Source organism: Triticum urartu, chromosome 5A (assembly GCF_056163025.1).
Source record: "Triticum urartu cultivar PI428250 chromosome 5A, HENAU_Tu73, whole genome shotgun sequence".
Taxonomy (NCBI): Eukaryota; Viridiplantae; Streptophyta; class Magnoliopsida; order Poales; family Poaceae; genus Triticum; species Triticum urartu.
Genome location: NC_141877.1, coordinates 86,634,311 through 86,706,399, shown reverse-complemented (window position 1 = coordinate 86,706,399; position 72,089 = coordinate 86,634,311). Strand labels below are relative to the sequence as shown.

The following is a 72,089-nucleotide window of genomic DNA, read 5'->3' as shown; positions in this document are numbered from 1 at the left end:
ATGCACGGATCAACTACAACAACGCCGGCAAAATCGCAAACGAGTTGACGATCTGCTCAGATTCACCACGAAGCAAAAGTAGAGCTCGATTGAGTCAACCGAGAGCACTCCACATATGTAAACAAAGACATGGATGGATAGAGCATAACATGAATAACAAAAGTCCCTTACTGATCATCCTCAAAAGAGGCACGGATCATTAGGAAACAAGCTGAACATATGGCATCATGAACTAAAATATCCCAGACTTAGTGAAAACAACTAAGTCCCTGAAAACAGATTTACCGGGTGCCTCTCTTTGCGAGCTTGCACGAGTCACCACACACATCCTAAAAATGCATGGGTTGCACCTCTGGAAAGAAGACAAAATGCTTAACAAAACACATCAAGGACTCACAGGCATAGCATGCACACAATAATCATGGCAAAAATGACAAAAGTCTAAGATGAACTAGCAGATCTGACAATTAACTCACGAAGCCTCCTTCTAACAGTATTTTCGGCATCAAGATGAGCTCAAATGAAAATGATGCAATGGAATGAAATGATGTACTCGTCGAGACGAACATTTTGATATATCATATGCCCAAAACAGAGCTACGGTTGCGGAGATACAAGCAGTCAAAGAATGCATAAAAATCTGGGAGTTAGGGTTTCGGGGGAGAGGGGGTCAACCCAGATCCAGATCCAGCGCACGGAAACCGAGGCACCGCCCGAGTTACTGTAGCAGCCGGAGGAGCTCGCCGGAGCCGGAGCTTGGGGAGGAGGCCGGCGAGGCGGGGCGAGGCCGGCGCGGCGGCGGTCGGCGGCGCCGGCGTCCCGCGGCGGCGCGGCGAGGAGGCGGCGGGGCCGGCGGTGCGGGGGCGAGGAGAGGCGGCGGCGGCCGGCGCCGATGCGGGCGGCGGCGGGGCGGCGCCGGCGACGAGGGCGGCGGGCGGCGGCGGCCTCGGGCGAAGGAGGAGGCGGGCGGCGGCGATGCGGCCTCGGGCTCCGCGCCGGGGCTGTCGGTGGCGGCGGCGGAGGTGCCACGTGGCGGGCGCGGGTAGGCTGGCGGCGGCGGGCGGACGTTGTCCGGTCAGATCCGGACACGTCCGTCGGTGGGGGGGGGGGGTTGATCTGTTTTTTTCTTAGACTAGGGTTTGGACGGGGAAGAAGATCCGAATTTGTATGGGGGGTTTATATAGGCATAAGTGGAGTTAGGAGAGTCCAAATGTGGTGCGGTTTTCGGCCACGCGATCGTGATCGAACGCTCTAGGACATGGAGCAGAGTTTGGTGGGTTTTGGGCCAAATTGGAGGGGTGTTGGGCTGCAACACACACGAGGCCTTTTTGGTCCCTCGGTTAACCGTTGGAGTATCAAACGAAGTCCAAATGGTACGAAACTTGACATGCGGTCTACCGGTAGTAAACCAAGGCCGCATGACAAGTCTCGCTCCAATCCGGAAATGTTTGAACCCCACACATGAAAGAAAGCTAGAAATGGCCACCGGAGGAGAACGAAGCGCCGGAATGCAAAACGGATAACGGGGAAAATGCTCGGATGCATGAGATGAACATGTATGCAAATGCAATGCACGAGATGACATGATATGAGATGCACGAAAACGAAAACAACACACGGAGACAAAGACCCGACCCGAGAAATAAATATAAGTTAGCGCCGGAAACGGCAAGAGTTGGATACAAATATGGAAAGTGTATCTGGGGCGTTACAACACTCCACCACTACGAAAAGATCTCGTCCCGAGATCTAGGACTGAAAGAACTCCGGGTACTCAGAACGGAGGTGATCCTCGCGTTCCCAGGTAGCTTCACGGTCGGAATGGTGAGACCACTTGACTTTGAGAAATTTGATTGACTTGTTGCGAGTCTTGCGTTCAGTCTCTTCAAGAATAGCAAGTGGGTGCTCACGATAAGAGAGATCTTTTTGGAGCTCAATGTCCTCGAAGTTGACGGTGCGGTCAGGAGTCTTGAAGCACTTTCGAAGCTGAGAGACATGGAACACATCATGAACATTTGCAAAGTTTGAAGGAAGCTCAAGTTGATAGGCGAGGTCGCCTCTCTTGCTGACAATCTTGAAAGGTCCCACGTATCTAGGGGCAAGCTTCCCTTTGATACCGAAGCGACGAGTACCTTTCATGGGAGAGACGCGGAGGTAAACATGATCTCCGATCTCGAAACCCAAATCACGGTGCTTACTATCATAGTAGCTCTTCTGGCGGGATTGGGCTGCTTTGAGGTTATCACGAATGACTTTGCACATTTCTTCTGCCTCTGTGATCAGGTCATTACTCAGCAGCTGACGTTCACCGGTTTCAGACCAGTTGAGAGGGGTACGGCACTTCCTGCCATATAGAATTTCAAAGGGGGCCTTGCCCGAACTTGCTTGAAAGCTGTTGTTATATGAGAATTCAGCATAAGGAAGACAATCCTCCCACTTCATGCCGAAGGAGATCACACAAGCCCTGAGCATATCTTCAAGAATTTGGTTGACACGCTCGACTTGACCGCTCGTTTGAGGATGGAAAGCAGTGCTGAAGCGGATGTTGGTACCCATGGCCTTCTGGAAAGAATCCCAAAACTTCGAGGTAAAGATGCTGCCACGGTCTGAAGAGATCACTTGAGGAATACCGTGCAGAGAGACAATGCGAGAGGTATAGAGTTCCGCCAATTGAGCTGCAGTGATCGACTCTTTGATAGACAGAAAGTGAGCCACTTTGGTGAGCTTGTCGATGACAAAAAATATAGCATCATTGCCACACTTGGACTTTGGAAACCCAGTCACGAAGTCCATTTCAATGTGGTCAAACTTCCATTCTGGAATGGCAAGAGGTTGGAGGAGACCAGCTGGCCTTTGGTGTTCTGCCTTCACTCTTCTGCAGACATCACATTCATTCACGAATTGAGCGATCTCGCGCTTCATTCGAGTCCACCAATAAGCTTGCTTAAGGTCCTGATACATCTTCATGCTCCCAGGGTGGATTGAGAGGAGAGAATTGTGAGCCTCGTTCATGATCACTTTACGAAGTTCACCTTTGGGCACAACAATACGATCCTCGAAGAAGAGAGTGTCCTTGTCATCAAGGCGGTAGCACTTGTACTTGGACTGACTCTTGGCAATCCCAATCTTCACCTTTTTCACCATAGCATCAAGAAGCTGGGCTTGGCGAATCTGGTCTTCTAGGGTAGGAGAGACTTGAAGGTTGGCGAGGAAACCTTGAGGAACAACTTGCAGATTAAGTTTGCGGAAAGCTTCACAAAGCTCGGGTTGATAAGGCTTGAGAATCAGACTGTTGCAGTAGGCCTTTCTGCTCAAAGCGTCAGCAATCACATTGGCCTTGCCTGGAGTATACTCAATACTCGGATTATACTCTTGAATCATTTCGACCCATCGAGTTTGCCTTAGGTTGAGATTAGGCTGAGTGAAGATGTACTTGAGACTCTTGTGATCAGTGAAAATGTCCACTTTTCTTCCCAATAGAAGATGTCTCCAAGTCAAAAGAGCATGCACAACTGCCGCCAACTCGAGATCATGAGTGGGGTAGTTCTTCTCATTAGGCTTCAACTGGCGAGATGTATAAGCAACAACTTTCTTCTCTTGCATCAAAACTGCGCCAAGACCTTGGAGAGAGGCATCACAAAAGACCTCGTACGGCTTGGATTCATCAGGCGGAGTCAGAACTGGAGCAGTGATCAACTTCTCTTTCAAAGTGTTGAAAGCAATATCACACTCCGGAGACCAAACGTACTTGACGTGCTTCTGAAGAAGATTTGAGAGAGGCTTGGCGATCTTAGAAAAGTTTTCAACGAATCTTCTGCAATAGCTTGCGAGACCGAGGAAACTGCGGAGTTGCTTCACATTCTGAGGAGGTTCCCAATTCACAATTGCAGACACCTTCTCAGGATTCACGAAAATGCCCTTGGCAGAGATGATATGACCAAGATAAAGAATCTCATCGAGCCAAAATTCACACTTGGAGAACTTGGCGTAGAACTGATGTTCCCTGAGCTTGTCAAGAACCAAACGCAAGTGCTTGGCATGATCTTCCTTGTTCTTCGAGAAAACCAGAATGTCGTCGAGATAGACCAAAACGAAGTCATTGGTGTAGGCGTTGAAGATGAAGTTCATCATGCGAGAGAACGTCGGAGGAGCGTTGGTGAGGCCAAAAGACATGACGGTGTATTCATATGAACCAAAGCTTGTTCTGAACGCCGTCTTGGGAATATCTTGCTCATGAATACGAATCTGATGATAACCCATACGGAGATCAAGCTTGGAGAATACTTGGGCACCTTTGAGTTGTTCGAACAGCTCATTGATGTTGGGAAGTGGGTATTTGTTCTTGATGGTCTTCTTGTTCACTGGACGGTAATCAACACAAAGTCGACTCGATCCATCCTTCTTCTTCACAAAAAGAACACCACAACCCCACGGAGAAGTACTAGGCCGGATGAGACCCAATCTTTCTTGCTCATCGAGTTATTTCTTCAACTCCTTCAACTCTTCGGGGCCGAGCTTGTAGGGACGTTTGCACACAGGTTCCGTACCGGGCTCAAGTTCAATAACAAATTCAACCGGCCGGTTTAGAGGCATCCCTGATAGTTCTTCTGGAAAAACGTCTTGATACTCACAAACAACCGGAATCTGCAAAATAGCATCCAATTCACCCTTCTCATTGAGAGAAAACAACCGGATGGTATTATCCCGAGCAGCAAAGACAATTACATCCTCAGACGAATGAGTCAGTTGAATCTGCCTGGCTGCACAATCAAGCTGAGCTTTGTGTTTAGAGAGCCAGTCCATCCCAAGAATAAGATCAATGTCAGAATTACCAAGAATCATTGGAGAAGCCAGAAACTTGAAATCACCCATCATGATAGAAATATCCGGAACTTCGTAGTTAGCAAGCAAGCATCTACCCGGAGAGACCACTGCTAATGGCTTATGCATAACTTGAGAAAACCACCCATGCTTAGATGCAAAAGGTCTGGAAATAAAGCAATGCGATGCACCCGTGTCAAAAAGAACTTTTGCAGGAACATCGTTAACAGGAAGGTTACCCATGATCACGTCTGACGAGTCCTCTGCCTGAGCTGCATTCACCATGTTGACCTTGGCGTACTTGGGGTTATGCTTGACCACAGCTGTACTTGCCGATCTGACAGGAGGAGGAGGAGGAAGACGCCTCTGGTTGAAACACTTGTTGGCATAGTGACCCTTCTGTTGGCACTTGTTGCACGTGACCTCTGAAAGCGGACGGTGATACGGAGTACTCGATCTTTGAGCTTGAGACGAAGTCTTGTTCTGAAAGCCTGGGTTGGGTGGGTGGGAAGAACCACTGCCACCTTTGCTCTTCTGCTGATACGGCTGACGGAACGGAGGAGGAGGAAGCCAAAACTTCTGCTGCTTGGCCACTTGAGTAGAGGAAGAAGGAGTAACATCTCTGACTCGCTTCCTGGAAGCATCACACCTCAACTGAGCAGCCTCTTGCTTCAGTGCCATGTTGTAGAACTCATCGTATCTCAAGGGCTCAAAGAGAACAAGAGCGAGCTGAATATCTTCTCTGAGACCACCCCTGAACTGATATATCATGCTCTTCTCATCAGGCACGTCCTGCTTCGCAAAGCGGGCAAGTTTCTGGAACAATTTGTTGTAGTCACAAACAGACAAAGAGCCTTGCTTCAGATTGCGGAATTCCTCACGCTTGCTTTCAACCACGCTCTGCGGAATGTGATGAGCTCGGAAATCTCGACGGAAATCATTCCAAGTGATAACACGTCCACCTCTGGAATCCTTGTACTGCTGGAACCATTCTGCAGCTTGATCTTTGAGTTGGAAGGAAGCGAACTTCACAAAGTCCTCAGGCCTGACGTTACTGCACTCGAAATGCTTACACAGATCCACAAGCCAATCGTCAGCATCGGTTGCCTCAACACAATTGCTGAAAGTCTTTGGCCCATTAGTAAGGAACTGGTTGAGTGTAGCAAAGTGACTCTGATTGCTGCCTTGATTCCCTTGACTGCCTTGATCGTGCTCTTGGAGAATTTGCATGATCAGCTGAGTGTTTGCATTGGTTGCGGCCATCACAGCTTGCCATGCCTCTGGAGGAGGTGGAGGCGGTGGCGGATCTTGATTCTGGTTCTGACTGGTGCTCTTAGCGGGAGCCATCCTGAAGAGGTTGACCACCGTTAGCACATAGACAGATAAATATTGAAGCTGAATCCAACGGAATGAAAATTGCAACATATAGTCTTCACATCCGAACAAAATGAACGAATGCATTTCTCTTGAAGTGGTCACATATTCCTAAATTGCGAAGCCACGAAGAATCAGGTAGAAGGGGTACAACAACGAGGGATGGAATCAACATATGACGTCGAAGCAAAACGAATGCCACAACTCGAAATAAAACCAAGGGTTGTCTTGCGGAATAAGCCGGAACAAATACATGATAGAAATTTCGTCCGAAGTTTTCGTGGTGGGACCTACACGGGCTCGATCGTACAGCACCATCATGTACAAGGCAGTGCACATGACATACGAAGCGTCCCCGAGTCAGCATAGCCAAGGACTCTTTAAGACACAACGAGATCACTGTAAAATCGACCGTGAATAGACGAACCACTAGACGTCGAACCCCAATTTCATATCATACATCTGTCGGAAAGATATCCTAAGGCTACTTGAATTCCCACCTATGAAATTCCTGAGATTTTCCGGTTATGCAATCAGGTGTTGGGGATACAGGGGAAGCATAATATCTCACCCAAACTAGCAAATCCTACATCCAGCTGTATCCATCCTTCAACACATAACCAAGAAAACTTCGGAAACCATCTACCTCAACCTTCGAAAAGCATTCGTTATACAAGTTATGGCGATACTCCCGAACTCCCGCCCCAGTACTGGGTGGCGTCGAGGTTATCTCACCAACGAACTGCATAAAGGAGATTTTTGATGTCGCGCACAAATCTCAAGTATACCAGAATTGCAACGATAAAATTGTGACGACAACACCTCGGAGCTCAACTCCCCGGGACACTGCCACAACCCCTAAAGACAGGAGGCACCAAGAACAATGTTCTCGTCACAAAACCATCGGAACAAAACCAAGATACTCGCGTGATCCTAATTTTTTTTTGTGAAATTTGAGAAGAGAAGAGTCAAAACTCTACGTCAGGATGCCTTACCAGAGCGATGAGGAGACTGGGAAGTAAAAAGAATTCCTAAGCTCTCCGATATATAATTCCTAAGGACTCAAAACTTTTTTCTAGACACAACTCGGCTGCTAAAAATGATCAAGCAATGGGGCTCTTAAGGTCGGGGAAGGCTCTGATACCAACTTGTAACACCCTCGATGCGGCTATAGCTCCCACGTGTCGAGGCACGACTTAGAGACATAACCGCATTGAAAGCAATGTCGCAAGTCGGGTAATCATTACAACATCCCATGTAATACATAATAAAAGGGAGAGATACATAGTTGGCTTACACTCGCCACGTCACATCAGAGTTCATAAATAACATCCATCAAACAAACACTCATGGCCCGACTACGGCGCCAAAATGAAAAAGAGCCCAACATGCGACAAGGCCCTGAATCTAACCCCAACTAGGCACCACTACTGATCATCCGGAAAAGACACGTAGTATCGCTGAGAGTCCTCGTCGGACTCCCACTTGAGCTCGTAATCGTCAACCGGAGCAGAAACACCTGGACCTGCATCTGGAATTGTAGTATCTGTGAGCCACAGGGACTCAGCACTCTCGCACCCTCGCGATCAAAACTATTTAAGCTCATAGGAATGGATAAGGCAAATATATGTGGAGCTGCAGCAAGCGACTAGCATAAATGTGGTGACTATCTTATACGCAAAAGAGAGCGAGAAGAGGAGGCAAAGCGCGAGCGAGAAACTATAGGAACAACCTGCGCAAGCATAACTCCAACACCGTGTCCACTTCCCGGACTCCGCCGAGAAGAGGCCATCACGGCAACACACTCAGTTGATTCATTTTAATTAATTAAGGTTTAAGTTATCTACAACCGGACATTAACAAATTCCCATCTGCCCATAACCGCGGGCATGGCTTTCGAAAGTTCAATCCCTGCAGGGGGGTCCCAACTTAGCCCATAACAAGCTCTCACGGTCAACGAAGGAAAAGACCTCCACCCGAGACACACCGATCAGACTCGGTAACCCGGTACAACAAGACAATTCGACAGGTTAAAACAAGACCAGCAACACCGCCCGAATGTGCCGACAAATCCCGATAGGAGCTGCACATATCTCTTTCTCAGGGCACACTCAGATTGTCTAAACTTCCGGTAGGCCAGCCCAGAGTTGCCCCTGGTAGCCACCGGCGGCTGACGGTTTGGACCAACACTCAGAGGAGCACTGGCCCGGGGGGGGGGGGGTTAAAATAAGATGACCCTTGAGTCTGCAGAACCCAAGGGAAAGAAAAGGCTAGGTGACAAATGGTAAAACCAAGGTTGGGCATTGCTGGAAAAGCTTTAATCAAGGCGAACTATCAAGGGGTTCCCATTATAACCCAACCGCGTAAGGAACGCAAAATCCGGGAACATAACACCGATATGACGGAAACTAGGGCGGCAAGAGTGGAACAAAACACTAGGCGAGAGGCCGAGCCTTCCACCCTTTACCAAGTATATAGATGCATTAAGATAACATAGCAATATAGTGATATCCCAACAAGTAAATAAATGTTCCAACAAGGAACGGCCTCCAATCTTCACCTGCAACTAGCAACGCTATAAGAGGGGTTGAGCAAAGCGGTAACATAGCCAATCAACGGTTTGCTAGGACATGGTGGGTTAGAGGTTCAACATGGCAATTGGTTGACAAGCAAAAGGTAGGCATCGTAGCATTGGCAAAGCAAGAGCGAGCAAACTAGCATAGCAAAGATAGTAGTGATTTCGAGGGTATGATCATCTTGCCTGCACAGTTGTCAAAGTTGACTGGATCCTCACAAGCAAACTCAACGGGCTCCTCGGTAGCGAACTCGTCTCCCAGCTCTACCCAACAAGACAAACAAGCAACAAGGATACAATCAACCACGTGCAAGACCAGGCAATATGATGAAATGATGGTATGCTATGCGGGATGCGATGCGGGATGCAAAATGCAAGATATGACAGGAAATGCATGAACCTGGCCCCAACTTGGAATTCCAAGGGTGCCACTGGATAGAGGGGATGAAATCGCTTGAAAACGATATAAAGATCATTGGAATCGGAGTTACGGTTTGGAAATGGCAAGCGTTTTACGATATGACACCGGTCTGCGATTTACAGCAAGTAGGCATCTAAATGCAACGAAAAGAACATGCTACAGCCACCAAACATGACAACAAAATACATGGCAGGGATGCACACAAGATGCTTAACAAAAGACTAGCACTGAGCCACGGCCAATTCATCAATTAAGAGGTTCAAACAAGCATGGCAAAAACGCAAATGCAAAACAGATTCCAGACTTAGTGAAATTAACACTTGTCTGAAATTTCAGATCACGATGCTCTCTTCGGAGAAGCAAAACAATATGATACATGACCTGAACATGACAAGTAAGCACATGGCATGGAGCTACTCAACAATCTTAACAAAAGTCCCAAAGTGACCTGGGGTCAAAAGGGATCACAAAATATATTAACGGGCACACGAACATAGCTAAAACACAATCAGTTTTCAGACTTAGTGAAAACTGAGACATGCTGAAATATAACTCACGAAGGCATGTAAACGAGCTCGATGCACTCACTACGGTGCAAGTCATGGCAAGGAAGGCATACATACATTAAGAAGGCACAAAATACAAGCTAGACATGGCAATAACAATGGCATAGCATGCACGGATCAACTACAACAACGCCGGCAAAATCGCAAACGAGTTGACGATCTGCCCAGATTCACCACGAAGCAAAAGTAGAGCTCGATTGAGTCAACCGAGAGCACTCCACATATGTAAACAAAGACATGGATGGATAAAGCATAACATGAATAACAAAAGTCCCTTACTGATCATCCTCAAAAGAGGCACGGATCATTAGGAAACAAGCTGAACATATGGCATCATGAACTAAAATATCCCAGACTTAGTGAAAACAACTAAGTCCCTGAAAACAGATTTACCGGGTGCCTCTCTTTGCGAGCTTGCACGAGTCACCACACACATCCTAAAAATGCATGGGTTGCACCTCTGGAAAGAAGACAAAATGCTTAACAAAACACATCAAGGACTCACAGGCATAGCATGCACACAATAATCATGGCAAAAATGACAAAAGTCTAAGATGAATTAGCAGATCTGACAATTAACTCACGAAGCCTCCTTCTAACAGTATTTTCGGCATCAAGATGAGCTCAAATGAAAATGATGCAATGGAATGAAATGATGTACTCGTCGAGACGAACATTTTGATATATCATATGCCCAAAACGAAGCTACGGTTGCGGAGATACAAGCAGTCAAAGAATGCATAAAAATCTGGGAGTTAGGGTTTCGGGGGAGAGGGGGTCAACCCAGATCCAGATCCAGCGCACGGAAACCGAGGCACCGCCCGAGTTACTGTAGCAGCCGGAGGAGCTCGCCGGAGCCGGAGCTTGGGGAGGAGGCCGGCGAGGCGGGGCGAGGCCGGCGCGGCGGCGGTCGGCGGCGCCGGCGTCCCGCGGCGGCGCGGCGAGGAGGCGGCGGGGCCGGCGGTGCGGGGGCGAGGAGAGGCGGCGGCGGCCGGCGCCGATGCGGGCGGCGGCGGGGCGGCGCCGGCGGCCTCGGGCGAAGGAGGAGGCGGGCGGCGGCGATGCGGCCTCGGGCTCCGCGCCGGGGCTGTCGGTGGCGGCGGCGGAGGTGCCACGTGGCGGGCGCGGGTAGGCTGGCGGCGGCGGGCGGACGTTGTCCGGTCAGATCCGGACACGTCCGTCGGTGGGGGGGGATTGATCTGTTTTTTTCTTAGACTAGGGTTTGGACGGGGAAGAAGATCCGAATTTGTACGGGGGGTTTATATAGGCATAAGTGGAGCTAGGAGAGTCCAAATGTGGTGCGGTTTTCGGCCACGCGATCGTGATCGAACGCTCTAGGACATGGAGCAGAGTTTGGTGGGTTTTGGGCCAAATTGGAGGGGTGTTGGGCTGCAACACACACGAGGCCTTTTTGGTCCCTCGGTTAACCGTTGGAGTATCAAACGAAGTCCAAATGGTACGAAACTTGACAGGCGGTCTACCGGTAGTAAACCAAGGCCGCATGACAAGTCTCGCTCCAATCCGGAAATGTTTGAACCCCACACATGAAAGAAAGCTAGAAATGGCCACCGGAGGAGAACGAAGCGCCGGAATGCAAAACGGACAACGGGGAAAATGCTCGGATGCATGAGATGAACATGTATGCAAATGCAATGCACGAGATGACATGATATGAGATGCACGAAAACGAAAACAACACACGGAGACAAAGACCCGAACCCGAGAAATAAATATAAGTTAGCGCCGGAAACGGCAAGAGTTGGATACAAATATGGAAAGTGTATCTGGGGCGTTACATTGTGCCCAATTCTTCAGTTTCTTGCAAGTTGGTTTCTAAGCACTTGAGTAAATTTCACTTATTATTCTTAATTCACTTTTCAGTCTTACTAAATAATACGTTGATTAGAATTTATCACTTGATAAGCTACTGCTCTTATGTTTTTGTACATGTAATAACAAGCACTTTACAGGCATAAACACATACTACAGTAATGCATTCACGTGCTTATACTCCAAACTTGAGTGTGCAAAGGTGGCGCTACTTGAATTCTGCACTAACTAATAATAACCTTTGCTGTGAGTTTCCTGTAACGCTTCGTTTGGATGTCTCCATTCGGGAGCTCCGTATTGTATTGGTCTGAATTCCAAATCAATGAGGAAACTGAAATGGCACGAATACGAATTCACCTGTTTGGTTGTCCAGTGAATTGGCCCTTGAAATGCCTCTGAGATTTCAATACCAAATCATGTTTGGATGACAAACTTTGGAATTGCATAGCCATGGAGGGGTTTGGCAAGAAGATCTAGGTCATGGCCATGGATCCATGGTGGAGCAGTGTTGTGGCTGCACAAAAAGAGGAGAAGCTGGTACATCCGTAATGGTGGAGTGCTGTACAGAAGGAGCTGCAGCTCGTGGAGAAGGGAGGGTTTGAGCCAGGCAACGATAGGCAAGGACGACGGCCACACGTGGCTAGAAGGGCGGAGCCGACGGTGGGGCGCGTCAGTCCTGGGCCGCCGTTGACCTCCATGGCGGGGCGCAGCACAGGGCGACGGGAAAAGCTGTGGGGAAGAGGGGAGGGACAGACCCGCGCCGCCGCCGGTTGCCGTTGTGGTCGCCGCCGCCATGACCTAGGTCAGCGCTCGAGTTCGCCCCTCCCGTTCCCCTTCGCTGCCTTTTGTTTCTGTTTCGTGGGCTGAAGCGGTACCTTTTGCGGGAGCGAGCGATTTCGGGCCAATTCGGAGCGCCACCCCTCCGTAACGTGGGAGGGAGATTTTCACGGAAGCGAAAACGGGCTTGAATTGCTTTTTCATTTCCAATACGGATTCAGTGTCCAGCCAAACGTCCGTATTGACCTAGATGATTATGAAATCCATTTCCTGGGCTCCAATTGAGACATCCAAACGCAGTGTAACTGAAATTTGTTGCAGTGTGCATTTGTATATGACCATTGTATGCTGTAAGATTCATGATCTATAATTAACCAATCCTGATCTCCATTTGTCTGATAAGAGAAGAGTACTATTCTGTTCTCATTTAGTTTCTTTCCTACGGATGGAACAGAAATACTACACATTCCTAGCTTTTGTCTTTTCCACTCTTAGTAGTTCTGATATGTACCGATCGTATATTTGTTTCTTGGTCTCATACTAACCGGAGAGAACAATTACTATACTTGATTGGCCCCTACCCTATGAAGATAAAATATTATCTGCGCCATGCTAAATAATTACCATTGCTAGCATATTTGCCCATTTTAAAAATATATCATATGTAATGCTCACTGTCCAACTATCAGCTTGAAAATATATCTGCAAATAAACTGATGGCTTCAGTAGATCCAAAGTTCAAGGAAGCTATCCTTAAATATGTACAACTCCATCTGTGTAAACATCTTCAAAAATATCTATGCACTAGACCATATATACTTCATATTCCTAATTAAGTCCTAAGATAGCAACATTTATATGATGATTATCTAAACCTGTATAGTTTTGCCATCTCGTTTCAAATGGACATTCCTACCTGTTTGCCCACTGTTCATAAAAGCAGCACACAGGAAAACATTTATTATATGACCTGTTCACTGTTGTGCCTTCGTAGAAGTATGTGCGATTCATATTTCCACAAGTTTTTTGAATATGGCTAATGTTGCATTTTGCATATGGTTCGTAATAAAATATGATGTTTGCTGCATGTAAGATATATTAAGTGATATTCTACTGTGAAAACCCTGGTAACTTCTCTATGGCCTTTAGCAAATTATAGGCCCTACCGTTGCACATTCAATTCTACCAGTTACTTTCCATGTATATAGTTTTATCTACTGAACAACATCAGTTTTTTTACCAGAAGTACAATATATTTCTCCTCTTTCCATATGTAAGATCTTTATTACTCTTTGTGCATAATTTTACCATATCTATACCCTTCTAATAGATTGATGCCGCACTTCTGTTTTCTCTGTATACACCACTGCCACCATATTGAGCTTAAAGGAGTTAAAAAATGTGTTCCTCCAATAACCATCTAGTTTTGAGATCAAAACCAAAAAAACACCCAAAGAAGGTGCTCAACTCTTGAATTACTAACAAATCACTTCAACAAGGAAAAGGTGGAGCGGAGTTTGGCCATTGTCCAAGGTAGCCCAGAGTTTAGCTAGGTTATGCTTTGATATCGATCACAACATTTTTTGTAACTGTGTCTATGAACCCCTTAATTTTGAGTATTTGACAAAAAACTATCACAATAGAGGTTACTGTCCCACAGAACTACCACTTCCAAAAAAGTGACTGATAACTACCGAAAATTTCAAATTTTGTGACAAAAAACTACCAAGTCGTGTTGATCGTCGATTTAGCCGTTCTATCCGCTTAACTAACAGGGATGGCCCACATGGCAGGCGGATGGCGGCCCTAACGGCTAACGGTGCCCCACTCGCGGCCGTTAGTGGCCCGGCTCGATCGGAACCAGCCAGGGGCCAGGTCAAAACGACCGGCCGACCGACACTCACTCTCACTCACTCCTCTCCCTGAGCTCTCTTCTTCCTCTGTTTCTCACCTCCGGCGACTGCGACGCGGCGGCGCGAGGATGCCTTCCTGGCCCAACAACAATGAGACATCCGCCGCCGACGATGACGAGTACATGAACGAGTATAACAACATGCAAATGGAGTATTTTGTAAGTTAGCTCACTGTGTTCTCTTTTATGCTAGGGTTAGGGTTTGAAGATCCTCTTGCTCTGATTTCTTCCATGTAGTTCTTATGTGTGAGGTGTTGTGGCTGATATATATGGGATTGGTACTGCAGCAAACTCCTGACACGGTGATAGATCCAAGTTTCTGTGGGCTTGTGGTTGAATCTGATCGTAAGTGCATCTTGCACAGGCAGAGACCCGGCAGGTTTGTGGCATTTGAAGGACCTGACACTGGAAGGAGATTCATTGGATATGCTACTACGGTAAGAGCAAACAATAGTGATGTCCATGTGTAGCTTTATTTGGTGGTACATAGTGCAAACAACATTGATATTCTTGTTGTTTCAGTATCTGTTAACTGAAAACTGAAGTACAGGGCTGGTGTGGTGTTCTTTGAATCTAGGCAGCACCTAAAATTGGTCTAACTGAATTTGTTTGTTACTGCATTCAGACAAACATTGATATGTATGTATGAATTCTTTAACTCAATTTCACTTGATTTAGTTAGCATTAATATTTCACTGCATTTTCAGGATGGTGTGAACTGTGGTGTTCTGGAGTTGGTAGATGCCCCTTGGCCAGTAATTCTGCAAAGGTGTTTAACCAAGCTACGGGATATGTATCATGAGGAGAACCTTGGTAGAGTCCAAGACAAAGAGGCTCATGAGATAGAGGTTGAGAAACTGAAGGAGCTGGATTCTCTTGCTAATCAGTACAGTCAGCTTGTGGATGATGTATCCAAACTGTTTGATTACCAGGATGGGCAGAAATCCCATGACATGGATTACACAAGCTAGGCAATCAATGAACTTAAGCAGAAGAAGCATCAGCTTGAGGAGCATGCAAAGATTGAGGTTGAAATGGAGAAGCTTAAGCTGAAGAAAGAACAGAGGTGCATCCTGCAGAGTCAAGATGATATCATTCAAAACACCAGGAAGGCCATGAAGGAGATACAAGTGGAGAGAGACCTCCTTAAAGAAGAGAAGAAGCTGGAGCATGTCATTTCTGAGCTACTGAAGGCTGGTCATGGGTGCAAGGAAAAGCTGGACAAGATCAAAGAAGTTGTCATGGAGGAGTGATGTTTTTAGCCATGGTTGGTAAGTAAATATGAGGCCTATATATATAACTGGCCTAGCAATGAAGGAGTCTGATGCAAATATGCATCTCATCTGATGCAAATATGCATCTCAGTACTAATATTAGCTATGAACTGCCTAAGCCTAAGAACTGTCTATGGTTTCAAATCATTTTGGTTGTGGTGTGGGGTGCTGTTATGGCCCTGATCTGTAATGCTCTAAGATGATGTTATGTTTAATGCCCTGATGCTAAGTTAAGAACCTTATTATCTAAGCCTGCTGAAGTTTCTATCTGTCTTTTTTTATCCTAAGTGGTTGCATCCCCTACCTGTAATATGGTCCTGAGAAGTTAGTTGTAACATTTCACAGATTGTACAAACTTGGTAACACTGAAGAAAGGTAGGTAGTTCACATAGGAGGCACCATAGGTAGCATTACATAGATAACACAATACTTGCTAACACTAAAGATCACTGACACTGACGAAACTGACATAGGTAGTTCAATTGACGAAATTGACATAGGTAGTTCAACTACTGACGAAACTGAATCTGAAACTTATAGTTTTAGATTCACTTAGTTGTCTGTCCTGCTAAGCGTCCAGATCGTCGTACCTCTTGCTTCAGTTGGATGGGATTTGGTTGCACCTCCACCTTCTCTTCCTCTTCGTCTTCATCGATGACGATGATGGGAGGAGGACGGCGGCAAGCCTGCACAGCTGGGTGTGCAACGATCTATAGGTCGTCGTCGTCTTCGTGCACCTCTGCTGCGTTTGCATTTGATGTAGCTTGTGCTGGAGCGACATAGCGGTGGTCTGCCCACCGCTCCCTCTGCCCAGCATCACCGGAGTCGGCCTCCTCCATTGCCCATAGGAGAATGTTGATGGTCATGACCACCTTACCTGGGTTTCCATAGCGCTGCTCCACGCGCTGCTTCTCCTCGCTAGTCGCCTTCTTCCTCACTTCCTCTGCTGCATTTACCAGCCCAATAACACTGGTGTACCTCATGGCGACCTTCATGTAGTCGAGGAAGAGTTCTTGGTCGCCGTGTGCTGAACCAAGAAGCATGGCAACCCATCCCTTGCCAATTGGGAATGGGTTTAGCCATGGGTCTAGGGAAGGGGAAGAGGAAGAACCAACCATGGTTGGAGCTAGGGAGAGGAGGAGTAGTTGTGGGTGCGGCAGAAGTGAGGTGGATAGGTGTTGGAGTAGTAGTTATGTGGAGTTAAGTGGGGGGAGGTGTTGTGTGGTAGTGGAGTAGTAATAGTGAGGAGTGGTGAGATTTTACTAGTCTGTACAGGTGGTAGATGTGTTGTAGTTAATGCTCACAGTTTCAGTGTGTTGAAAAACTTGTGATAATTTGCTGCCATTTCTCATTGGGAAAGTGAAAGTTAGGTTGGAATGTAACCAAACGCAAAAAAAGATTTCTCAAGTATTTACAGACATTCATGAACGTAAACCTGATTCATAAACTTAAACCACATTTAGAAACATTCAGCAAGGCTTAGATAGCATAATCCTTAACCAGATTCAGACATAGACAGAGATGGAATATTCAGTACCACACATTAAAACGCATAAAACATAAATAGTTCGAGCTGATTTAAGCAAACATAGTACTAATACAGACGACGAAGATGACATAATTTGTTGCTCCATCTCCATTGTTGCATGCTCTCTCACTCTACAGACGACGAAGATGACGCCGCTCTGAACATTCAGAAGTAACAGCACTAAGTGCAGGCAAATGTAGTATAAAGGATGAAATAAGTTCAGAGACATACATAAACAGAAAACTAATCCTCTCTTCCTTCGAACGTAGCCAACATCCTAGTCCACCGAGTCCTTGTTAATTGGAATCGATGGAAGCTTGCCCTGTCTCTTTCCCACCAGATGACAAGGTCATCCGTGATGTGCGTTCCTTCTGGGAACGCCTCATTGAACTGCTTGACATCGTTGGTGTTGCGTTCTGCCATAATCCTGGCAGCCAGCCTCCGCCGTCGCTCCAGCGCGTGCGCTCTGCGATTGGCCCTCGCAGCAGCCCTATCAACCTCCTCATGGTCATCCACTACCTCTCCTAATGCTGGATCCATCTCTGGCTGAACTAGGGTCCGCGTGCTTCCGCGGCGGCTAGGTTTTGGGTTAGGGGAAAGAGGTTGTACGATCGCTGCGTCTTTTGTAGACAAAATGGCAGGCTTGGGAGGGGGGGAAGAGAGATCCAAAAACCGAGCCCAGTACCAGGCCCAAATTAATAAAGCATAACAGGGCAGCAGGCCCATCTTAGATAAACTACGTGTAGTTCAGTTTCAGACAAGTTTAGACAAGTGTAGAAACTAACTTCAGAAAAGTTCAGAAACTAAGTTCAGACTTACCATTAGTTACCACTTGCATAGAAGTATCCCTTCAATTTGGAGCTTGGATAGCTCTTCCTTTTGGTCCCTGCCAAATCTTGTGCAGAAGTTGTGGCAGATCTTGGTGCACTGAAACCAGTATTTCTCCCTCTACCTGCAGGCCTGCCCCTTCTGGATGTACCAACAGGGGCCGGTGCTGATGTAGAAGGGCCTGGAGCAGAATGTGATGCTCTATTTGCTGTTTGCATCAGGGACTGATATGGTAGGATTGTCTCTTCTTCCAGTTGTAGCATGGCCTTGAGCTGATGCAGCTGGTGTATCTGCATAAACTGCCCTGTTTTCCTGCATTCAAGAACCAGAACACATTTAGTGAGGTAAATACCATGGAAAAAGGAAACTTGTAAGTCATGTAATTACCCGATGTTTGTTTTTCCTCATCTGAAGCTTAGGCCTCAGAGCCTTCTAGCAACTTGTATACTTGTGTCCTTCTAGCCCACAGTTACTACATGTTATAGTCCCCATCTACTACTATCTCTTGGACCTGGAACTTCAAACTCCCCTTTCCTCCTTGTAGTTTGTTTTTTCCCTGCCTTTTCTTTAAAAACAGGAGGCTCAATGTCTGGTGTGTTTGTTTGAGGCCAACAATTTGGACCAGGGACAGGGTATATAATTTCTTTGTATGTCTCAAAATATAATGTCTTCTTGAAAAATTCACTAACATAGTCCTCAGGATGCAATTTTACTTTGTCATTGCAGATATGGCATGACTGCAAGGTATCCTGACATGTTCCATCTCTTGCAATCACAGGTATATTTTTCCATGTCAACAAAATATTGTTTTTCTTTGCTGGTAACTTGCCATATTGTTTGACCTGCTCTATCAGCCTGGCAATACTTGGCATATTTCTTGTTCTCTTCTAAAATCTCTGCATAGTTGGGTGTGATTGTCCACCTGCTAATCTGTAACTTCTCTCTAGTCTGCTGCCTCTTGATCATCTGCTTGGTCCTAATCCCTTCAATCATTCTTCTTATAGGCTTAGCCCTAACATTCAGTATCATCTTGTTGAACACTTCACTCAGGTTGTTCACCACTAGATCTGTTTTGCATGTATGATCCATAGCAAACCTAGCCCAAGCAGGAGCATCAATCTTTTTGAGACATTTCCAAGCATCCTCACACTGTGCTTTCAAATCTACCATCCCTAATTCATGACCATGTTTTGTGTAGGAGTAGCTAGCCTGGTCCACACATTTCTTTAGTTCCTGCCCTCTAAATCCAGCTGCTTGGAAATTTGCATATATGTGCCTAAGACAGTACCTTTGAGGTGAATCAGGGAATACCTCATTTATTGCCTTAAGCAAGCCCTGTACATTAACAAATTAGTAATGCACATGATCAAACTTAAATAATTCCAACATGTACTAAAACCACATTGATCAAACATATTTGTGCATAAGACACTAACCTTTTGCCTGTCAGATATGATGGTGTATGTTCCAAACTTGTTGCCACTACCAATGCAACATCTCAACTGAGTTAAAAACCAAGTCCAACTCTCTCCATCTTCCTTGTCAACCACACCAAAAGCTATGGGGTAGATGTTGTTGTTGCCATCCCTTCCTGTGGCTGCAAGCATTTGTTGTCCAGTGGTTAACTTGATGAAGCATCCATCAAGACCTGGATTAAGTGACAAATTAGCTACAACATTGAACTACTAGGAAACCACTAATTAATAACAGTTAAATCTTCAAAAAATACCTATAAATGGTCTGCAACCATTAAGGAAACCTTCCTTTGAAGCTGCTAAACAGTAGAAAAGATACTTGAATCTAGGAGTAGGTGCTGGGTTTTCTGGATCTTCAAATGTTGTCACTATACACTTGCTCCCAGGGTTTGTATCAAGAACAGCTTGAAGATAATCTCTTAACCTCAAATACTACTGCTTGTGATCACCTTGCACCACATCAACAGCCTTCCTCCTTGCCCTATATGCCACACTCCTTGACACATCCACTGAAAACTTGGTCTTTGTCTTTTTAATTAATGCATCCACAGGAGATCTAATGCCTTCTCTCAATGATTCCTGTACTGATCTGGACAACCACTTTGTAGTAACCTTTGTGGACTCTGCACATGCTCCACAAGTGTGCACAATATCACACTTCTTGATGCAGAAAGTTTTCTCATGAGCTATTTTAGAGGCAGTGATATAAAAATCACATCCTTGTGCTCTCTCTGAGCACCAAACAATAATCCTATCCGGGGCATTTCTATGGTATTGAAAGTTCCTCAATGTCCTAATGTGAAAATCCCTAAGTGCATCTCTGTACTCATAAACACTGGTGAAGCACAATCCCTTACAAAACTGTTCTTCTGGGTTTGGTAGTTTGGGATTGAACCATACCTTTTCCTTCAACTTCATATTCCTTCTCTTCCTACCACTTTGGTAGTTTATAGGATCCTCCAGGCTCATCTTCTTCATCACTAATGCCATAATCACCAGGAAAACATTCTTCATCAGCTTCAGGCAACCAATCTGGTTTTTCCATTTTCTTAGCCTCATTGTGTGATCTAATTGTTGGACCAGGATTTCTCACTGGCTTTAGTTTCTGTGACATTGGTCTATCTTCATCATCAGATGAAGAAACTGCTTGCAGTTCTACACTGTTGCCATCTGAATCAGACAGAAATTCTGATACATCAGTGTCACCTTCAAAATGATTGAGGTCAGCTTCTCTCTGAAGAATACTTTTCTTAAGCTCTTCCTTTCTGTCCATGCTTATATCCACCAACTTAGTGCAACTTTGTTGGGTGTTAATGCAATGATCAACAAAATAATAATCTTTGTTTTCATCTGCATTACACAACTCATTTGCTCTCACAACTCTTATGTTCACACTCTTTTCATTTAGAGAGTGGAGCAACATCTGCTGCACATCATCTTCAGAAGATATTTTCTCTAAGCCTTCTATCCCTTTATGAGCATCACTAACATAGTACATATAATCATCAGAGCAACAACCCTCACTCCTAATAAGAGATACCAGAGTCCCAAATGATATGTCTGACTGGTACATGTTTCTAACAATAGAATCTCTGCCTTCTAAATGGAACCAAATTCCCCATTTTGGGTCATCAATACTAGACAAAAATGGAATAAATTATTACAAAGAATGCACACTGCTAAAGTTTCTAACAATTTGCAATTACTCTGTTATCATACATTAGGGGAAATTGACCTAAAATACATCCTGTCAATAAAACTGAAACCAGAGCTGCCTAGCGTTGTACATGCCGCCTCCTGCACGAGGAAGCTTGCGCCGGCCGCGAGGTGCACTTCTTGTCATCGTCGGTGGTGGAGCCGCCGCCAACTCCTGGGATGGCTCGTCGGTGGTCCAGCCGCCGCTGCCGCCAACTCCAGATTCAGGCTGTTGCGCCGCAAAGCTAGAGCTGCCTAGCCACGTATCGACCTCCGAAAGGTCGACGCGGCCCCCAACAACGCCAGGAGGTTGGCCGCTGAACGAATCGCCGTCGGGGTTTGGATGCACTGCCGCCATTACCACCGCCGCCTAGAGACAGAGGAGAGAGCTCGGGGGAGAGAGATGTGGTTCGGTCGGCTGGCCAGTCGGTCGTTTTGACCTGGCCCCTGGCTGGTTCCGACCAAGCCGGGCCACTAACGGCCGTGAGTGGGGCACCGTTAGCCGTTAGGGTAGCCGTCCGCCTGCCATGTGGGCCATCCCTGTCAGTTAAGCGGTTAGAACGGCTAAATAGACGGTCAACACGACTTGGTAGTTTTTTGTCACAAAATTTGAAATTTTCAGTAGTTATCAGTCACTTTTTTGAAAGTGGTAGTTCTGTGGGACGGTAACCCCTAATGTGGTAGTTTTTTTGTCAAATACTCCTTAATTTTTGTTGTTGGCTAAACTGTAACAAGAAAATGATTCTAGGGATAAATAGAAGGAATGATGATTAATAAAGCAAGCCATGATGCCTTACAAATTCATGTCGTTTTAACTTACAATTTAAATGTCTCGTTATATTTACTTTATTCCCAAATATTTTATGAAGACAGGCACGGCAACGTGTGCCATCAATGATCTACTCTCTCTGCTTTTAAATATAAGTCTTTTTAGAGGTTTCAAATGGATAACAACATACGGATGTATATAGACATATTTTAGAGTGTAGATTCACTTATTTTGCTTTGTATGTAGTCTCTTGTTGAAATCTTTAAAAAGACTTATATTTGGAAACAGAGGGAGTAGTAGTAAACAAAAGGATTATGCGGCGATATTGACCAGCTTCTGGTTAATTATTTAGGCAATAACGTTTGCTAGCTTAGAGCGTTTCACATTTGACGCATGCATCCACTGTAGCTTGAAATACTTTCTTCAGAATTTGAAATTTGAAGAGATCAGCTTGATCTTGGCAGCTGGTTGGTGCTGCCCTTTGCGGACTTTAGCTCACTAATGCTGCTAGTGGAACAGCTAGACACAACACATGACCGGTGGCGGCGGGGTTGGATGGCGTGCTCAGCCAGGTCTCACATATATTTGGCCAGGACGTCGACCGGCACTTGAGAAAAATTGAAAAGCGTACATTGTTGTTTATGCTAGTTAAGATATTTCGCTGCCGACCATCACTTAGATGTGCTTATTGTATGACATCAATTGATTCCGGCGGCTGATCCTCGTGGTCATATGTGGGTGCTCGTGCCCGCACCACCGGTCGGAATTGGAGCCGCACGCCACCAGCCTTGAGGGGCAGCAGGCTAGGGCGAGGGTGGCGGCATCAGAGACGGCCACATCTTCCTCCTACCGCCCATGCTGATTTCCTAAGCCTGATGCGGAGGCGCAGCTCCTTGCGGCTATTCTCCGCCGCCTGCTCATGACGGCAGAGATGGACGCCTGTCAGCTTCGTAGGAAGAACACCAAGGCGCTCCCGCTCAGTATCAAGCAATTGAAGCGCGAAGTGGCAGCGAAAGCCGCCAAGCTGGCGAAGCCACATAACTGCGCCATCTAGAGGAGGGCCAGCTACATCGACTCCTTGTCCGATGGCTCCAATGACCCCCTCCCCCTCCCCCAAGATGGAGGGCCAGCTACATTGACTCCTTTCGGATGCTTGGCCCACTCCGTCTCTGTTTGCCTTTTAGTAAATTATAAGTTTCCATCTCTGTCCGTTCGCTGGTTGAGCTATCATGTTTAAATTGTGTCTTTTGGTCTGGGTTAACTTGATGTTTATATTGCTTGTTTTATGTCCGTTTGTCTATATTTCGGAATTTCGTTGATCATCTACGTTGTAGCACATGAGGCATAGTGATTTGAGGATTGACCTGTCCATGGCGCGTGTGCGGACGTGTAGAGTGTTGGATTTGATATGTCCGATTATAGATGCTCTAGGAAAGAACAGGTGAGGCAAGGGAGCGCGAGGTTGAAAATTCGTTTTGGTGGACGAGCACCTTAAATCCACTCTCTTTTTCTAGAGAAAACCGTAGAGCCCGACTTTATAAATAAAGCCATCAAGCAGAGTAGCACATCACTACATAGTATATAGTCTGATACAGGAAACCTTAAATCCATGCTCAGCGCCAACATTGCTAGGTAAGAGACTAGTAGTCAATGAAAGGTACTCTGGCAGCTTTGTCGTGGTAGGATCAAGAGGTATCGGGATCCCATGGTATACAGTCTGTCCATAAGGTCGTAAGATCTTAGCTTACCATTTCGTGTTGAAAACTTAGCTGAAACTGCCATGGAGTTGAGGTAATTGACCAAGTGCATCATATCCCGCAGCTTTGTTTGCGCGTTCCACACGGAAAGCCAGCTATACTTGTGGAACTTTTGGTTACTGTCTTTGTGCATGCACCTCCTGTTGCTTAGCAGTGTTTGTAATTGAGAGAAGGCTCCAAGAAAACACACTCTCTTTAGCAACAGTAGCAGCTGATCTTCCAGCTTGTGCTTGATTCTCTCTAATCATTCAAACGAGTTCTAGAGTCTGTCTAATACTTTGGATCTGGGAGAACCCTTGTTATTTCACCAGATGACGACTACCTCATGGCTAATAGGGCGACATCCATGATACTAAATTTCACAAGGGGATGAATTATGGCACTAGAATCGATTTGGATCGCGTACCCTTACTGGATGGCTTCCAAGATGCCCAAAAACATGAACACTACTCCAAGTTTGGACTAGTGAACCTAGAGATCTGTTAACAATGTAGTATCCTTTGTACAAAAGTTATGGCAATTATTTACTTAATTCGTAGAGATCGCCAAAATATTCTCTTAGTTTGATCCTACATTTCACGCTCTCGATAACCTTTTTCAACGGTAGGCCAAGTCACTGGCCATCATTCTCCTACTTTCATGTCCAAACTCAGGACATCAGAACTGAATTGAATAATTACTCAAAGATCTATAACTTCAATTGAATTTAATATGGAGATGTGCATATGAATGTGGTGGTAAGTCCGGAGATGAAAGAGACTATACGTGTCGAATAATGGCACAATACCAACTAGTGCAACATCATCATTCGATATCTCGGTCTATCTTGCTTCATAAGAGAACAGAAAAAACTTTGATTCATAAAAGAGCATAAAAGGATTCAGAAGTTCTGCAATCCGAGAGATGAAAACTTCATGGGGGGCATTCTAGTTGATTTGATATGATAGGCTCGGAAGGCATGAGGAGCTCTCCTATTGCAGAATCTTGTACTCTTGTAGTCTCAAATTGCAAGAAATGGTCAGACGGATCCAGTCAAGGGTTCTGGTTGCTTTTCTTCCGACAATGACGGTGTGTTGGTGTCCACTCAATGTCTCCATCAGTTCAATCCACACTAAAATGTAAAACATACATACATGTTCTGCCAAGAGAAGAAATTGCCAAGAGTACATGTGATGTAGGGCAAAACCCTAGGTGGCCTGATGATCACAAATTTGAGGTGGATTGGAGGAAGAACACCAAGAACACAAAGGGAAAACACAAAGAACACTCTAATGTACAAGATCCACACCAAGTACTCCTCAAATCACAAGCAATACATGGGATGCATCAAGATCGAAGAACAAAAAGGGAAATAAAGTTATAAGGGTAGTTCGTCCAAATCTCTAGGAGAGATGGGTCTTGATGATTCACTTGGGGAATCCTTCTAGGTCTTGATGATTCATTTGGGGAATCCTTCTCCACAAGTGGAGGAATTGCACTCCAATGGATTCTTCTCTCTCAAGAGGAATTCCACAAGGGGAGATACATGAGCTAAGCTCTAATGTCTAGATTTAATCTTAGTTATCCCTAAATGGAGGAGGAAGGAGGGTATATCCCTAAATGGAGGAGGAAGGAGGGTATATATAGGTCCAAGGCATGAAGGGGTAAGTGGGGACGAAATGGTAATACATGGGCAAAGCCCAACAGTTGCACGCAGGCAACCCCGTTTGCACGGGGTAAGTGGAGCCCGTGCGCACGGGATATCCAGAGAGCTGGCGGCTTAGCCCATGCGCACGAGGGTGTACCGTAGGCATGGGGTCCCGTGTGCACGGGGTCCAAGGACCCATGCACACTGGGTATCCAGAGGCCTCGCAAGTCATTTCCTTCCCGTGGACTCCCATGGGTGCTTGCTGGAACCTTGCCTTGTTCTTGACGGTTCCTTCTCCGCTCCCAGGCTTCCCTCTTGGATGGTGTAGCCGTGCTCTTCCGCATGAACTCCCCCTCTCCATGTGTGAAGCTCTGATAACACCTATGCATGCACACGAGAGGAGTGTCAAGTAGTGTACCATCTTTAAAGGAGTCAAGTGAACACATGTAAAGGAGATGATTCACCTTTATGTATACGTATGTGAAGTAGATGTGGCACATGTCACTTGTCAAACGGACTCTTGACATGGTGATGTCTGTAGGATGCTCCGCATCGACATGAATGGATGACATTGCACGATATGTTTTCTTACTCCAAATATTTTGGCAAATTGTATGTTTCTTAAATCATCCGGACTGATCGTTAAGTATACTCTGTATATTTGGAATAAAAGTTCAATGACGTTCATATGCCAAAAGAAATATTTAAGTAGCAATGAAGAATTGTGGACAACGATTGGCACAAAAGGAAGACATAAGTAACATATGCATTTGGACTTGGTGCCGCTCTGCATCCTCATATTAAGGGTCTAGAGAATTCGGAACTTCAGTGACATGATGAATGACCATTTATACATAACGTGAGGACAAATGTGTTGCATACTTTTAAAAGCCCGTCTCGATGATTCATCAGGTTTTAAACTTGCACCACGAATGCCCACCCTTTTCAAACCAACTAAAACTAACGGTGATGCATAGTTAGCTGAACGTGATGCCAAATCTTGCATTGTCAGGAATACAAACTTGAGGTGGAGGTTAAGAAAATGTGCTCTCTTCAGCCCAAATAAGAATGGGAGATTCTTGTAATTGTACTTGACTTTCTTAGATCGTAGATCGTTCCAACACATTTTAGAGTTAATGTAGCTTGGGTCTAAAAGGCTGCATTCAGTGTTATTCATAAAAAATGGTGAACTCTGGTCAGGAAAAAGGAAAAAATGTGACAATTTATTATACGGATGTCTAAATTCTACATGCTTAATCTCCCACACACACAATGTGTAACAAAGTTTTTGTGGGTCGAATCCCAAGCTACCCAATAGCACTACCATTAGCTCCTAGTTTGAACTAGTGAACCTATATGCAGTGTCGTTTGTACATGGTTGCTGGCAATTTTTCTTATTTTGCAGAGAGGCTCAGAATTCTTCGACTGATTTGCTCCCCAGCTTTCTCTCACTTTATAGTTGAAGTCAGATTTATACCCAGAGGCATCTGCCATTTACCTCCCACTTTAGTGTGGAAATTTGGAAGCTGAGCTGAATAGATGACTAGAACATTTACGACTTTAGTTAAATGGATATATACATGGTTATTGTGTGGTAAGTTTCACATGGAATTGGACTATGCATGTCATCAAATAGTACATCCTCACTCCATAAAAGAGCAGGTGAAGCATTCAAAATAGATGCAAGCTGAGAGATGAATAGTTCATGGAGGGCTCTCGAGTCCCTTTGCTTCGGTAGGCTTGGAAGGCATCAGTAGCTCTTATGGTGCAGCAATGACATTTTGGGCTTTTATTTCGCTATTTTGACTTTTGAAATTTCTAATGAAAGTTGTTTTAAGCATTATGGATATTTTGTAATGACTGTTGCATCTTTCACCCATGACAATACCACATTAACTAATTCAAGCACATATAGGAAACATGCACCAAGGCTAGATCTTTAGTTAAGCGTAGCTTCAGTTCTGCTCATGAATATTCTCGGTCATTGGACTGACCAGTTTGTACTAAACTCGAACTGTGTACCGTTTAATGGATTGATGGTTTCGCTTTCATGTAATAGGACACGTGAATTTCTTACTAAGAATATAAATGAAGTATCGCCTTCCACCTCACCACTATGTGCTGAGATCGATGGATATGACTTTAGGGGAGATATTGTTCAAAGTCTAAATTGGATCTAATATAGTTATATTTATTAGGGGGAGTGAATTTAGCCGCATAATATGCTTTACTACTCCAAAAGATTTAATCATCCAAACAGACTGTTAAGGACTTTTCATATGCGAGTAATAGAAGTTCAATGTTTTCTGACAAACCAAAACTTGTGTTTTTCTCTGATGTATTCATATACCTAAATTTTATGACGGTTAACCTTTTAACAACTTCTATTTAGTTGATAATAGGCAAAAAACCTTAACAATGAAGCTCTTCAACATTAAGGTCCAGAAAATTCTGAACTTCATATACCTCATGGTGGAAGACTGGTAGTACATAAGGTGATGACAAATGTGAAGCCTAATTTTAGATGCTTATCTTAACGACATGATCTCTAGAAACCAATATCCATCATCGACCAGGAAAGGATCCATGGCCATCAACATTACGAGTGTAACCTATTAATTAACACACCGTCATTTCAGATAGCAAGCCAAAATGAGAGACACCAACATGACTCACAAAATTGCACTTTACTGGAGAATGATCTTAATCACATTTAATTTAGCTACACTCGGACACAAGCCATTACGTAACACCAGGAACATATGAACCCAGCTAGTGGCGAGGGTGACAAAGATCTCAATCAACAAAGATGAAACTTATAGTGTGCATGTGAAAGAAATAATTTTGCCCAAATACAACCACAAAACTGGTGTGCATTAGGTTGATAATGGCCCAAAAGGAATTCCTTAGGAATGAAACTGAAATTGGCAAAAAAAATTATGGCTTTCAAGGTGCCCAAAAATATGATGATCTAGCCAGGGTTTGAACAAATGAACCTAGTGTTTTACTAAAAATGTAGTAATATCCAAAGAAATTTGCTATACAACTCCTACTTTGTGTTGAAATTTGAGAGCTGAACTAAGGAATCGACTACAACATTTATGCCTTAAATCGAACGGATATAGACATGCATGTTATGGTGTGGTAAGTTCCACATTAATTTTGATACATGTGCTTAATAATTGCATGTGATTGGTAGGACATCCTCACTTGATATTTCATATCTATATTGGTCCATCAAAGATAGATGAAGGATTCAGAAATGCTTCAAGCTGAGAGATGGACAGTTCGTGGAGAACAATCCAATGCCTTTGCTGCGGTGGGCTTGGAAGGCATCGGGAGCTCTTGGGTTGCATTTATGAGCTTTTCTACTTTTATTTTGCTGTTTTGACTTTTGAATGACACATATGGATGTCGAGGATTTTGTTACCTTATCACCGTAAAGGAATCTGTCTAGCAGCATTGCAAAAAGAAGCATGTTGCAATGGTTGTGGCAGACTTGGAGAGGGTGGTCGTTGTGTGTGAAACATGAGCTGTATTGTACTCCTTTACGGTTACGTTTAAATGAAATGGAAAACTGGGTGGTCTTCCTCCTTGAAAATCAGACTCAAATGTTCCCTTGACATCGGGTGAATCAGAAGTTCAGAACTAACCTATATGTGGCAGATGGACATATGCCACTTGAGAATGTGAGATTGGAATTTATAATTTTCATTTCTCAAAATATAGGTTATCGCGGCATAATATGTTGTCCTACTTCCAAATAATTTCGAATTTGGCGTGATTTTTTCCTTGTCATCCAAGCAAGTTCTTAAGCAATTTATAATATGTATGAGTTTCGCAATAAAATTTGTTGTCTTCCAACAAACCAAAATGTTTCCCCTCAGTTATCCATACACCTCAATTTTTTCTTATAATTAACATTTAAGAGTGTATATAGGCCAAAACACATCCTTGTAAATGAATTTGTGTGAACCTTGATAAGCACCCAAAAAAATACAAGAAAGAGCAAAAGATCCGCACACACACACACAATAAATGTTGGTAGTAGCAGAAAAATACTCTGAGATGTCGACGGAGGTACCCAAAAGCACCACCATTAACTCATGGGTTAAACTAGTGAACCCCGTGGTTTAGTATATATGAAGTGTCATTTATGATGAGTTGTGGCAATTAGTCGTGTACTTTGTCGAGAGACTTGGACATCATCGACTGGTTTGACCCCAACTTTTCCTCAATTAAAATTTAGACTCGATGATATCCAATGGACGTGACATCTACCTCCTACTTTAGTGTAGAAATTTGGAAGGTGAACTGAATAATTGACTTATAACATTTACGGTTTGAATGGAACGGATATGTACACAACCATGATGTGGTAAGTTCCACATTGAATTGGACTGCATGTGCCGAATAGTGGCATGAGACCAACTAGTACATCCACACTCCATATATCAATCTATTTAAGTCCATAAAAAGGGCAGTTGAAACATTCAGAGGTGCTGCAAAAGATAAACAGTCATGGAGGGCACTCAGTCTAGTGTCTTCTCTACATTAGGCTTGGAAGGCATTAGTAACTATTGTCTCGCATGAAAATGAACCTTTCTGATGAAAGTTGCTCTAAATACTATGGACTTATTGTAATGGTTGTTGCATCTTTGAACCGAGAGAAGACTACATAACCTATTGGGGCAGACGTAGGGAACATGCGCCACGGCAGGATCCTAACGTGACAATGAAGTTTTGTGGACATCAGAGTTCAGAGACCTTGTGAGGTGGTGGACGGGCAGTGGTACATAAGGTGATGGCAACGCAGGCTAATTTTAGATGTGTATCTTAACTTGGCGATGTCTTGAAGCTTCTATCCATCATATGTGAGGAGGGGGTCCATGGCCGTCAACATAAGAATGTAACAAATTAATTAGCACACTGGTATCTCAAATATGACTGATAGGAACATGACTCCCAAAAATTGCACGCCAAGATTTTCTTTGATTCAAAGCCATCTTTGTCGCATTTAATTTATTTTCATTTGAACATGAGACCATTAACATTGTCACAAATGGACCCACTTGCTGGCGAGGGTGACAAAAATAACAAATCTCTAGTGATGCAACATGTGGTGTGCAGGTCAAAGAAAATAATTTTAACAAAACAACAAAACATGTATTAGGTTGCGAGATAGGCCAAAGCAAGTTCCATGACAAGGGGACCAAAATTACAAACTAAAATCGACAAGAGGGCAATAGGTAAAATTTCGAACTTGAAAAGGGAACTGAAATTAGGAACGAAAATTGTTTTGATCAATGTAGTGACCATGGTCATGTACATCCAACCGTATATTTCAGTGCAGTCGGCCATATGTTGTTGTGGATACCTACCAATAATTTAGTACACTATAAGGATGTATACCAGTCGCCTTGATAGTTGATGAAAATATTCAAATTACCTAGCAGACTGATTGGGAAAAGATTGTGATCGACTTTTACTTGTTCATTGAAAAGACACAATTTTTGGGCAATAACAAGCTCACAACTTAAAATATTAAATCATGGGACATCTAAGGCACTTTTGCCCTCCTTACACTTCCAGTATACATACATACTACCGTTCAACGAGAGATTAATGAGATAGAGACGTGTTCAAATCAGACAATAACAATAAGAACTTTCAAGTGTTCCTCCACTTATTTAGACATATTAATGTTGATGCATATCTAGACCGACCAGCACCTACACATTCATGGATAGTGCATCCGATCATCACGAGCAGTTGCTGGGCACAGTGAGGCCACACTTTCCAGGCAGTGCCATAGCACGGTCTGCGTCAATGTGGTACATCCTCAGCCATATGCTGGCGATGCCTTGTAGCAGCAAATGCACGATAAGTTAGCCTTCCCAAGCGCGGCACAACACTCAGCTGACAGACTATCTATTGGGTTTTCCACTGCTGCCGCAGGCTGGCAAAGTTTGAATTCATCATTCGACATGCCGCAGATGCCATGAACACCCTCTATGGCGGTGAGGGACACCACTAGGACAAGCAGCAATGCTGCAGCCAATGATTGTGACTTAGCCATGGATGCTGGTATTTTATTTGTTTTCTAGCGGATTGCCATTGGAGATTTTGGCCTTAGCTAGGTTTTGCCGTCGTAATGTGTGAGATGAATGTTTGTGTAGGGCTCTATTTATAGAGAAAGGATGCTATGTTCATGAAATGTATTCTGTAGCAAGCAAGCAATTAGACACACCAAGTGCCCCTCGCATGTAGAAGCACTATCGCCTGATCATGCAAAAAAATCTGTATGAACTCGGTGTTGAGCGATAATGACTACCATAATTGGCACAAAAAGATATATAATAAAGCAAACCTACTGGTTTCAACATAGGTGCAAACATCTCCATAATGCAACATCAGGACTCAGGAGTACGCCGCAAAGACCAATTCGTCGCAAAGATAGAAAGTGACTCTTCAATTTGCCCGCCTATAAACTTTTTACATTGAAAATGAAGAAAGATAAGCTCAAGATAACATTTTGAAGATTGAATTGTTTAACTGACCAAATAGATTAAGACAGCCACTGAAAACTAAATGTTGTATGTCTTGTTGCCAAATTGTAGGAATGGCTTCATTAGCTATCGCAGACCAATTTGCTAAACAAGTGTTTTGCCTTGTATCATGTGTTTACAGTTATTTTGTTTTCGAGAACGAGGGCCATGTTTTCTATCTATAACAAAAAACACCAGTCTTGACCTATGGTCACATATTATATGTTCTAGATTCATATGAAAATCGGTACCCTTAAATATTCAGTTTAGGCGATCTTTAGTTGGGGAGCGCTGGAACTCTTGGAAGCACTTGGTACGGAGGTTGATGGAGGTTCAACTATCCGACCAACCTGACTCGTTTCACCGAAAGTTAGCTAGAAATGGAGTGTTTACGGTCAAATCCATGTATATGAGTTTAATTAATTCTGGCCCAATCCCAAGAACGATACATATTTGAAAAGTTAAGGTTCCCTTGCGTATTAAAATATTCATGTGGTTTGTACACAAGCAAGTGATCTTAACCAAAGGTAAATTACTAAAGCAACGTTGGGTAGGCAGTGCACGATGTTGTTGTTATGGTCATGACGAAACAATACAACACCTATTCATAGATTGCCCTCTCGCGAAATTACTTTGGCGAACGATTCATATAGCCTTTAACATCATTCCTCCAGTTAGCATTGAATCGTTATTTGGGATGTGGTTAGCTGGAGTAGATCATAGTTTTGCGTCTCGTATTCGGATTGGAATATGTGCGCTTACTTGGGCTATATGGAACTGCAGGAACGATATGATTTTTAACAGACAACACACTCTATCCTTCTTGCAGGTTATCTTCAAAGCTACGGCATGGATCCGTACGTGGTCCTTACTCACCCCTACGGACTCCAGGAAGTCTTTGGTTACTGGATGCAACCAGTGAGAGATGATAGCATGAGCTATTTTCAACCGGTTTGAATAGCGGTCTCATAATAGGATATGACTCTAGGGACCTTGTCCTATTATACATACCAGTTGTGGTATTGAGTTTTTTTTCTTTTGCTCCGCTTGCAAGCTGTAATGAATCTAAGACTTTGTGTTATTTCAAGACTTTCAATATTATGGCTGCATGCATCGCTCAAATGCAGAGGCCGGGGGTAAGCCTTCTTTTCCAAAAAAATAAAAAAATATGAAAATCTTCAGAACTCATATACGTATTTTATAGTGCTACAGTTCCATGATATTGGCCTTTTCTGGTTAATTAAATAGGCAACAACGTTTGCTAGCTTGGAGCCTTTCACATTTGACGCATGCACCCACTATAGTTTGAGATGCTTTCTTCAGAATTCAGATCATAGAGAGATCAGCTTGATCTTGGCCGCTGGTAGGTCCTTTTGCGGACTTTAGCTCAGTATAATGCTGCCAGGGGAACAGCCGAACAGCTAGACACAACTCATGACCAGTGGCGGTCTTGATTAGCATGATAACATTTCAGGGCATGGATATTTGGCCGGGACATCGATGGGCACTTGAGAATAATTGAAAAGCGCACATCGTTTATGCCAGTAAAGATATTTTGCTGCCGACCATCACTGAGATGTGCTTACTGTATGAGATCAATTGATTCACAGCATATATTTTTTAGAGAAATGGAACTTTGAACTAATGAAGCCATCAAACGGCCAGGACTACAACCATACCAAACCAACATAGAAAAAGAAAAACACGCTAAGATACAGAGGCGCGAGAAAGCAGCTAACAATGCCTCGCACGCTTCAAGCAAGAAAGATACGCAAAGAACATGAAGCTGAAGACGTTGAGGCCCTCTTCCACGAATGAAGCACCAGGGACTAGGAACATGCCGGCTCTGGAGGAGAAAGCACGACCGACACAAACAGGGTATGCCATCTCAAAACAACTAAGGACACCAGCACGATACAACCATCCAATTCCATCTCCGAAGAAGGCCCCTGCCTCCTCGCCTAGCTCGAAAGGCGCCGCATCATCGGAAGATGGAGATGTTCCCCCTAGAACAGGAAAACATTACTAGATAAAAACAAAAACAAAATCTGAAATTTTGGGGCCGATATCAAACTTGGTCGACTGGTCTACTTACATGTGGATTTTCGTGAAGAAATAACACCCATGGTATTCTAGGCAAAAAAAAAGAGTCAAAATCGAAGCTATAAAAAACACACTTGAAGTAATAATAAGATCCGATTTTGTTTTCTTCGCTAAGAATACCATGGGTGTTATTTATTAGCGAAAATTCATGTGTGAGTAGACCAGTCGACCAAGTTTGATACCCCAAAATTTCAGAATTCTTTTATATATCCTAGTATATTTTTCTGATTTTACAATTCACGTGGGTGCACGTGGAACCATGTTCACCTTGGTATTTCCGCTAATTATGTTGGTTAATTGTTTTCGTGATTACAAGGTAGAGCACAACAACACTCGCGCATCCACACCACCATCCACACATACCTTTCATACACCAACTTACAAAAGCTCCAGTTTGTGCTGTTGCTACCTAAGCTTCATCTTGTTTTCTTTAGAACCTCGAAAGGGCAGGGGTGTTCCTGCATTTCATTAAGAATAACAGAGTGTTATATAGCTTCAATTTGGTCATAACTCATAAAACATAATTTTCACTACTGGACCCATGCCTTAAAATCCTCTAACTTTAACAACTTCGGCCTATGGTAAGAGTGGTAGGAAATACCCTGCATAAGGCAACACGATAAGAGACGTCCACGGCAAAAATAAACAAGGTAAGAGATGCCTACTGTATGTTGCTTTTTTTTGTAAAAGCAACCAGCAACCATGTATGTGCAATGCACCTTTCTTGCAATGTACTCCCTCTGTCTCAAAATATAAGACTTTTATCATCTTATATTTTGAGACATAGGGAGTATATTGCAGATAAAATATAACTAACATAGTACATATGTTAGAAAATTATATCTAAAATTTAAATGTACCCATCATTAAATTTGGCGTTTTCCCTCACAAACCATCAATCATCATTAAGCATGGTTAAATCACGAGCCAAAAGCTAGCAATTAGGATGTGATCAGCAGGTGTTGATTCTGAATTAATAATAATATAAGTGTGCAACTAAGAGGTTATCCCATCCAACTACAAGGATTCAATTTAAACCATGAGCCGCTGATGAGAGAATTATGGATGGCTAAGATCTATAGTATCCCATCCAACTAAGCTTACTTTAGCATGAAGTAGATTGTGCTTTCTTATAAAAACAGGTACTAGATCAGTAGATCTTATACTTATTCGAGCATGAGTAGTTTCATCTTCAGTCCAGTGTTTGTGTTGAGAAACAAGATGAAGATGATTGACTACAGTTATTCAGTAATTTACATTTTCACAGAGAAAAAGGAAACTGAGATTACATGAAAGAAAATAAACAAACAAAGAATGGTGATCCTTCCATTATGTATTAAAAAAGAAAAAACAAATAAACAGATAAAACATACCTAGCCGAGCCTTCTTTATCAGACATGTTTCATCCTACATAATTTCATATCTGGCATCTCATCCTCACCTACAGCCTACAGCTAAGGCCTCCAAGATCCAATAGTATCTTTATCAAGCTGTTTTGTGGTGGACAACAGAAACCTGAAGATCAGATTGAGAGCGAGAGACAAAAGTGATCTGCAGATGCATGGAGTGTTTATAGCCATTACTTACCGCACGTTAGATGCTGAGCCACTGTGATCTAGGGCCGCTACATCAGCAGGTACATTTGATCAACGCAGCATTTGTGCAATACACTGCCAAACCTACGAGTGGAATCGTGTAGCTTAAGCATATAAGAACATATAGTAGGTACAGACAAAGCCGATATGCAACTGTACGAAGCATGTATATACAGGTAAACAGGGAATAATTTGGGCAGGAAACTCGAGAAGCACATTACCTTCTTTAGAATAAGCAAGGATTGCTTTTTTTTAATCTGATTCACACTATTTCTTTCTCGTCCAGGAAATACTCACACCACTGTTTCAGTTCAGGGTTATGCCTGATCTGTAGCTCCCTCAGAGCGCTGTGATGTTGCATGCATCGTGGTAAAGACTTGACTAGTTGGCATCCTGAGATCTCAAGTCTTTGGAGAGAGATGAGATTGCCGAACCACTCCGACAGTGATGAGATGTTGTCGCAGTGATCCAAGTGCAGCAATCGGAGTGATGTAAGGTGCTGCATGCTCTCATGCAAGGACTTGAGCTTAGGACATTAGTTGATTTCCAATTCTTGGAGTGCGGTGAGATTGCCAAACCATTCCGGCAGTTCCGCCAAATTGTGGCATGCAAACACAAGTAGCGACCGAAGGGAGGCAAGGACTTCAATGCTTCCTGGTAAGCTGCTTAACTCATTGCACATGCGGAGCTTTAACTTGCGAAGGGCGGGAAGATGATAGAGCAGCCACCAACCATTAGGCTTGACATGGCAATCTGATATATCCAAACAAGTCATCGAATTGGACAGAATTTCTGCATGTCTTTTATTCTCCCATGATGATACTATAATATCATTAACCTCTATGACCCACTCCGCAGCTATAGGCGGGCATGGTTTCACCATCAACTTGTTGCATCCATGTATCAGCAACTTGTGAAGGTTAGGGAACATGACTTCTTCCCTTTTATCTTCACCCTCTATTGATACTCTTGTATACCAGACTTCCAGATTATCCATGTCCTGCATAACAAATTTTGTCAACTTTGTGAATGCATGATTACCACCACAGAAATTCTTATCCAGTTTCTTGATGTTTGGCAATGCACACAGAGACAACTCTTGCAAATTAGGTAATTGACCAAGTGATGGTAGCTGGGTGCATCCCTGCAAATTATGTAGCTCTATTCTGGAAAGGTTTGCAAGATATGTAGCAGCGCATATCCAACTTGGGAATGTGATGCCCATGTAACCTTGGAGAATAAAATGTTCCAAGGTGGTTGGGGGTAGGAGCTCCCCAAGCAAAGACTCATCATCCACAAGATGCTCGACGACATTGCCAGTCCAAGAGAGAAACAACATGGAAAGCCTTGATTTACATGCCAGGTTGACTTTCTTAGCTTCTTCCAAACTCACCACATTTTCAAGAAATTTTATCTCAAGCTCTTCAGCATCTACGCCCTCAAGCTGCACAATATTGTTGGACACACCACCAGGCATGTTATACACAAAAAACTTTGGCAGTGACATCAAACCATTGGCCAGTGAGGATCGCTTGATTTGATCTTCGATAGGTGGGAAACAATTCTTCACAACTAAAGATTGAAGGTTTGGCAATTCAAGAATTTTTTGTGGCAATTTTCTTAGGGAAATGCAATGCGAGATATTCAATATGTGAAGCATTTTGAGGTTGGCAAGAGATTCAGGAAGAACAGAAACAGGGCATGCTGAGAAGTTTAGGTATTGCAGGTTGAGTAGGTTACATAGGACTCGAAATAACATGTCGAAGTAGTAGCGTAGCTCATTGTTTTTTTTTTTTGAATTTTTAGCGTAGCTCATTGTGGTGCAAGGGCATGTAATGCATGAAAGCTTCTAAGTTTAAATGCTGCAATTTGTTCAGATTACCAAATGAATCAGGCAATCTAGAAAGATTGGAACAGTGTGATAAATCCAAAAAGGCTTAGTTCTTGAAGGTTACCAAAGAAATTTGGTAGTTCTTGCAAACCAGAACAATAAGATAGGTCTAGCTTTCCTAAGGAGACAAGGTTACAGAGGGAATCAGGTAAATCACAAAGCCTGGAACACCTAGATAGGTTCAGCAGCCTTAGCTTCTTAAGATTTCTCAGAAATTTAGGTAGTTCTTCTAGTTTACAACCCGTGAGGTTTAAGTTCTCTAGATTCAAAAGATCACAGATGGAATTGGGCAATGCAGAAAGGCTGGAACAATCTGCCAGGTTCAATAGCAAGAGATTTGTAAGGTTGGAGAAGAACTCCGGCAAGTGCACAAGGCTTCCACAACATGATAAATCCAGATGTGCCAAATCTTTAAGGTTCCCGGTTGACTTCGGCGGCTCTGATATTTTGGTAGAGCCATGTATGCTCAAATAATGTAACTTCAAGAGGCTTGTAATCCACATAGGAAAATATTTATCACACACTAGTGAAGCATCAAGGTACCTCAAATGAGCTAATTGACGAGTTCGATCCGTCAACTTCCTCAGAGCACATCTAGTTAAATCCAAGACACGTAAGTTTTTTGTCAATGACAATGTATCGCCAGGAAGTTGTTTTCCACCACAATCTCTAAAATGTAGTGATCTAACCTTTACAGACAATGACCTGCTAAGCCTTTTATCATAGCTAACCACAACTAAATGATGACAGTTGTCACTGGGTGAACTACTTTGGCTTATAGCATGCAGATAAAATGCTTCATCACCAGCAACTGATTGTGTCAAATCATGCACCAAATCATGCATGCTTAGTTCATGTGAATCTTTGGCGTGCTCATGAGTAACCTAAAAAAATAAAAGGTGCGTAAGAATAAGTAATTACTAATTAGTAATATTTCAATAAACAAGCTCTTATATCAGGTGAAGGTTGAACCAAATTTGTTTTTGCTGGATGAAACAATATTAAATAGTACAAACTCCACCACCCATTATCAGAAATGGAAACTCATCTGTAGTGAGGTATGACTTATGAGATATTATAAATGGTTGAAAGTATGTAAAAGTGTGCAAAACTGTATGTCAAGTACACACACAAGCATGGATGCTTTCATACACACCCACAGACATGCTTGAATATATCATACACTGATGTAAACAGTTACCCTACAATAGTTTATAAGAACTCACCATGGAAGATACTGAGTTTTGAAGAAGAGATGTTGCCAAAAGCTCTCTTAGATATTCCTCTGCTTGCGCTTTGGGAGACAAGGTTGGTAGGGATGGTTTAACGAAGTAAAGAGCCATCCACTGTTGAATTAGTTTGTCCTTATCTATGGTGGAACCTTTTTGGAAGATGGCACAGTAGGCAAAGCATGGTTTCAAATAAGATGGCATATGCTCATAACTCAACCTCAACGACGGCAAGACATCGATGTGAGAAGAACATTGATCCCAAGTGTTACTATCTCTGGCAGCTTTTCAGAAGTCAACATTTTTATTACGAAGCATGGATCCAATAGCATGAGCTGCCAAGGGTAAACCTTTGCACTTACTAGCAATGTCTCTTCCAATAGCTTCTAGCACATGCAGATCTTCTTCATTTTTCCATTGAAAAGCAATTTGTTTGAACACAGTCCAGCAGTTATGATCTGATAAAGTTCTCAATTTATCTGGATTAACTGTAGACAATTCCTGTGCAATTACTTCAATACGTGTTGTTACAATTATCTTAACCATGCTCCTCTCTTTTCCACTATTCACCATTAATTTCAGTTTGCGCAACAATTTGATGTCACTCTCCCACAAGTCATCCAGCACAATTAAGCACTTCTTGCCACTAGAGATGTTCTCTAGCTGATTGTACAGAAATTGTAGATCATCAAAGCCATTAGTAGTCCCTTCAAATTGAGATATAACAGCTTTTACTATTCTTACCAGATTAAACTTTTGGGAAACATGAACCCATGCCCTCCTCTCAAAATCTTGCATTCTACTGTCATTGAAGACCAGTTTTGCCAAAGTGGTCTTACCCATTCCGCCAAGATCAAGGATGGGAAGAATAGTCGTTTTACTTTCGGACTGCAATAGAGTCCTTACTATCTCCTCTTTCTCTCTTGATCGACCGACAATTGTAAATTCATCATCAAGACATGCTATTGTTTCCCTTTTAGCATATGTATCCTCAATAGTTGAGCTGTTATGGAAGGTGAAACCAAATATATGGCGTTTCTCTTCCACTGCCTTCAGTTTCTCCTTTAGCTTTTCTATCTTCTTAACCAAACTAAGTTTTGCAAAAACCCTGTTGAAGATTCAAGTTATCACTGTCAGCACATATGTGGTGTAAAAATGTTTTACTTAACTTGAGAGAGAACATATATGATGGGAGGATGGAAAGAATTTAGCTTGATACTGAATTAATTTTCCACAATCAATGATAAGTGACACTGACATGTTCACAGACCCACAGGGTTCTCAACTTCGAAGAAATATATAACTTGAAATAACAGTGTACATAGTAAAGTAGCGTAGTAGCAATTGGTACTTTGGTGGTAGTACTACTAGCATGAGATTGAAGTTGCACAAATTTGGAATAGCTAGTAACTTGAAATAACATGCAGCAGCTAGTAACTTGGAATAACATGTTTTTCTTGTACTAGAATCATGTTGGATAAGCGTGTGAATTATAAGAAATAGACAGTTAAAGAAGGGTTTCCTGCAAATGTCTTATTTCTATCAGTTTGCACTTCATCCTAGAGAGCCACTCATTCTGCAGTAAATATGTACTTCTAGATCCGGCGCAACCCTCTTTTTGTGAAGATTTGGTACTTCATCGGCATGGTTAAGCTATGAGAAGGGGAAAGGGCGAGAGGACTCGTGTCTCTGACGACGGCATGCCGTGTACCTTCCACGACGGCGGCGGCGGCTGTTCGAGAGCGCCGAGATGTCGCGAGCGACGGCCTTGACCTGTTGTAGCCACAAACGCACCGCCTCCTCGTCCCTGGACCGCCGCTCGGCGTCTCTCAAGCCGGCCTCCAGCAGGACAAGGGTTCTCCGCATCTCCTCGAGGTCGGGTTTGGAGTTCCTCCACAACCTGACCATCGGGCTGCCTACGGCCGCCGCAACACTCCGGATGGCCTCCTTAACGACCCCCGATGCGGACATTGCCTCCATGACCAACCACAACGACCCAGGGCCAAGGCGCACGCTCTCTCTGCATAGTAACAATGGCGGATGCAGACTTCCCTTGAACTTTCTGGGTGTTGACTTTCTTGTGTGTGTGTGCGATGCAGTAGAACTGAAAATAACAATACAACCGCACGGTAGAGGCTCTGATTCTCAACAACAGAACACCACCATTTTTTGTGAATAAACAACAAAACATCACAAAAGGTGTAAATAATTTATTCACTTATATAGTTATATCTCACGCAAGTTGTAATATTTTTCTCATCGTGGTCATCCGAGTGAACGCCGTGATGTGAGAGTGTTCTCTCAGAAAACCATTCTCAACGAAAGCTCGAGAAATTGTCATGCTAAACCAGATATATTTATCATGTTATTGTATAAAGATTTGGCATGTTGTAAAGAAAAGATTATCATGTTAGTAGAAAGATTGTCAGAAATTTAACATTATGCAGCAGAGTAATTGTCACGCGTTTTCAAGGGCATTTGACATGTTTAAATTGGTCTTTCACATGTTTAAAATGCACTTTCGCAACTTATGCAGTAGAGTACTTATTTAAATTGGTCTTTCGGAAAGTTTAAATTTCACATGTTTAAATTGGTCTTTCAGAAAGTTTAAATTTAACATTATGCAGGAGAGTAATTGTCGCGTGTTTTCATGCCAACAACTATGGTAGTCATTATCTTTCACATGTTTAAATTGGTTTTTCACGAGTGCAGCATGATAACATGTCAGACGCCGACCGACACTTCAGAATAATTAAAAAGCGCACATCATTTATGTCGGTAAAGATATTTTGCTGTCGCCCATCGCTTACATGTGCTTACTGTATGACATGTGCTTACTGTATGACATTAATTGATTCAGAATGTATATTTTTTAAAGAAAAGAGACTTTAAATTAACAAAGCCACCAATCAGCCAGGATTATAACCAACACCAGACAACAAAGTAAAAGAACAACATGCTAAGATAAAGATGCGGGAGAGCAACCAACAAAGCTCACATGCTTCAAGCAAGAAAGACAACAAACATGGAGCTAAAGACGTTGAAGCCCTCTTTCACGGACCAAGCACCATGGACTAGGTACATGCCAACTCTGGAGGAGAAAAGACAACCGGCATAGACAGGGTATGCCATCTCCAAATAACTAAGGACACCGGCACGACACAACCACCCAATTCCATCTCCCAAGAAGGCCCAAATCTCCCCGGCTAGCTCGAAAAGCTCCGCACTATTGGAAGATGGAGTTGCTCCACCTAATACAAGAATGGATATTGTCAGAAGGTGGCCACATAGAGAAGATCGGTGCACACCCGACACGTTGAGGGTGACTCACCTTGAACAAACCAAGGCCAATGCCCATGACCAGACCACAAAGGAGGGAATACTTTGGATGTTCTATTGTATCCTTGCCTTGAAAAAGGCCACACCGCTCACCACATTTACATCACTATTTGTTTAATTTTACTGCGGCACATGTGGTCTCTCTTGTTACATTAGAGCATCTATAGTCAGACTCCCTATACTGATCAGGAAGACGACCCGGTAAGTGACCGGGCACTTTTCCCGACCCAATTGGGCTGAGTGGCACCCTCATACCCACTCCTCATATATGTCACGGATATGAGGCAGCCCGGACACGTCCACCGTATCATCCCGTCCCACCTGACCCGCATGGACCCTACTCCGTCCCTGTTAAAAACCCCACCCATACCAAACCCTAGCTTCACTCTCTCACTCTCCGCTCCGCTCTTCATCGATTCCCCTCCCCATTCCGTTCCAATGTTGAGCACTGGTAGTGGTAGCGGTGCCGGATCTAGCAAATAAGACGACTAGGACAATTCGTCCGCGAAGTGGATGCAGGCAATGACGAGGAGTTGGCTATTTGAAATTGCGCTGAAGTGCTTGCGGGTCGACACGGGCGGCAACTCGGGTTCCGCTCCGTGCCCTGTCACCAGGCGCCGCAGTGCGAACACTGGCAGTAACCCGTCGCGCACTGTGCTCAGCTCCGCGAGCTCAGCCAACTCAGCTCGGCTGGCTCGATGCTCACCTCCTCCCCCTCCGGTGGCTGCTCCACATGATCATCGGTGGGTTCTCGTGCCCACACCACTGGTGCCACAGACGAGGATGCTAGATTTGGCGGCATGCACCACCTGCCGCGAGAGGCAACATCCTAAGGAGAGGGCAATGATGGCATATGTGGCCACATCCTCCTCCCGCCCATAACGCAGATTGCTGGAGCCCGATGCGGAGGACAAGCTCCTTGCAATGTTCTCTGCCACTCGCTCATGATGGCATAGAGGTGCGACCGCCGACTCCTTGGGAAGACCGGCAAGACACTCCGGCTTGGTATGAATCGAGCAATAGGAGCGTGAAGAGGCAGAGAAGGCGGCGGTGGCAGTGAAAGCCGCCAAGGTGGCAAAGTAGCAGAACCACGCCATCTGGAGGACGGCCGGCTACAATGACTCTTCATCCGACGACCCACCATCCCTCCGCCGCCGAAGCCTACACGAAGGGTTGGAGACGCTTTGGTGACCGAAAGGGCAAATGACCAAAGAGGAAGTGGTGAAGATGCTTGGCCCACTCCATCTCTGTTTGCATTTTTTTAGTAATTTTAGTTTAGATCTTTCTCCATTCCTCGGTTGAATTGTGATGTTTAAATTGTGTCTTTTGGTATGCATTAACTGTCATGTTTTTGCCGTTTGTACTACGTCTGTTTGTTCTATGTTTCGGAATTTCATTGATCATCTATGTTGTTTCTATCATGTAGCATGGATTGTATGGATTTACGGTATCGAATATGAGGTCCATGATTGTGGACGCGGTGATTTGAGGATTGACCTGGTCACTGTCCATGGATGCACCCAGACACTTCTACGGCCGTATAAGGTGCGGGATTTGATATATCCGACCGTAGATGCTTTAAGAAAGAGCATGTGAGGGAAAGGAGCACAAGCTTGGAAATTATTTTGGCGGACAAGCACCTTAAAAACACTCATATTTTTTTAGAGAAAATGATAGAACCCCGACTTTATTATAACGCCCTCGATGCGGCTATATCTCCCACGTGTCGAGGCACGACTTAGAGGCATAACCGCATTGAAAGCAATGTCGCAAGTCAGGAAATCATCACTCATCCCATGTACATAAATAAGATAAAGGGGAGGTACATAGTTGGCTTACACTCGCCACGTCACATCAAAGTACATAAATAACATCCATCATACAAATCACTCATGGCCCGACTATGGTGCCAAAATAGAAAAGACCCCCAACATGCGACAAGGCCCTGAATCGATAACCCCAACTAGGCACCACTACTGATCATCCGGAAAAGACACGTAGTATCGCTGAGAGTCCTCGTCAAACTCCCACTTGAGCTCGTAATCGTCAACTGGAGCATAAACACCTGGACCTGCATCTGGAGTTGTAGTATCTGTGAGCCACAGGGGCTCAGCAATCTCACACACACGCGATCAAGACTATTTAAGCTTATAGGACAGGTACGGCAATATAAGTGGAGCTGCAGCAAGCGACTAGCATATATGGTGGCTAACTTATACGCAAATGAGAGCGAGAAGAGAGGGCGAATCATGAGCGAGAAACTAGAAGGAACAACCTGCGCAAGCATTACTCCAACACCGTGTCCACTTCCCGGACTCCGCCGAGAAGGGGCCATCACGGTAACACACACGGTTGATTCATTTTAATTAAGTTTACTTAAAATTATCTACAACCGGACATTAACAAATTCCCATCTGCCCATAACCGCGGGCACGGCTTTCGAAAGTTCAATCCCTGCAGGGGAGTCCCAACTTAGCCCATGACAAGCTCTCACGGTCAACGAAGGAAAAGACCTCCTCCCAAGACGTTCCGATCAGACTCGGTATCTCGGTAACTCAAGACACTTCGACAGGTTAAAACAAGACCAGCAACACCGCCCGAATGTGCCGACAAATCCCGATAGGAGCTGCACATATCTCTTTCTCAGGGCACACTCAGATTGTCCTAGGTACGGGTAGGCCAGCCCAGAGTTGCCCCTGGTGGCCACTGGTAGCTGACAGGTGGACCAACACTCAGAGGAGCACTGGCCCGGGGGGGTTAAGATAAGATGACCCTTGAGTCTGCAGAACCCAAGGAAAAGAAAAGGCTAGGTGGCAAATGGTAAAACCAAGGTTGGGCATTGCTGGAAAAGCTTTAATCAAGGCGAAATATCAAGGGGTTCCCATTATAACCCAACCGCGTAAGGAACGCAAAATCTGGGAACATAACACCGATATGACGGAAACTAGGGCGGCAAGAGTGGAACAAAACACTAGGCGAGAGGCCGAGCCTTCCACCCTTTACCAAGTATATAGATGCATTAAGATAACATAGCAATATAGTGATATCCCAACAAGCAAATAAAATATGTTCCAATAGGAACGGCTCCAATCTTCACCTGCAACTAGCAACGCTATAAGAGGGGCTGAGCAAAGCGGTAACATAGCCAATCAACGGTTTGCTAGGACAAGGTGGGTTAAAGGTTCAATCATGCAATTGGGAGGCTGACAAGCAAATGGTAGGCATCGTAGCAGTGGCAAAGCAAAAGAGCGAGCAAACTAGCATAGCAAAGATAGTAGTGATTTCGAGGGTATGATCATCTTGCCTACACAGTTGTCAGAGTTGATTGGATCCTCACAAGAAAACTCAACGGGCTCCTCGGTAGCGAACTCGTCTCCCGGCTCTACCCAGCAAGACAAACAAGCAACAAGGATACAATCAACCACGTGCAAGACCAAGCAATATGATGAAATGATGATATGCTATGCGGGATGCGATGCGGGATGCAAAATGCAAGATGTGACAGGAAATGCATGAACCTGGCCTCAACTTGGAATTCCAAGGGTGCCACTGGATAGAGGGGATGAAATCGCTTGAAAACGATATAAAGATCATTGGAATCGGAGTTACGGTTTGGAAATGGCAAGCGTTTTAAGATAGGACACCGGTCTGCGATTTACAGCAAGTAGGCTCCTAAATGCGACGAAATGAACATGCTACAGCCACCAAACATAAAAAAAAAGACATGGCAGTGATGTACACAAGATGGTTAACAAAACACTAGCACTGAGACATAGGCAAATTCATCCATTAAGGGGTTCAAACAAGCATGGCAAAAATGAATATGCAAAACAGATTCCAGGCTTCGTGAAATTAACACTAGCCTGAAATTTCAGATGACGAAGCCCTCTTCGGAGCAGCAAAACAACATGATACATGACCTGAACATGACAAGTAAGAACATGGCATGGAGCTACTCAACCAGCTTAACAAAAGACCCAAAGTGACTGGGGTCAAAAGGGTTCACAAAATACTCTACCGAGCTCACGAACATAGCTCGAACACAATCAGTTTTCAGACTTAGTGAAAACTGAGACATGCAGAAATTTAACTCACGAAGGCATGTAAACGAGCTCGATGCACTCACCATAGTGCAAGTCATAGCAAGGCAAGCATATAACCAGCAAGAAGGCACAATATGCTAGCTACACATGGCAAGAACAAAGGCATAGCATGCATGGAACACTAACGGTAGCATCGGCAAAATCGCAAACAAGTTGACGATCTGCCCAGATTAACAACGAAGCAAAAGTTGAGCTCGATTGAGTCAACCTAGAGCACTCCACATATGTAAACAAAGACATGGATGGATAGAGCATAACATAAATATCAAAACTCCCTTACTGATCATCCTCAAAAGAGGCACGTATCACTAGGAAACAAGCTGGACATATAGCATCATGAACTAACATATCCCAGACAGTGAAAATCACTAAGTCCCTGAAATCAGCAATCTCAGGTACCTCTCTTCGCAAGCTTGCACAAGACAACACACACATCCTAAAAATGCATGGGTGGCACCTCTGAAAAGAAGACAAAATGCTTAACAATTCATCCCAAAGGGGCACAGGCATATCATGCACGAATTAAACATGGCAAAAATGACAAAAGTGCATGATGAACTAACGGATCTGCAATTTAACTCACGAAGCCTCCTTCTAACAGCATTTTGGGCAACAAGATGACCTCAAATGCAAATGATGCAATGGAATGAAATGATGTACATGTCGAGACGAAGATTTTGATATATCATATGCCCAAAACGGAGCTACAGTTGCGGAGATATCATCAGTCAAAGATTGCTCGAAAATTAGGGTTTCGGGAGGAGAAAGTCAACCGAAATATCCCAGATCCAGATCTGGATCGGGCACGGATACCGAGGCGGCGACGGTACTGTTCACCGGCGATGACGGGGAAGGAGGCAGCGGCCGGCGACGAGGGGACCGGAGGGCGGGGCGGCGGCCGGCTGGCGACGAGACGGCGGCGGTGCCGTAGGGCGGCGCGCGCGCGCGGGGCCGGGGAGCCGCGGCGGCTGCCGACGACGAGGTCCGGTCGGGGCGCGGTGGCCCGTGGCGGTGCCGGCCACCGGCGCCGGAGGTGGCGGCGGCGTAAGGAGGAGGAGGCGGCGGGGGAACTGCGGGCCCGGAGGGCCCCTCGTGGGCCTGGCGGGCCCCGGGCGTCGGCGGCGAACTGGGGACCCGCGGCGCCATGTGGCGGCTCGCGGTTCGTCGCAGACGGCGGCGGACGTTGTCCGGCCGGGGCGGACACGTCCGTCGGCGCGGTGGAGCTGTTTTTTTTTCGGGGTAGGGTTTGGACGGGAAGACGAGATCCGAAATGGAGGGGGTATATATAGGCATAAGTGGAGCTAGGAGAGTCCAAATGAGGTGCGGTTTTCGCCCACGCGATCGTGATCGAACGCTCTAGGACATGAAGCAGAGTTTGGTGGGTTTTGGGCCAAATTTGGGGGGTGTTGGGCTGCAACACACACGAGGCCTTTTCGGTCCCTCGGTTAACCGTAGGAGTATCAAACGAAGTCCAAATGACATGAAACTTGACAGGCGGTCTACCGGTAGTAAACCAAGGCCGCATGACAAGTCTCGGTCCAATCCGGAAATGTTTAACCCCACACATGAAAGAAATCTAGAAATGGCCACCGGAGGAGAACGAAGCGCCGGAATGCAAAACGGACAACGGGGAAAATGCTCGAATGCATGAGATGAACATGTATGCAAATGCAATGCACGAGATGACATGATAAGAGATGCACGAAAAGAAAAACAACACACGGAGACAAAGACCCGAACCCGAGAAATAAATATAACTTAGCGCCGGAGACGGCAAGAGTTGGATACAAATATGGAAAGTAAATCTGGGGCGTTACATTTATAAATAAATCCACCAGCCAAAGTAGCATATCACCACATACTCTGATACAGGAAACCATAAATCCACTCTCAGCGCCAACATTGTTGGGTAAGAGATGAGTAGTCTATGAAAATTATCCTTTTAGCTTTGTCATAGTAAGATCGGGAGGTATCAGGATCCCATGTGATACAGCTTGTCTAAAAGATCGTAAGATCTTAGCTTACCATTCCGCGTTGAAAAATCTAGCCGAGTCTTAGATTATAGCTGAAACTGCCATGGAGTCGAGGTAACCAACCGCATCAAATCCTGCAGCTTTGTTTGCGCATTCCACACTGAAAGCCAGCTACATGTGTAGAACTTAAGGTTACTGTCATGGTGCCTTTTTACACTGTCTCGGTGCATGCACTGCCCTCAAGATACATAAAGGAGAATATTGCTTAGTAGTGTTCGTAATTGTGAGGAGGCTCGAGGAAAACACGCTCTCTTCATCAACAATAGTAACGGTCGATCTTCTAGCAAAACCACCAATCAGCCAGGATTATAACCAACACCAGACAACAAAGTAAGAGAAAAACATGCTAAGATAAAGGTGTGGGAAAGCAACCAACAAAGTTCACATGCTTCAAGCAAGAAAGACAACAAACATTTAGCTAAAGACGTTGAAGCCCTCTTTCGCGGACGAAGCACCATGGACTAGGTACATGCCAACTCTGGAGGAGAAAGGACAACCGGCATTGAGAGGGTATACCATCTCCAAACAACTAAGGACACCGGCACGACACAACCACCCAATTCCATCTCCCAAGAAGACCCATATCTCCTCGTCTAGCTCGAAAAGCGCTGCACTGTTGGAAGATGGAGTTGCTCCACCTAATACAAGAATGGATATTGTCAGAAGGTGGCCACATAGAGAAGATCAGTGCACACCCGACACGTTGAGGGTGACTCACCTTGAACAAACCAAGGCCAATGCCCATGACCAGACCACAAAGGAGGGAATACTTTGGATGTTCTATTGTATCCTTGCCTTGAAAAAGGCCACACCGCTCACCACATTTACATCACTATTTGTTTAATTTTACTGTGGCACATGTGGTCTCTCTTGTTACATTAGAGCATCTATAGTCAGACTCCCTATACTGATCAGGAAGACGACCCGGTAAGTGACCGGGCACTTTTCCCGACCCAATTGGGCCGAGTGGCACCCTCATACCCACTCCTCATATATGTCGCGGATATGAGGCAGCCCGGACACGTCCACCGTATCATCCCGTCCCACCTGACCCGCATGGACCCTACTCCGTCCCCGCTAAAAACCCCACCCATACCAAACCCTAGCTTCACTCTCTCACTCTCCGCTCCGCTCTTCATCGATTCCCCTCCCCATTCCGTTCCAATGTTGAGCACTGGTAGTGGTAGCGGTGCCGGATCTAGCAAATAAGACGACTAGGACAATTCGTCCGCGAAGTGGATGTAGGCAATGACGAGGAGTTGGCTCTCTGAAATTGCGCTGAAGTGCTTGCGGGTCGACACGGGCGGCAACTCGGGTTCCGCTCCGTGCCCTGTCACCAGGCGCCGCAGCGCGAACACTGGCAATAGCCCGTCGCGCACTGTGCTCAGCTCCGCGAGCTCAGCCAACTCAGCTCGGCTGGCTCGACGCTCACCTCCTCCCCCTCCGGCGGCTACTCCACATGATCATCGGTGGGTTCTCATCCCTACACCACTGGTGCCACAGACGAGGATGCTAGATTTGGCGGCATGCACCACCTGCCGCGAGAGGCAACATCCTAAGGAGAGGGCAACGATGGCATAGGTGGCCACATCCTCCTCCCGCCCCTAACGCAGATTGCCGGAGCCCGATGCGGAGGACAAGCTCCTTGCAATGTTCTCTGCCACTCGCTCATGATGGCATAGAGGTGCGATCGCCGACTCCTTGGGAAGAACGGCAAGACACTCCGGCTTGGTATGAATCGAGCAATCGGAGCGTGAAGAGGCAGAGAAGGCGGCGGTGGCAGTGAAAGCCGCCAAGGTGGGAAAGTAGCAGAACCACACCATCCGGAGGACGGCCGGCTACAACGACTCTTCATCCGACGACCCACCATCCCTCCGCCGCCGAAGCCTACACGAAGGGTTGGAGACGCTTTGGTGACTGAAAGGGCAAATGACCAAAGAGGAAGTGGTGAAGATGCTTGGCCCGCCCACTCCATCTCTGTTTGCATTTTTTTAGTAATTTTAGTTTAGATCTTTGTCCATTCCTCGGTTCAATTGTGATGTTTAAACTGTGTCTTTTGGTCTGCATTAACTGTCATGTTTTTGCCATTTGTACTACGTCTGTTTGTTCTATGTTTCGGAATTTCATTGATCATCTACGTTGTTTCTATCATGTAGCATGGATTGTATGGATTTACGGTATCGAATATGAGGTCCATGATTGTGGACGCGGTGATTTGAGGATTGACCTGGTCACTGTCCATGGATACACCCACACACTTCTGCGGCCGTATAAGGTGCGGGATTTGATATATCCGAATGTAGATGCTTTAAGAAAGAGCATGTGAGGGAAAGGAGCACAAACTTGGAAAGTTATTCTAGGGGTCGAGCACCTTAAAAACACTCATATTTTTTTAGAGAAAAGGACAGACCCCCGACTTTATAAATAAATCCACCAGCCAGAGTAGCACATCACCACATACTCTAATACAGGAAACCATAAATCCACTCTCAGCGCCAACATTGTTGGGTAAGAGATGAATAGTCGATGAAAATTATCCTGGTAGCTTTGTCGTGGTAGGATCAGGAGGTATCAGGATCCCATGTGATACAGCTTGTCTAAAAGATCGTAAGATCTTAGCTTACCATTTCGCGTTGAAAAATTCAGTCGAGTCTTAGATTATAGCTGAAACTGCCATGGAGTCGAGGTAACCAACCGCATCAAATCCTGTAGCTTTGTTTGCGCATTCCACACTGAAAGCCAGCTATACTTGTAGAACTTAAGGTTACTGCCATGGTGGCTTTTTACACTGTCTCGGTGCATGCACTATCCTCAAGATACATAAAGGAGAATATTTCTTAGTAGTGTTCGTAATTGTGAGGAGGCTCCAGGAAAACACGCTCACTTCAGCAACAACAGTAACAGCCGATCTTCTATCAAAGCCACCAATCAGCCAGGATTATAACCAACACCAAACAACAAAGTAAAAGAAAAACATGCTAAGATAAAGGTGCGGGAAAGCAACCAACAAAGTTCACATGCTTCAAGCAAGAAATACAACAAACATGGAGCTAAAGACGTTGAATCCCTCTTTTGCGGACGAAGCACCATGGACTAGGTACATGCCAACTCTGGAGGAGAAAGGACAACCGACATAGACAGGGTATGCCATCTCCAAACAATTAAGGACACCGGCACCACACAACCACCCAATTCCATCTCCCAAGAAGACCCATATCTCCTCGGCTAGCTCGAAAAGCGCCGCACTGTTGGAAGATGGAGTTGCTCCAACTAATACAAGAATGGATATTATCAGAAGGTGGCCACATAGATAAGATCAGTGCACACCCGACACGTTGAGGGTGACTCTCCTCGAACAAAGCAATGCCAATGACCATGACTAGACCACAAAGGAGGGAATACTTTGGATGTTCTATTGTATCCTTGCCTTGAAAAAGGCCACACCGCTCACCACATTTACATCACTATTTGTTTAATTTTACTGTGGCACATGTGGTCTCTCTTGTTATATTAGAGCATCTACAGTCAGACTCCCTATACTGATCAGGAAGATGACCCGGTAAGTGTCCGGGCACTTTTCCCGACCCAATTGGGCTGAGTGGCACCCCTCATACCCACTCCTCATATATGTCGCCGATATGAGGCAGCTTGGACACGTCCACCGTATCATCCCGTCCCACCTGACCCGCACGGACCCTACTCTGTCCCCGCTAAAAACCCCACCCAGACCAAACCCTAGCTTCAATCTCTCACTCTTCGCTCCGCTCTTCATCGATTCCCCTCCCCATTCCGTTCCAATGTTGAGCACTGGTAGTGGTAACGGTGCCGGATCTAGCAAATAGGATGACTAGGACAATTCGTCCGCGAAGTGGATGCAGGCAATGACGAGGAGCTGGCTCTCTAAAATTGCGCTGAAATGTTTGCGGGTCGACACGGGCGGCAACTCGGGTTCCGCTCCGTGCCCTGTCACCTGGCGCCGCAGCACGGACACTGGCAATGGCCCGTCGCGCACTGTGCTCAGCTCCGCGAGCTCGGCCAGCTCAGCTCGGCTGGCTCGACGCTCACCTCCTCCCCCTCCGGTGGCTGCTCCACATGATCATTGGTGGGTTCTTGTGCCCACACCACCGGTGCCCCGGACGAGGATGCTAGAATTGGCGGCATGCACCACCTGCCGCGAGAGGCAACATCCTAAGGAGAGGGCAACGATGGCATAGGTGGCCACATCCTCCTCCCGCCCCTAACGCAGATCGCTGGAGCCCGATGCGGAGGACAAGCTCCTTGCAATGTTCTCTGCCACTCGCTCACGATGGCATAGAGGTGCGACCGCCGACTCCTTGGGAAGAACGGCAAGACACTCCGGCTTGGTATGAATCAAGCAATCGGAGCGTGAAGAGGCGGAGAAGGCGGCGGTGGCAGTGAAAGCTGCCAAGGTGGCAAAGTAGCAGAACCACACCGTCCGGAGGACGGCCGGCTACAAGGACTCTTCATCCGATGACCCACCATCCCTCCGCCGCCGACGCCTACACGGAGGGTTAGAGACGCTTTGGTGACCGAAAGGGCAAATGACCAAAGAGGAAGTGGTGAAGATGCTTGGCCCACTCCATCTCTGTTTGCATTTTTTTAGTAATTTTAAGATCTTTGTCCATTCCTCGGCAGAATTATGATGTTTAAATTGTGTCTTTTGGTCCGCATTAACTGTCATGTTTTTGCCATTTGTACTACGTCTGTTTGTTCTATGTTTCGGAATTTCATTGATCATCTACGTTGTCTCTATCATGTAGCATGGATTGTATGGATTTACGGTATCGAATATGAGGTCTATGATTGTGGACGTGGTGATTTGAGGATTGACCTAGTCACTGTCCATGGATGCACCCAGACACTTCTACAGCCGTATAAGGTGCGGGATTTGATATATCCGACCGTAGATGCTTTAAGAAAGAGCATGTGAGGGAAAGGAGCACAAGCTTGGAAATTATTTTGGCGGACAAGCACCTTAAAAACACTCATATTTTTTGAGAGAAAAGGATAGACCCCCGAATTTATAAATAAATCCACTAGCCAGAGTAGCACATCACCACATACTCTGATGCAGGAAACCATAAATCCACTCTCAGCGCCAACATTGTTGGGTAAGAGATGAGTAGTCTATGAAATGTATCCTTTTAGCTTTGTCGTGGTACGATCAGGAGGTATCAGGATCCCATGTGATACAGCTTGTCTAAAAGATCGTAAGATCTTAGCTTACCACTTCGCGTTGAAAAATCCAGCCGAGTCTTAGATTATAGCTGAAACTGCCATGGAGTCGAGGTAACCAACCGCATCAAATCCTGCAGCTTTGTTTGCGCATTCCACACTGAAAGCCATCTACACTTGTAGAACTTAAGGTTACTGTCATGGTGCCTTTTTACATTGTCTCGGTGCATGCACTGCCCTCAAGATACATAAAGGAGAACATTGCTTAGTAGTGTTCGTAATTGTGAGGAGGCTCCAGGAAAACACGCTCTCTTCAGCAACAACAGTAACGCTCGATCTTCTAGCAAAGCCACCAATCAGCCAGGATTATAACCAACACCAAACAACAAAGTAAAAGAAAAACATGCTAAGATAAAGGTGCGGGAAAGCAACCAACAAAGTTCACATGCTTCAAGCAAGAAAGACAACAAACATTGAGCTAAAGACGTTGAATCCCTCTTTCGCGGACGAAGCACCATGGACTAGGTACATGCCAACTCTGGAGGAGAAAGGACATGTGGCATAGACAGGGTATGCCATCACCAAACAACTAAGGACACCGGCACGACACAACCACCCAATTCCATCTCCCAAGAAGACCCATATCTCCTCGGCTAGGTCGAAAAGCGCCGCACTATTGGAAGATGGAGTTGCTCCACCTAATACAAGAATGGATATTGTCAGAAGGTGGCCACATAGAGAAGATCAGTGCGCACCCGACACGTTGAGGGTCACTCTCCTTGAACAAACCAAGGCCAATGCCCATGACTAGACCACAAAGGAGGGAATACTTTGGATGTTCTATTGTATCCTTGCCTTGAAAAAGGCCACACCACTCACCACATTTACATCACTATTTGTTTAATTTTACTGTCGCACATGTGGTCTCCCTTGTTATATTAGAGCATCTAGAGTCGGACTCCCTATACTGATCAGGCAGACGACCCGGTAAGTGACCGGGCACTTTTCCCGACCCAATTGGGCTGAGTGGCACCCCTCATACCCATTCCTCATATATGTCGCCGATATAGGCAGCTCGGACACGTCCACCGTATCATCCCGTTCCACCTGACCCGCACGGACCCTACTCTGTCCCCATTAAAAACCCCACCGAGACCAAACCCTAGCTTCACTCTCTCACTCTCCGCTCCGCTCTTCATCAGTTCCCCTCCCCATTCCGTTCCAATGTTGAGCACTGGTAGTGGTAGCGGTGCCGGATCTAGCAAATAGGACGACTAGGACAATTCATCCGCAAAGTGGATGCAGCCAATGAAGAGGAGCTGGCTCTCTGAAATTGCGCTGAAGTGTTTGCGGGTCGACACGGGCAGCAACTCGGGTTCCGCTCCGTGCCCTATCACTCGGCGCCGCAGCGCGGACACTGGCAATGGCCCGTCGCACACTATGCTCAGCTCCGCGAGCTCGGCCAGCTCAGCTCGGCTGGCTCGACGCTCACCTCCTCCCCCTCTGGCGGCTGTTCCACATGATCATCGGTGGGTTCTCGTGCCCACACCACCAGTGCCACGGACAAGGATGCTAGAATTGGCGGCATGCACCACCTGCCGCGAGAGGCAACATCCTAAGGAGAGGGTAACGATGGCATAGGTGGCCACATCCTCCTCCCGCCCCTAACGCAGATTGCCGGAGCCTGATGTGGAGGACAAGCCCCTTGCAATGTTCTCTGTCACTCGCTCACGATGGCACAGAGGTGCGACCGCCGACTCCTTGGGAAGAACGGCAAGACACTCCGGCTTGGTATGAATCGAGCAATAGGAGCGTGAAGAGGCAGAGAAGGCGGCGGTGGCAGTGAAAGCCGCCAAGGTGGCAAAGTAGCAGAACCACACCATCCGGAGGACGGCCGGCTACAACGACTCTTCATCCGACGACCCACCATCCCTCCGCCGCCGAAGCCTACACGAAGGGTTGGATACGCTTTGGTGACCGAAAGGGCAAATGACCAAAGAGGAAGTGGTGAAGATGCTTGGCCCACTCCATCTCTGTTTGCATTTTTTAGTAATTTTAGTTTAGATCTTTGCCCATTCCCCGGTTGAATTGTGATATTTAAATTGTGTCTTTTGGTCTGCATTAACTGTCATGTTTTTGCCGTTTGTACTACGTCTGTTTGTTCTATGTTTCGGAATTTCATTGATCATCTACGTTGTTTCTATCATGTAGCATGGATTGTATGGATTTACGGTATCGAATATGAGGTCTATGATTGTGGACGCGGTGATTTAAGGATTCACCTGGTCACTGTCCATGGATGCACCCAGACACTTCTACAGCCGTATAAGGTGCGTGATTTGATATATCCGACCGTAGATGCTTTAAGAAAGAGCATGTGAGGGAAAGGAGCACAAGCTTGGAAATTATTTTGGCGGACAAGCACCTTAAAAACACTCATATTTTTTTAGAGAAAAGGATAGACCCCCGACTTTATAAATAAATCCACCAGCCAAAGTAGCATATGACCACATACTCTGATACAGGAAACCATAAACCCACTCTCAGCGCCAACATTGTTGGGTAAGAGATGAGTAGTCTATGAAAATTATCCTTTTAGCTTTGTCATGGTAGGATCGGGAGGTATCAGGATCCCATGTGATACAGCTTGTCTAAAAGATCGTAAGATCTTAGCTTACCATTCTGCATTGAAAAATCCAGCCGAGTCTTAGATTATAGCTGAAACTGCCATGGAGTCGAGGTAACCAACCGCATCAAATCCTGCAGCTTTGTTTGCGCATTCCACACTGAAAGCCAGCTACACGTGTAGAACTTAAGGTTACTGTCATGGTGCCTTTTTACACTGTCTCGGTGCATGCACTGCCCTCAAGATACATAAAAGAGAATATTGCTTAGTAGTGTTCGTAATTGTGAGGAGGCTCGAGGAAAACACGCTCTCTTCAGCAACAATAGTAACGGTCGATCTTCTAGCAAAACCACCAATCAGCCAGGATTATAACCAACACCAGACAACAAAGTAAAAGAAAAACATGCTAAGATAAAGGTGTGGGAAAGCAACCAACAAAGTTCACATGCTTCAAGCAAGAAAGACAACAAACATTTAGCTAAAGACGTTGAAGCCCTCTTTCGCGGACGAAGCACCATGGACTAGGTACATGCCAACTCTGGAGGAGAAAGGACAACCGACATAGAGAGGGTATGCCATCTCCAAACAACTAAGGACAACGGCACGACACAACCACCCAATTCCATCTCCCGAGAAGACCCATATCTCCTCGTCTAGCTCGAAAAGTGCTGCACTGTTGGAAGATGGAGTTGCTCCACCTAATACAAGAATGGATATTGTCAGAAGGTGGCCACATAGAGAAGATTAGTGCACACCCGACACGTTGAGGGTGACTCTCCTTGAACAAACCAAGGCCAATGCCCATGACTAGACCACAAAGGAAGGAATACTTTGGATGTTCTATTGTATCCTTGCCTTGCAAAAGGCCACACCACTCACCACATTTACATCACTATTTGTTTAATTATATGTGGCACATGTGGTCTCTCTTGTTATATTAGAGCATCTACTGTCAGACTCCCTATACTGATCAGGCAGACGACCCGGTAAGTGACCGGGCACTTTTCCCGACCCAATTGGGCTAAGTGGCACCCCTCATACCCTCTCCTCTCATATATGTCGCGGATATGAGGTAGCCCGGACACGTCCATTGTATCATCCCGTCCCACTTGACCCGCACGGACCCTGCTCCGTCCCCGCTAAAAACCCCACTTGGACCAAACCTAGCTTCACTCTCTCACTCTCCACTTCGCTCTTCATCGATTCCCCTCCCCATTCCGTTCCAATGTTGAGAACCGGTAGTGGTAGCGGTGCCGGATCTAGCAAATAGAACGACTAGGACACATTCGTCCGCGAAGTGGATGCAGGCAATGAAGAGGAGATGGCTCTCTGAAATTGCGCTAAAGTGCTTGCGGGTCGACACGGGCGGAAACTCGGGTTCCGCTCTGTCCCCTGTCACCCGGAGCCGCAGTGCAGACCCTGACAATGGCCCGTCGCGCACTGTGCTCAGCTCCGCGAGCTCGGCCAGCTCAGCTCGGCTGGCTCGACGCGCACCTCCTCCCCCTCACTACTAGGGAAAACCCTAGTAGTAGCGCGGGGTAATTTCTAGCAATAGCGCGGGGGCCTGCGCTACTGTTAGGGCGCTACAGCTAACTTTTAGTTGTAGTGCGGTTTCCACCCGCACTACTACTATTTAGTTGTAGCGCGGGTCAGGGCCCCGCGCTACTACTAACCAATTCAGAATTAAAAAATTTAATTTCAGCCATGGCGGCTGCTTCTGCTCGGCGTCATTGTCCTCTCCATTCATGGCTGCTACTGGTCCTGGAGGGGATGAAGTTGTTCGTGGTGATGGTGCTTCCCCACCCAACTTGTGCCTGCACATCTCGTCTACTGCTTCTACAAAAGAAGAAAAAATTATTAGAAAGAGGAAGAGAGAGATAGAGAGCAGCAGGAGGAGGAACTCACCGATGGCCGCCGGAGTTGGAGCCGACGCCCGATACCCTAGATGAAGCTCGGTGACCTACTACTGCTTGTCGTGGGACCCTTGACCCGGCGAGGAGGTGCAAGTGGCTGCATCCATGACGGATCTGGCCGCCGCCATGTGGACGATGCTCTGTTGGTTTCCCTCTCCTTCCAACAGCGGAGAAGGAGGATGGAGGGGGAGGGGAGGGGTCTACGAGAGGAGGTCGCCAGATTTGTGAGTGGCGGCGAGAGGCGAGGCCGGCAGTGGTGGTGGGTGAGGAAGGGAATGGCGGGTGGGAGGAGAAGGGGAATCAGAAGAGTGTGGGTTTGGATTTGGGCCTTCGCACGCTATGTGCACATATATCTTGGTGGGTCGATAGTAGTAGCGCGGGTTCATACCCCTCGCTACTACTATGGCATGTCCCGGGTGGGCACGGTAGGGACCACTTAGTAGTAGCGAGGGTTATAAACCCGCGCTACTACTATCAACTTAGTAGTAGCATGGATTTATACCCCTCGCTACTACTATGACATGTTTCGGGGGGCCACGGCAGAGAGCGCTTAGTAGTAGCAAGGGTTAAAAACCCGCGCTACTACTATCAACTTAGTAGTAGCGAGGGGTAAAAACCCGCGCTACTAGTAAGTAGCAGTAGCGAGGGGTATAAACCCTCGCTACTAGTAAGCGTCTGCCTATAAGCTTTTCCCTAGTAGCCTCCGGCGGCTTCTCCACATGATCATCGATGGGTGCTCGTGCCCACGCCGCCGGTGCCACAGACGCGGATGCTGGAATTGGAGGCATGCACCACATGCCATGAGAGGCAACATCCTAAGGAGAGGGCAACGATGGCATAGGTGGCCACATCCTCGTCCCGCCCCTAACGCAGATTGCCGGAGCCCGATGCGGAGGACAAGCTCCTCGCAATGTTCTCTCCCACTCGCTCACGATGGCAAAGAGGTGCGATCACCGGCTCCTTGGGAAGAACGGCAACACACTCCGGCTTGGTATGAATCGAGCAATCGGAGCATGAAGCGGTGGAGAAGGCAGCGGTGGCAGTGAAAGCTACCATGGTGGAAAAGTAATAGAACCACACCGTCCAGAGGACGATCAGCTACATCGACTCTTCATCCGGCAACCCACCATCCCTCCGCCGCCGACGCCTACAGGGAGGGTTAGAGATGCTTTGGTGACCGGAAGGGTAAATGACCAAAGAGGAAGTGGTGAAGATGCTTGGCCCACTCCATCTCTGTTTGCATTTTTTTAGTAATTTTAATTTAGATCTTTGTCCATTCCTCGGCTGAATTGTGATGTTTAAATTGTGTCTTTTGGTTTGGATTAAATGTCATGTTTTTGACGTTTGTATTATGTCTGTTTGTTCTATGTTTCAGAATTTCATTGATCATCTACATTGTTTCTATCATGTAGCATGAATTGTATGGACGGTATCGAATATGAGGTCTATGATTGTGGACGTGGTGATTTGAGGTTTTACATGGTCACTGTCCACGGATGCGCCCAGACGCTTATGCAACCGTATAAGGTGCGGGATTTGATATATCCGACTGTAGATGCTTTAAGAAAGAGCATGTGAGGGAAAGGAGCACAAGCTTGGAAAGTTATTTTGGCGGACAAGCACCTTAAATACACTCATCTTTTGTTAGAGAAAAGGATAGACCCCCGACTTTATAAATAAATCCACCAGCCAGAGTAGCACATCACCACATACTCTGATACAGGAAACCATAAATCCACTCTCAGCGCCAACATTGTTGGGTAAGAGATGAGTAGTATATGAAAATTATCCTGATAGCTTTGTCGTAGTAGGATCAGGAGATATCAGGATCCCATGTGATACGGCTTGTCTAAAATATTGTAAGATCTTAGCTTACCATTTCGCGTTGAAAAATTCAACTGAGACTTAGATTATAGCTGAAACTGCCATGGAGTCGATGTAACCAACCGCATCAAATCCTGCAGCTTTGTTTGCGTATTCCACACTGAAAGCCAGCTATACTTGTAGAACTTAAAGTTACTGTCATGGTGCCTTTTTACACTGTCTGGGTTCATGCACTGCCCTCGAGATATATAAAGGAGAATATTGCTTAGTAGTGTTCGTAATTGTGAGGAGGCTCAAGGAAAACACGCTCTCTCCAGCAACAACAGTAACGGCTGATCTTCTAGCTTGTATTGATTCTCTCTAATCATCCGAACTCATTCCTGAGTCTGTCTAATACTTTGGATCTTGGAGAATGCTTGTTATGTTACCCGATGACGACCACCTCATGGTCAACAGGGAAACATCCAGGACACTAAATTTTCACGAGGGGGTTGAATTTTGGCACTAAAATCGATTTAGATCGCGGGTCAATACTCAGTAAAATTCTTGCTGGAGCTTCCAAGGTGCCCAAAAACATGAAGAATACTAGTCCAAGTTTGAACTAGTAAACATAGAGATTTGTTAACAATGTAATGCCATATGTACAAATGTTATGGCAATTAGTTACTTAATTCATGAAGAGACTCGGTTTGATCCAATTTCACGCTCTCGATAACCAGCTGCACTAGTTCGCAAAGTCAGTGGCCATCATCCTCCTACTTTCGTCTCCAAACTCGGAACATCAAAACTAAACTGAATAATTCCTCAAATATTTATACCTTCAATCGACTTTAATATGGAGACATGCATATACATGAGGTGGTAAGTTCAGCGATGAAATAGACGGTACATGCCGAATAATTGCACGATATCAACTAGTACAACATCATCATTCGATATCTCGATCTATCTTGGTTCATAAATTGCTGGGGGCTTTCCTCCTTTTCAAAAAAAACGAAATTTCTGGGTTCATAAAAGAGCAAGAAAAACATTGGTTCTTAAAAGAGCAGAAAAGGATTTAGAAGTGCCACAATTTGAGAGATGAAATCTTCATGGGGGCACTCTAGTGGATTTGCTATGATAGGCTTGGAAGGCATGGGGAGCTCTCCTAGTGCAGAATCTTGTACTCTCGTAATCTCACATTGCAAGAGATGTTCTCACGGATCCGGTCGATTTTTATGCCCACTTGTTGGCATGGTGCATAGTCTAGTGGCAATGAAATTGCCACTCTGCTTGCGCCTCGATCTAGAAGGGCACACCCTCGGCAATAATGCTGATGGCATGGTGCATCTTGAAGCACAGCAGCACAATTATCTTCAATAATTCTCAACTCATCTTAGCTCTCCTACTTGATACGATCAAAATGGAAGCTAGACATTGGGCGATGGTGGGTGCGAGGATTCAGGCTGCTTTTCTTCGATAGTGTGTAGCAATTAGAGGCATCCCTGTGCGTTGTCCTTCTTAGGGCTTCTACAAAGTGTTTTTCTTATTAATGCATCAAGACTAAAGATTTATACATTTTCTCAAAAAAACATAAAAGTTGTCTTGGAATTGTAGATGGGTTGTAACCAACACATGCAGCCGCATGTTGGACATATCTTCCAGCAGAGTTTGCATATACTGGTTCCTCTCGATGTCTCTGTCTGATCAATCCAAACTGAAATGTAAGGCATAGAAACATGTTCCGCCGAGATAAGATTGGCAAGAGTACATGAATGGATGACGTTGGACGATATGTTTTCTTACTCCAAATAATTTTGCAATTTCTATGTTTCTTAAATCATCCAGACTAATCATTAAATAATTTGTGTATGTCTGGAATAAAAAATCAATGTCGTTCTGAAACCATTACGTGTGGTCCCTTTCTTGCAGTAATCCATCAGTACATCTGACATTATTGGCTAATTAATATGCCTAAAGAAATATTTAATTAGCAACGGAATATTGTGGACATTGGTTGATACAAAATGTAAAGGCATACGATTTACATGAATGCATGCACGCGCACAAGGCATTTGGTGTCGCTATGCTTTCTCATACTTCATAGAATTTGGAACTTCGGTGACCTAATGAATGGCCATTTGTACATGAGGTGGGGACAAATGTGTTGCATACTTTCAAATGCCCATCTCGGTGATTCATCAGGTTCTAAACTTGCTCCAAGAATGCCCACTCTTTTAAGACCAATTAAAACTAATGGTGATACCTAGTTATCTGAACTTGATGCCAAACCTTAGATCGCTAGAAGTGCAAACTTGAGGTGGAGCTCAAGGAAAATTGTGCTCTCTTTAGCCCAAATAACAATGCGTATTTTTGTAATTGTACTTGACCTTCTTAGATGGTTCCAACACATTTTAGAGTTAATGTAGCTTGGGTCTAAAAGGATGCATTCGGGATTATTCAATAAAAATGGTGAACTCTGGCCAGGACAAAAGAAAAATGTGAAAACATATTATACAGATGTCTAAATTCCACATGGTTAATCGCACGCACACAATGTAACAAAGTCTTTGTGGGGTGCATCCCAAGCTACCCAATAGCACTGCCATTAGCTCCTGGTTTGAACTAGTGAGCCTATATGCAGTGTCGTTTGTACATGAGTGGTGACAATTTTTCTTAATTTGTAGAGAGGCTCTAAATTCGTCAACTGATTTGATCTCAGCTTTCGCTCACTTCATAATTAGAGTCGGAGTTATACCCAAAGGCATCTGCCATTTACCTCCTACTTTAGTGTGGAAATTTGGAAGTTGAGCTATAGATGACTAGAACATTTATAACTTCAATTGAATGGATATGTACATGGTCATTTTGGGGTAAGTTTCACATTGAGTTGGACTGCCTGCGCAAAATAATTGCATGTGAACAAATAGTACATCCTCACTCCATAAAACAGCAAATGAAGCATTCAAAATAGATGCAAGTTGAGAGATGAACAATTCATGGAGGGCTCCCCGGTGCCTTTGGTATGGTAGGCTTGGAAGGCATCAGTAGGTATTATGGTGCAGCAAGTACATTTTGGGTATTTTTTCGCTATTTTAACTTTTGAACTTTTTGATGAAAGTTCTTTTAAGCACTATGGATATATTGTAATGACTGTTGCATCTTTGACCCATGACAAGATCACATAAACTGATTCGGGAAGATACAGGAAATATGCACCAAAGCCACATCTTTATTTAGTGTAGCTTCACTTCTGCTGCTCATGAATATTCTCGGTCATTGGAGTGGCCAGTTTGTACTGAGCTTTGTGAAAAATATAGGATGGCTAATATTTATGTTGTTGTATGTTGTATTGATCTGATCCGGATGCGCGGTATATATAGAGTACAATGAGGAGAGAGACTTGGAGTAGAGGGCAAGTCGTACATGTTTAATCCTACTCTATCTCTAACTCCTAATCTCTATCATTAAACCCAATATATATTCTAACATTCCCCCTCAGTCGTAGCGTGAGTGAAGCGGATGATTGCGACTGAATGTGAAGTCTTGCGCTTCTGTCGTCTTCTCCGCTGCGCCATCATCAATTGCGTCTCTGATGGGTCGGCACCTGGGGTGGTGATTGCGTCCGCTTATAGTGCCTTCCTGCCTTCTCCTCTATTCCCTCCCGCAGTCACAGCGGGAGTGGCATGGACACTAGTGACGACGCGGACGTTGTTGACTGGAGTTGTTGCCGATGATTTTTTGTAGACGTAGCAATTAATATTGATGTCGAGGTAGCCGATCATACTGATGTAGCCGTGGTCGATGGTGTGGTCGTCATAGATGATGAAGCCGCATAAAGCCGAAGGCGCAAAAAATGTGCTATGACAGAGCTGCAGACATGGACGATGCACCTTGCGGATGTCAGAGGATGCCGTCGGCGATGAGTCCACCGGTTTTTCTAGGACCGGAGGAAACCCATCGAGCACACGTGGTTTTGGCAGAACCGTGTGGCCGTGTACGGGTCATCACTGTAGTGACGTCGTGTCGATGCACTCGTGTTGTCGTGGATGACGTGGTCGATGCCATCGTCGTGACGCAGTCATTGCCGTCGTCGTGGGCGCATCTTGCAGAAAAATCTGTCAGAGGACGCTAGTTGTCCATCTTGTGGACGAGGCGGCGGCGGTGTATCGACGATGATGTTGATGAAGACCACGTTGATGAAGACCCTGGCGATGTAGTGTCGGCGATGGTGTTACAGCGGCTTGTCGATAATAATGCGTCGCTTGGAGGTGTCCCTTGTGGTAACGGGGTGTCGATTGCTGGAGAAGTTGAAGAAGTGCATCGCTTTCCACACCGGCCTGGTGTGTGCATGATGCTCGTCATGGTAGCTTCTCGTAGATGTCCCCGACGAAGATTTTTTTAGCGTAATGTAGTCGTACAGCTCGGTGTAGATCGGCGGCTCGGCGCAGACGTATGGAGAGCTTAGTGGTCCGCCAAGGCGGAGTCCCCTCGCTCGCGTGTACGCGTTTGGCCGGTTCCTGTTCCACATGATCAGCCACGCCAGTTTGCATTGAAGTAGATTGCCTCAGGAGCATGCGAGGCAGCCCCTCGAGGTCGTGCGGATGCACGTGTCGCCCTCCCGGTCTCGCTGCCCTCGTGCGAGTCACACGCCGGACTGCCGATCTCCTGATCTGGCTCGCCTCTCGCGTACGTGCTTGAAGTGTGTTGCATAGGACGTGTTTGATTGCAGTAGTGAATAGTAGTTATATTGCATAGCCTTCTCAACTTAGCCTGGCTATGCAAATGCAGCCTCAAATGCACCATCTGCAAGTTGTTTGGTTACATGCATGCCCTTTTGCCTGCATGGGCTGAACAACACTGCCTGGTGTTTGATTGCATGCATGTTAATGGACAAACCCAAGGCATGGTGTTTGGTTGTATGCAACGTCTGGTGTGTGGTAACCTCTTTGGCTAGTTGGTGAGATTACCAGCACACTTCGGCACAACCATGTAGCACACATCATAAGCAGAGCAGAGTAACAGAAGATCAACTACTTAACAACATATTTCAGATAAGAAGTACCACACTTTATAACAGTTCAACGCATAAACCATAAACATAAACAGTTCAAAGCAGACTCGATAGTACTTAGGAAGGAGGTGCCCCGGCCCTAGTCCTTGGCGGCGAAGGCTTCGTCGTGCTTCCCGCACTTGTTGACGACCTCAATGCCTTCGTCATCGAAGATGATGACCTTGAGGGTGTCAGGGGTGAGGAGCTTGAACGTCACCATGTAGCCGATCTTGATCTGATGAACAGCTGCGTAGGTGGCCCAATCCTGATCCAGGATCACCCTGCCGTTCATCAGCTTCACCGTCACCTTCCAGGAGGAGCTGATGTTCTTCCTGAGTTTGAACTCCGTCGACACCACGACGAAGTGCTTGGTGAAGTCCAGGGGCATGGGGATGCACTCACGTTTCGGTGCAAAGATGACCTTGCAGAAGTGAGTTGGGCCATCATCCTCATGGTAGTGGTCATAGTTGCGGCGCTTGTTGCTGGGGGGCTCCTCCATGCGCTCGTCATCGCCACCCTCAGGCGTCTCCGATTCTTCCTCGCGGTGGGTGGTAGCACAACCTTGTCGGGCATTGGATGAAGGGGTTGTTTGCCCTTGTTGTCAACGGCCGGGAGCACCTCCGTGCCCATCTCATTGCTCTCCTCGATCCGCACACAATTCATGGAGTCAGGCACAGCACAGAGTTCATGGCTTATAGAAGAGCATGTAGTTAAAACGGCATGATTGTCACTCTTCTCCTCCTCTTCATCGCCCCTATATTTACTCACCCTGCCAACCATTACTTACCCACCCCCTCTCTTCTCTCACTGTCAACCTTCCTTCTCTCCATCGCCATGAGCTCTAGCTCCAGCTCCAACGCCAACCCCTTTCCTTGGGGTATTGGCTGGAGGGCCTTCTTCCTCGGGTGGTCGGCTGGTGACCGCACCAAGTTCGAGAACACCATGGAGGTGTGCTCAAACTTCGGCTCCATGCCTGACATGCAGAAGGAATCTGATGATGTGCTCACGAGGGCCACTGCACAAGAGCTGAAGACGCTGATTCCTGACCCAGCGAAGGGCGCGATGGCAGTCAACATCAATCGCTGGACCATGAATCAGGCCGTCTCCGACGACGCTAAACAGAGAAAGAAGTGGTGCAAGTACAAGAACTACTAGGCTCCTAATGACCGACATGCCGCAGTGTACTGGGAGACGGCAATCATGCCGCCGGCGGTCATCGGTGGGGAGCCTAAGGAGGAGGAAGAACCGGTGCATATGCCAGCGAGGGCGCCGGAGCCAGGCCGTTGTACCTGGCAGATCGACCTCGACTCCCCCGAGGACAACGACGACGACCCACCGCCCCGCACGGTGATGAACAAGAAGATGAAGGCCAGCAGCTCGACCCGCCGCTCCGCACACGTGTGACGGCCGCCGCGGTGAGCCGGTGTCCGTTGTGTACCCCTAATCACCCAATCCCCCTTCTGCATCCGCACCTACCTCTGTTCCGATCTTGCATGAACTAGTTTGAGGTACTATGAACTCGGATGAACTAGTATGAACTACCTCTACATGCTTATCTACCTCTATTCCCCATTCCCCTCTTTGTCGTGGATCGAATCTATCGCCAGATCGAACGGGAAAAAGTAGTGCATGACGAACAGAGAGAAGTGCTTACCGCCATTGCCGCGGGCCAAGTGATGATCCGCTCGCCGGTGATGGAGTCCGGTGGTCTTCTTGCTCTCCTCCGATCCGCCGCCGCCGGTCAGAGTTGGGAGAGTAGGGGAGAGTGGGGAGAGGGAGCGGTGAGGCTAATAACTGCTGGCGCTTCGGGAAGCAACGCGTCTTCTCGAGTGTGGTCGTGCGCGTGCAGCTGCCGCCGCCCACGTGCACCGCTTGGGCCTGGCCCTGGAGAAACTGCCGATTCGAGCGTTCCCAGGGAGCCAGGCCCAGGTGTGCTTTAAGATTCGTGCAATGCGGGCCGAACGATGAAACCGGGCAACCAAATAGGCCTCTTGCTTTCCGTGCGGGTCTGGTTGGGCTCTATGCGGGCAACTAAACAGACCCATAGTACATACGTGAAGCTAGTTTGCTTTTTGCATACCTGCACCATGTAGACTTGCTCACGTGCCAGATATACGCGTGCAGTTCGAGAGATTTGCTGCCAACCGTCGAGAGGTGTGTGCACGCGTACAGGCTGTAAAGTCCTTGAGGCTGCAGACGCTTGGCGATGGAGTGTTAAAAGTAATGCTACACGTAGAAACGAGTTACAAGGTTTTATAAAAAGGGTTAATTTGATTGGTCAATAGATGAGGAGGTGGCTCACCCCCTGAAAATCGCCGGAGGGGGGGGGGGGGGTGGAAGGGGGGGCAAGTTTATGATTGGTTAGTAGATGAAGAAAATTTTAGTCAATGTGTAATTATTTGTAACTCTTTATATGTTTAGTATTATTGGAGTGTTAATTGGTGATGGCGCGAAGAAGTTGCCGAGGATGCGTGGTCGCCCGGAAGGTCGATGCAGATCGCGCGAAGAAGTAGCTGAGGATGCTTGGTTGCCCGGAAGGTCGGTGCAGATCGCGCGAGTAGCCGGCCCTGCTTCCGTCCGGGTGCACACTTGGTGTCCGTTGGTGCAGACTCGTTGGGAGTAATAGCCGTCCTGCTCCGTGTCATTGCAGAGTTACGGGCGGATCTTCGGTTCGGTCACAGGAAGATTTCATTAGTTGATGCTGATTGAGGGTTACTGGATTTATTTGGTGGCTAAAGAAAACTTAATCTAATAGAATTTCAAAAATTGAATTGACCTAATCTAATCTATGAACCGATCTAATCTTTGATCATATCGGATGCCGCGCCCCTGGGGAAAAAAGATTAATATCCCCGGAGGCGGCATGCTGCAGAAGTGGTGGAAAGGTTTAGGGTCGGCATCGTGAGACTAACCACTTAAATACCATGTGAAAAATATAGGATGACTAATATTTATGTTGTTGTATGTTGTATTGATATGATCCGGATGCGCGGTATATATAGAGTACAATGAGAAAAGAGACTTGGAATAGAGGGCAAGTCGTACATGTTTAATCCTACTCTATCTCTAACTCCTAATCTCTATCATTAAACCCAATATATATTCTAACAAGCTTAAATGTGCAATGTTGGATGGATTGATGGTTTCGTTTTGATGTAATAGGGCAAGGGACTATCTTCCTCACTGAGAATTTAAATGCAGTATCACCTTCCATCTCACTACAATGTGGGAGATAGATGAATATGACTTGAGGGGAGATATTGTTCAGAGTGTAAATTGGAATTAATATAGTTATATTTATCAGGGCGAAGTGAATTTAACCGTATAATATGGTTTCCTACTTCAAAAGATTTTGAAAGGCCATGTATCTTGTTGTAATCATCCAACCAGATTGTTCGGCACTTTTTATATACACGTTCTGTAATAGAAGTTCAATGTTTTCCGGCAAACCAAAACTTGTGGGTTTTTTCTAATGTCTTCATATACCTAAATTTTGTGACAGTTAACCTTTTAAGATTTTCTTGTTAGTTGATAATAGGCAGAGATCTTTAACAATGAAGCTCTTCCAACATTAAGGTCCAGAAAATTCTGAACTTCATAGACCTCATGACGTGGCAGACTGGTAGTAGTACATAAGGCGATGACAAATGTGAAGCCTAATTTTAGATGCTTATCTTAACGTGGAGATCTCTAGAAGTCAATATCCATCATCGGTGAGGAGGAGATCCATGGCCATCAACATCAGGAGTGTAACATATTAATTAACACACTGGCATTTCAAATAGTGGGCCGAATGAGAGACATCAACATGACTCACAAAAATTGCACTTTCCTTGAAAACGATCTTCATCACATTTAATTTAGGTACACTCGAACTGAAGCCGGAACTTATAGTGTGCAAGTTAAAGAAAGAATTTTGCCCAAATTTAACCACAAAACTTGTGTGTATTAGGTTACAAAGTAGGCTAAAAGGAATTCCTAAGCAATGGAAATGAAACTGTCATTTTTTATGGCTTCCTTTGCCAAAAACTCTCGATGAACTTAGCGTTTAACTAAAAACACTGTAATATACAAAGATATTTGCTATCCAACTCCTACATTGTGTTGAAATTTGAGAGTTGACCTAAGGAATCGACTAGAACATTTATGGCTTCAATTGAATGGTATAAACATGCATGTCATGGTGTAGTTAGTTCAACAATAAATTTGATACATGTGCTTAATAATTGCATGGGATCGATAGGAGATCCTCACTCGATATTTCTATCTATATTGGTCCATCAAAGAGCAGATGAAAGATTCAGAGATGCTTCAAGCTGAGAGATGGATAGTTCATGGAGGGCAATCCAATGCCATTGATGCGGTGGGTTTGGAAGGCATCGGGAGCTCTTCTATTCCAATTTTGAGCTTCCCTATTTTTATATTGTTGTTTTGATTTTTGAATTCTCTGGTAGAAGTTTGACTAAGCACTACTCGTTGCAATACAAAAGGGCAGACATTTAATTGTAAGTAAGGTGGCTGGATGCTTAGGAGTTTGTAATGGAATCCAGATGGACGCATTTGCAAAAAGATGTATGCCGCAATGATTGTGACAGACTTGGAGGGTGGTTCAGGTAGAGGGGTTGTGTGCCAAGCTGATCTGGTTTGGCTGGATTGTCGCGTGTGCAGTAGTGCCTATGTGGCCGTTGTGTGTGAGAGGCTGAGTTGTAGCTACCGAGTGAATATTTTGGTTCACTGGACCTGGTTCTGTATTCTTTTACAGAAATTAAGTGGTCTTCCTCCTTGAATCTCAAATGTGATAGATGGACACATAAACTCTTGAGTTTGGAGTGGGAGATTGGAATTTATATTTTTTAAATTTTGCAAAATAAAGGTTATAGCTGCATAACATGTTGTTCTACTTCCAAATAATTTTGAAACTGATGTAAGTTTTCCTGGTCATCCAAACATGTGCTTAGGCGGTTTAAGTTTCGCAATAAATTTGGTTGTCTTTCAACAAACCAAAATATTTTCTGTGATTTATCCATACACCTAAATGTTCTTGTGATTAACATTTAAGTCTATGTAGGCCAAAAGACATCCTTGTAAATGAATTTGTGTGAACAAGGATAGGCACCCTAAAATTTACAAAGAAGGGCATAAAATCCGCATGCACACAATGAATACTAGTAGGAGCAAAAAAATATTGTGAGATGTCGACCAAGGTACCCAAAAGATGGCCATTAACCCATGGCTTAAACTAGTGAACCCCATGGTTTAGTATATATGCAGTGTCATTTATGATGACTTGTGGGCTGTGGCAATTAGTTGTGTAGTTTTTGGAGAGACCCAGACTCTGTCGACTGATTTCATCCCAGTTTTCCTCAGTTTATGGTTAGATTCAGTGATATCCAATAGCATGTGGCATCAACCTCATACTTTAGTGTAGAAATTTGGAAGGTGACCTGAATAATTCACACAGAACATTTGCAGTTTCAATGGAACCGATTATATACATGGCTATGATGTGGCCCCGAATGCATAGGCCCGGGGTACTCCTCCTTTTCAAAAAACAAATGTTGTGGTAAGTTCCACATTGAATTGGATTGCAGGTGCGGAATAGCTGCATGGGATCAACTATCGACACTCCATATTTCAATATATTTAAACCCATAAAAGGGCAGTTGAAACATGAGAGACGTTGCAAGAGAGGTGAACAGTCATGGAGGGAACTCAGTCCAGTGTCTTCTCTACATTAGGCTTGGAAGGCATCGGTAACTTGAGTTGCATGAAAATGAACTTTTCTTATGAAGATTGCTCTAAATACTATGGACTTATTATAATGGCCGTTGCATCTTTGAACCGAGAGAAGACTGTAGAAACTGCAGAAAGTGCAGGTTCAGTTAGTCTGGTGAATATTCTCCGGTTTAGCTTCAGTTTTTCTTTGCTGGAATTTAAAAGAAGTATCGTCGTCCATCTCACCACTATGTGAAAGGTCGATAAATATGGCTTGAGCGCAGATATTGTCCAGAGTGTGACATTAGAACTAATATTGCTAAATTTGTGGGAGAGGGATGTGAATCAAGTTGAACAATATGTTCTTTTACTACGAAAAGATTTTCAAAATTCATATATTTTAATGTAATCATCCAAACAGACCGTTAAGAAATGTATATATGAGCTTTACAATAAAATTTCTCTACTATCTTCATATACCTAACTTTTTTGACGATTAGCATTTTAAGAACTTGTTTGTTGATAATAGGCAAAAATCCTTGACAATGAAGTTTTGTGGACATTAGAGACCTTGTGAGGTGGTGGACTGTCGTGGTACATAAGGTGATGGCAGTGCAGTCTAATTCTAGATGTCTATCTTAACGTGGCGTTCTCTTGAAGACATGATGATCTAGTCATGATGTGAACAAATGAATCTATCATATTATTAAATATGCAGTACCATTTGCATGAAACTGTCGAGTAACCTGATCCCAACTTTCGACTGCTGTAAAATCAGAATCAATAATACCTAAAGGCATTTGCTATCAAGCTCCTACTTTGGTGTCAAAATTTGATGCTGAAATGAAAAACTGAAAAGAACATTTATGGCTTACATTAAATGGATATAAACATGTGTGTTATAATGTGGTAAGTTCCACATCGAATTTGATGCATGTGAGCATGTCCCCACTCTATATTTTTATCTATATTAGCCTATAAAAGAGTAGCGATTCGGAAATGCTTCAAATTGAGAGATGGGCAGTTCATGGACGGCCATCCAATGTCTTTGTTGCGGTAGGCCTCGAGAGCTACTATATTACTAATTTGACTTTTGAAGTCTAAGAGCAACTCCAACGTGCTGATCAAAATGGACACACATTTTGTTCGCTTTTTTGTCTGTTTGGGTCGACGTGTCTGCTCCTTTCATATTTGGGTTGGTAGTGCACCCAACACGCGGACGCCTTTTCGTCCAGGCGACCAGTTTGCAGCCATTTTTTACCTCTTTTTACGACATATCGAAAAAAATTGGCTCAAGTGGCCGCATGCATCTCCCAGATGCAGAGGTCGGGGGTCATTCTCCTTTTTTTTTAAAAAGTTTAAAATTTTTGAATAAAATACAAATTTCTCATAGTTTCAAAATCAAATAAATATCTCAAAGTATACCAGCCAAATAAAATTGAAATTGTATCAAATACATTTCAAAGAAAAAGTAGCCGATACATCTACTGCTTGCCAACGTGAGCCCACATATGCTCAATCAAATCATCTTGCAGTTGAATGTGTGTTTGCCGATCACGCATTTGATGATGAAATTAAATGAACTGTGCAAGCGTTGCCGCTCCTCCATGCTCAGACACAACATTGTCAAAATTGAAACCATTGGTCGTAGAATCCGGATGCTCATCTTCTACGATCATGTTATGCATGATCACACAAGCAGTCATACCTCCT

General features: G+C 45.1%; 2 protein-coding genes and 3 pseudogenes across 4 annotated transcripts; 1 reads left to right on the top strand and 4 right to left on the bottom strand.

The window, feature by feature from the left end:
• Positions 1–14,332: 14,332 nt before the first annotated feature.
• Positions 14,333–15,748, top strand: LOC147970415 (uncharacterized; annotated as a pseudogene). Its single transcript, XR_015604023.1, has 3 exons — positions 14,333–14,435; positions 14,564–14,713; positions 14,984–15,748. The product of XR_015604023.1 is annotated as an uncharacterized LOC147970415 (transcript).
• Positions 15,749–30,722: 14,974 nt separating this feature from the next.
• On the bottom strand, positions 30,723–31,478 carry LOC125531554 (putative lipid-transfer protein DIR1; annotated as a pseudogene).
• Positions 31,479–33,328: 1,850 nt separating this feature from the next.
• Positions 33,329–40,699, bottom strand: LOC125531553 (uncharacterized; annotated as a pseudogene). Its single transcript, XR_015604022.1, has 8 exons — positions 40,307–40,699; positions 38,593–39,703; positions 37,295–38,250; positions 35,697–37,260; positions 35,468–35,559; positions 35,254–35,370; positions 34,244–34,338; positions 33,329–33,783 (listed from the first exon to the last, which is right to left on the bottom strand). The product of XR_015604022.1 is annotated as an uncharacterized LOC125531553 (transcript).
• On the bottom strand, positions 38,884–47,183 carry LOC147970414 (putative disease resistance protein RGA3). Its single transcript, XM_087523425.1, has 3 exons — positions 46,918–47,183; positions 40,307–40,615; positions 38,884–39,703 (listed from the first exon to the last, which is right to left on the bottom strand). The coding sequence occupies exons 1-3, from the start codon at positions 47,181–47,183 to the stop codon at positions 38,884–38,886; spliced, it is 1,395 nt and encodes a 464-aa protein (XP_087379551.1).
• Positions 47,184–64,761: 17,578 nt separating this feature from the next.
• Positions 64,762–65,160, bottom strand: LOC147970413 (putative B3 domain-containing protein Os03g0621600). The gene has a single exon (XM_087523424.1). It carries the CDS (start codon positions 65,158–65,160, stop codon positions 64,762–64,764), a length of 399 nt encoding a protein of 132 aa, XP_087379550.1.
• Positions 65,161–72,089: the final 6,929 nt, after the last annotated feature.

Coding starts and splice junctions, on each gene's coding strand:
- LOC147970413 (XM_087523424.1), bottom strand. CDS start 65,160: ATGGAGGAGCCCCCCAGCAACAAGCGCCGCAACTATGACCACTACCAT.
- LOC147970414 (XM_087523425.1), bottom strand. CDS start 47,183: ATGGCGCCGCGGGTCCCCAGTTCGCCGCCGACGCCCGGGGCCCGCCAG. Junction 40,616..46,917: donor GGCCGCCGCCCCGCCCTCCG/GTCCCCTCGTCG, acceptor GTTACTATGCAG/AGAGAGCGTGCGCCTTGGCC. Junction 39,704..40,306: donor CGCCGCCGCCGTCGTGGAAG/GTACACGGCATG, acceptor AATCTTCAACAG/GGTTTTTGCAAAACTTAGTT.